General features: G+C 41.0%; 4 protein-coding genes across 7 annotated transcripts; 3 read left to right on the forward strand and 1 right to left on the reverse strand.

Annotated features, from left to right (window-relative positions):
• Positions 1 to 2372: 2372 nt before the first annotated feature.
• Positions 2373 to 31985, reverse strand: usp45 (ubiquitin specific peptidase 45). 3 transcript variants are annotated; one of them, XM_030750714.1, is made up of 18 exons: positions 31669 to 31985; positions 30562 to 30664; positions 30080 to 30249; positions 29005 to 29105; positions 28518 to 28618; positions 21231 to 21382; positions 18586 to 18681; positions 18160 to 18290; positions 10922 to 11009; positions 7937 to 8018; positions 7272 to 7363; positions 6467 to 6523; positions 6135 to 6266; positions 5002 to 5668; positions 4306 to 4403; positions 4062 to 4148; positions 3704 to 3848; positions 2373 to 2636 (listed from the first exon to the last, which is right to left on the reverse strand). In XM_030750714.1, exons 2-18 carry the CDS (start codon positions 30662 to 30664, stop codon positions 2506 to 2508), a joined length of 2433 nt encoding a protein of 810 aa, XP_030606574.1. In that variant the 5' UTR covers positions 31669 to 31985; the 3' UTR covers positions 2373 to 2505. The 3 variants fall into 3 exon arrangements, with proteins under 3 accessions (XP_030606574.1, XP_030606575.1, XP_030606573.1); XM_030750715.1 differs by having other exon boundaries at positions 21231 to 21379; positions 30562 to 30672; XM_030750713.1 differs by having other exon boundaries at positions 30562 to 30672.
• A 387-nt stretch (positions 31986 to 32372) lies between these two features.
• tstd3 (thiosulfate sulfurtransferase like domain containing 3) lies at positions 32373 to 34323 on the forward strand. Its single transcript, XM_030750368.1, has 4 exons — positions 32373 to 32612; positions 32695 to 32862; positions 33331 to 33490; positions 33781 to 34323. The coding sequence occupies exons 1-4, from the start codon at positions 32474 to 32476 to the stop codon at positions 33836 to 33838; spliced, it is 525 nt and encodes a 174-aa protein (XP_030606228.1). The 5' UTR covers positions 32373 to 32473; the 3' UTR covers positions 33839 to 34323.
• Positions 34324 to 38102: 3779 nt separating this feature from the next.
• Positions 38103 to 42090, forward strand: LOC115794866 (glial fibrillary acidic protein). The gene is made up of 11 exons (XM_030750543.1): positions 38103 to 38419; positions 38565 to 38724; positions 38877 to 39026; positions 39412 to 39531; positions 39633 to 39728; positions 39818 to 39952; positions 40039 to 40149; positions 40230 to 40340; positions 40484 to 40608; positions 40703 to 41599; positions 41779 to 42090. The coding sequence occupies exons 1-11, from the start codon at positions 38196 to 38198 to the stop codon at positions 41870 to 41872; spliced, it is 2223 nt and encodes a 740-aa protein (XP_030606403.1). The 5' UTR covers positions 38103 to 38195; the 3' UTR covers positions 41873 to 42090.
• Positions 42091 to 47933: 5843 nt separating this feature from the next.
• prdm13 (PR domain containing 13) lies at positions 47934 to 54601 on the forward strand. Of its 2 annotated transcripts, XM_030748878.1 has the most exons (5): positions 47934 to 48181; positions 49564 to 49695; positions 49824 to 49944; positions 51858 to 53229; positions 53592 to 54601. In XM_030748878.1, the coding sequence occupies exons 1-5, from the start codon at positions 48014 to 48016 to the stop codon at positions 53605 to 53607; spliced, it is 1809 nt and encodes a 602-aa protein (XP_030604738.1). In that variant the 5' UTR covers positions 47934 to 48013; the 3' UTR covers positions 53608 to 54601. The 2 variants fall into 2 exon arrangements, with proteins under 2 accessions (XP_030604738.1, XP_030604737.1); XM_030748877.1 differs by having other exon boundaries at positions 51858 to 54601.
• The last annotated feature ends 16455 nt before the right edge of the window (positions 54602 to 71056 follow it).

Consider the following 71056-nt stretch of genomic DNA (forward strand, 5'->3'; position numbering starts at 1 on the left):
TGTGTGGCGTGGAGCGTAGCTCGGTGGGGCTGACAGCAGCAGCAGCTCACATGGTGAGAGCAGTAAAATTTAACCTCCACTGCTGGTAGATGAGCTCCACAGCAGCACCTTATTAGTTTCTTAAAACTGCCTCACAAAGAGGGAGGGCGCCTTTCATTACGTGAGATTAAATCACATCAAATGCCTCAGCAGCATGTCCTCCAGCCAAAAGCCCCCCCCCTAAAAATAGACAAATACATTTCAGAAAAGGTTTGCTCGTTTTGTTTGGTGGCGGCTTGACAACCTGTTTTAATGTTCCAGCTGCACGACCGGGATGTCACAGCGTGTGGGAACGAGAGGACGTGCAGGGCAATGTTTTTGGACGTTGCCCTTTTTCCTGATTCCACACCCACCTCCTTTTCACCAGCTCCCGACATGTTCTGAAGCAGTGCTGCTTTGCACCCGTCAGGGCCGATAACGGGCGAAGATGGGCTGAATATGGCACCGTGGGATCCACAGTGACAGCCGAGAGAGAGAAAGGGAGAGACGGTCGACGACATCTTGCTCAGAGTAAAAACAGCACGACACCAATTGCACAGCATAAAACACTAAATCTGTTGTGATTTCTCTCCTACTAGAGCTGTTGCACAAGAGAGGCACAAAAAAAAAAATAAGAGTACTGTTAATATACTGTTTATAAATTAGATTTATTTTGATACAGTATGTTTTATATTCATTCCATAAGTGAATTTAAATCGAATTTTCTGGGAGCAAAAGTCTGTCTTAAGGAAAGAAACCCTGCACACCTGAAGCACCATGAGTTTGTATTGTGTATTGTACGTACAATTACATACACTCAGTACTATTTGTGTTTACAGTAAGCTATACTGTCCATAAATAACCCACACATATCAGTCTTTGCATTTGACTGCAACTTTTCTTCTTATAGAGCACAGGTTTCTTAACCCTGAAGCAGAGGCACTGTTTTTTTTTTTTTCCCGTGCTGCAGGAGAACATAAACTCTGGTGTATATGTTGAAGTCTTTTCTATTGTTTTGGCAAAGCAGGAGAAATGAAAAGTAGTTGAATCTAAAATATTTTCATAGAAAAAAGATGAACAGGTCATTTGTCATGGACATTTTGAAGAATAGGCAATACATTCATTAGAACATCAACCCATGCACATTACAGAAAAATGTTTTTCTTTTTAGGCTTATTAAAGCCTTTAAGCTGTTTTCTAACATGTTTCTCTTATTTATTTATTTTTTGTGCTCAAGCTTACTCATGGCATTAGAGAATAAAGAGCAAGTCTGTTGTGGTGCTGACTCTTTGTCGAACACTTTCATGGGTTTGGGTGGAGCCGAAATACAATGAAGGCAGACAAGGTGCTTTGTTGACTTGATAAACATCGAGTAGGCCTGTTTGTGATGTGAGAACACTACCGATGACCTTGAGAGAGCGCGTGTTAAAGAAACTCTGCTCAAACTTGCTGCTGCGAAAACTTGTCTTTGGCAAATTCAATTCACTGATAGTCCGACATTTATACATTCTGATGTTAAGAAAACAATCCTTATGAACAAGGCTGTAAAGTAATAATGATGTGCGACTCCTTAAAGGTGCTATGTGCAGCAGCTTCAGTCAGTATCATACATCAGCAGGACCAAGGCTGATCTCTGAGACTGGATGTCTCAAATGTACAAACACAGATTCCAGTGAACTCCACAGAATGCCGCTTCTTGGCTCCTCCTCATCTATATTTTTCTTTACTGTCAGAAATGATCACACTCTCACTAAAGCCACTGCCTCACAATTTCAGTGTTTTGTGAGGAGCTGAGCCTTTACATTCATAATACAGCCAGACTGTGATTTAAGCTGGCATCTGTTTACTGATTTGAAAATGGTACACATAGCACCTTCAAAGTACATTCACCTGTCTCTCACTCACTCCGTCCATTCATCCATCCATCCATCTTCTTCTGCTTATCCTGGGGGGGGGGCTATCCCAGCTGCCATAGGGCAAGAGGCCTCTCGCTCACTTATCCACACAACTGACATCAACATGTCGGTGCTGAGTGCAGGTTAGCATGCAATAATTCTTCTTGTTTCCAGTTAGTTAATGTAGCAAACTCCATCATGCATTTTATATCTCAGGCACGTGACTGAGGCTGAGATATACCGTAACATTCAAACAGCTCAGGTTCAGGAACACTTTTTTTTTTTAACCTAGCCTCTTTTTAATGAGCAGGCTAATAATAATAATAATGATGATGATAAGAAGAATAAGAATAACAAGAAGATGAATGAAAATCTGGGCTCTAAGTCACAAAATAAAATCAGTTTATCCTTTATATATCTACAATATTTAAAGGTGCCAATTTAAGTAAGACAAGGGTGTATACAGTGAAATCTTTCCCTTTTCTTGCCTCCAAACACGCAAAGATACAGTGAGAGGAATTTACAGGCTTCTGCAAAAACAACACAAAGCAAAAAAGGTTTCTGGGGGGAAAAATAGTTTCTTCTTGTCACATTACAGCATTTCCTCGTAGAAGAGCAGATATGCCTGAGAGTTGAGTACCCTTGACTCTGGTACCACCTGAACGGTGGTATCACTGACGTATACCCACTGGCTGTGGGAGATACTGCAGGCGTCCCTCGCACCTGTAAAAACACACAGTGTCAATATCATGAGGCACAAAGGGGCAAGGCCTGAAATCGCTGCATGCTTAAATAGCAACAAAGCTAAAATAATGCTAGCCAGTGAGGAGTTGCTGAACCTCGCTCAAAGTGGACCTATTATGCTTTTGTTTATCTTCTGTATGCTCTGGTGGTTGATAATTGTATTAAACACGTGGGCATGGCTGCCTCACCTATGAGCTATTCAAACCTTTTGTTTGAGAGGGGCAGCCAATCGGAAGAACGTTTAGTTGAGGAGGCGTGGGGCCTTGAAGAACAGATGGGAAGTAAAACGGCTTGTTTTGGAGAGTGGGTGAACAAGGGGAGGGGCAGCACCAAAACTATTTTAACTGTGATTTGGTGCTTTCTCACTGCTGTAACCTGCATGGATCGCAGGCTGGCCTGATCCAATAGTATGCTGGAATTTGGAAACTGAAAACACGTGAATACTTTTTAAACCTGTAGACCGTTTGAGAAGAATTTTTTCCTACTCCTCTGACAAAAATTTTGTGCATATTGATATGTACAAAATGATACTTTACTAACTTAATTGAGTTACAAAGAGATTACTATACCTTACTGCTTTGACACAGAACAGCTAAAGCAGACAGAAGAAAAGTTGTGGAAGATGAACTTTAATTTATCAGAGATGTCACAAGGGCTCAATGCAAGATATCGTATGATTCACCAGTTTGCTGGCAGTTATTGTAAAGACACGTGAGACCTTTGTGTCATCACCAACTACAAGCTCCAACTCTAAGATGTCAAGTCTTAACATTATTTTGAAAGCAGCAAGGAGTTTTTCAGCTACTTTTCAGAGCTATTCTGTAAACCTGGAGACTCCATGAAAAGAGGGAGAAAAAGGGAAAAGAGAAAAACCAACATGGCTCTATAGAGCACAAAAACATCTATTCAATCTGCTCTCTCACATCTTTGAGGTTACAGGGAGTCAGGGTTTTACTGCCCAAATACTGACTAAGCTTACAATAACACAGAAACACAAAATAATAGATAGAAGGTCTTAAAAGAGCTCAGGAGAGCTGGACCCTGACCTGACAGGTTCTTGTGGTGTTGTTCTGTTTTTCTCTGGGGAGCGCGCACTTTCACATATGCAGTGTAGTGGCCCCCGCGCATTGAGCCGCTGTGTTCAACAATCCCATACAGGCTGTAGTGGACACGCTCACCGGCTGCAAGATTCTAGCGAAAATAAGGTTTAAAAAAGAAGAAGGAAAAAAAAAAAAAAAAAAGGTTAGCAAAAAAGGAATCTTAACTAAAAAGATGACAGATGACGGTCTCCAGGACTAGTACCAACCAAGGACTTTCATCATAAAATGAACCGTTGAAGTAATGCGGTCATGTTAAAATATCAGAAAGTGTAGGAAAGGTTTCAGAAAATGAAAACTCAAAAACCTTGCAGGATGCAGAGCAGAAAGGAGCCAGATCCAGGATCAGAGGAAAATCAACATGGCGGTTCACCTTCCGGAGGTTCATCCCTGCCTTAAGGGGGGGTGGGGGTGGGACAAAAAAACAATTGCAATCAACATTCAGGCACACAAACCTGTCCCTGGATAGATTTCTGTATACCCCAAACATGACTATTTATTATTTACATGATGAAAATACAAAGTTAATGAAAAGAAACGTGTCTGCCTACCTGGTGGAAGCGTTTAAGGTGCAATGTGATTACAGGAGGCAGTGAGGATATAAGCATCTGCTTCCTAGCGCTGGTGTAAACCTTCTCCATTTTCTTATCTATGCAAACACAAACCACACAGTACTGTCAGTTTGAACTATTGACTGCATTAACAAGAGTGATTTGGACAAACATTGAAGCAAGTAAAAATAACACAAGCCATCCAGTACAGGCAGCATGGACCCCTGGAGAAACTGGAGGGAAAAAAAAAAAGCCCTGGTAGCCTGACATCTGAATATGTGCTGCAGCTGAAAAGCTCACCAGGGTGAGGCATCAGATCCAAGGTCTGAGATTTTAGCTCTCTGTATGTTATGACTCACATTACAAATAAGTGGACCGTGCTTCAGGAGTGAACTGACAATTTTCTGTGGATGTTTTTACACTTTTTTTCCCCCCACCAGAATAAAAAGTGAAGGACAAAACTACCAACTCTGTACAGCCAGCCATGAAGAATGTAGAGGATATTCAAAAGAAGCATTTTGTATCTAGTATCCCTGTAAAGGTTTCCTACAGACAATTTGTGGTCTAGCAGTCAAATATACAATCTGGAAATAATTTAAAATATGCTCGTAAAGAAAATGCAGGTAGAGAGCACTGACTCGTTACCCATGCTCAAAGCTTTTTGCACTGTGCTTACAGATGTGTTTCTTCTTTTACCTGCTGAGCTGCTCTTGCGCAGCTGCTTCTGCCTACGTTCAGTGCAGCTCTCACAGAGCAGCCTGTTGTTGCCCATCAAGAGCTCCACAGAGGTGAACTGGTGGAGGCAGGACTGGATGGAGCACTCCTTGGAGCTGGGTGTGTAACTGTGGGACAGAGCCTGAAAGGCCCCCTGGAGGTGCTGATGATGGAGATTATCTCGGCTTTGCGTTTCTCCGTGCTCCTCTGGAGGACAGTGAGTGGACGCAGAGCAGTCCCCAGAACTGAAGCTCAGGTTGACTTTAGCAACTGCGCTAACTATCTGTTCTACAGCGCCACCTTGCTTAGTAGAAGATGACGAAGAAGGAGACGAGGCAGAGACAGGCGTAGGGGATGGAGTGAGGGTTGAGGTGGATGATGGGGTAGACATGTGTCCGTGACTCTGGCTGTGGCTGGTGGAGCGTGGGGCCCACTCGCTCTCAGAAGCCTCACTGTCAGCGTCGTTGCTGCTGTCTTGAGCACCCGAGTCTCTCTCGCTGCCGTCCGATAGGCTGCCGGCAGCCGCCATCTTACAAACTGAAACTCCGTGGGATGATCCACCTGCTACACCCTCCTCCTCTTGTCGGTCCCCACCAAAGGTTGCTCCTTTGTCCTCCACAGAGCTGGAAGACCTCCTGCTCTGCTGCTTCTGTGGAAAAGAAGACCAAGCACATTATCCCCTTTCAGGGAGGCACACTGATGATTTTTCACCGTTCACATTCTTGAAATTTCTAGCCAACTTAACAAATGGTTCAAATCTGTATATAAGCATTCCAGGAATCTTCACTCCTCACCATTTTCATTAAAAAATAGGAGGGAATTCTCAACAAAGCCAAAAACTGCAATGCCTTCCTATGAATACCAAGGGCAACTCCTCACACTAGCGCAATATCATATTATTCACATGCTTTTTCTTCTTCTATTAAAATCATACATTAGAAAAACAGAAACCAAGGTGAGATACCCCACATGTCTAAATTTGGCTCTGCCTTTTGCCTTTTTAAAAAAAAAAAAATGTATAGAAGTTCTCATCCAGGAGGAAAATCAAGAATTCCCATAACAAAGACAATAATGCTCAACAAAAAGAGCAGAACAGTCTCCATGCGCACCCTCACCTGTGTGCTTGGCTTTCTGGTATTTCTGTTGACAGCGTGTGCTGCAGAAGGCACATGGTCACTGTGGGCTGTGTGGCTGTCCTGCTCCCGGCCGCCCTTGCCCAGCCTCCCAGGGTTGGAAGGTTTTGAGATCTGTACACAATGAAAACATGTAGGTGGATTTAAAAAAAAAATGCTTTGGACAAGGATTGGATCAGTCTTATCTGCTGAAAGCAGTTCAACATGAAAATAAATGTACCACTAACTTCATCTCTAAAATAACTCAAACATCTCAAAGAGTTAACCTTCATCCTCTACATTACTGACAATGACATTAATTTACAGCAGCTCACCCTCTCCTCAATAATGGGTAAAGAGATGTCAATGAAGGCTTCCTTTACTGTGGATATCTGAAAGAGAAATAGCAGCACATCAATGTCATGTAATAAACTTTTATCCTTTTCAATTGTCTAAATCCTAACAAGCCCTGCTGCAGTCTAAGAGATGTTTATGGAAATGGCTTTTATTTTCTCAGCTTTTTTTTTCTCTTCCCTTTCTTAGCTCCACACCTGCTGCTCTCCATCGTCAATGACACTCTTTAGTTTGCATAGAGGCATTTGCTTTGTTAACCACTGTAAGCTTCCACAATTTACTGTAAATGCCAGCTGTAAACAGTTGGTATTCAAGCTGGTCCTTGAAATTATTTATTATTTTTTTATTATTATTTATTTATGATTTTCTACTGACTACCGTTTGTTTGCTCTGATTAATTTTTAGAGTCAGGAATGTGCCCTGGACGTCACAGCTGGTAAAGAAATTGGTGCTTACTTTTTTGTTGTTTTTTCATTTCATTTCAGGTCAGAAGCAAAATATCTGCTAATTTCTAACTAAAAAATTCCAGAAATTGTGCTTGAAAATTAAATCATTAAAGTATGAAAGAGCTCACAATGAATCCTAACTAGGTTACACGATTATTAAAAAAAAAGTGACTCATGATGGAGCTGGCTGGTTTAAGAAATGTCAACTTGTCAACCCTCATGTGCTTCATACATTGTAGTTCCACAGAGGAAAAAAACAAAAAACAAAAACCCACACTGAGCAGCACCCGATTGGTTCACACCGACTATTCAGATCCTTTGCTTTATTTCACCCACTTACATGCTCGCACTCTTCACACATGATTGTGTTGGTAAGCTCGCCGACAAAGATGCGGTCAACAAAGTTCATCTTCACGCCTTCTTTCCCGTATGCTGACAGGGGGAAAAAAAAACAGTTTTTTGATTATTTATGCATGAAAATTGGGCTTATTGATGATTACCTTCAAATTCTGCTATTGTTAAACACTAGAATTCAGTGGTCAAACATCATTTCTGAATACTATTTAGCATCACCATCCACCCATCCTCTTCTGCTTATCCTTTTCAGGGTTGTGCTGGCGACCTGTACATGGTGTGCCCTGCCCCTCACCCTTTTTAGCGTCACATTTTACAATAAATACGGACAACTAATAAGATCAAAAAGTGCAAATAAAAAGGACTACTGTTCTTGAAACTGCAATGACATTCACTGTTGAGACAAAGGTGGAATGTGGGCCAAAAAAAAAAAAAAAAAAAAAAAAAGTGTCAGCAAGATCCAAATGAACTGAATTACCATACTGAATTAATTTTGGATATATATAACTGGAAGGTCCAGCCAAAACATGAGCATGTTTTTTCTTCCCTTGATTAAACTGTCCTCTGCTTCGTTTTTAACTGAGCTGCACTTCCAGCAACTGCCACAAGATGGTACTATTGATCTCTGTCGTCTGCAACATTCACACGAACCTTTGACTTGGCGTTTGGTCTCCTCATCTGCTGTCTTCTCTGTGGGATTGTTGAAAGCCTTCAAAATGCCCGCTTTCACTCTCTGCAAATAACAAAATAATAAGTCACATTTGAACTAATCATAAATCACAGTAATTATATAAATGATGTAACTAAAGTTCCTTTTTTGGATATTTCTTGAATTCTCTTTATTACATCCATTAGTGATATATCACAGTCTAGCCTGCAGCTTAGTCTGACAGGTATACCCATTATAAGCATCATTAGTGTAAAATAATTATTGTGCTTGTCCAAAAATGTTATCATGTAAATCTCTTAATTAAATGTGCATGTTTTTGTGTGTGTGTGTGTGTTCAGCGCCGTCTTATTGGAGGTGACATGGTCAGTGAGTGTGCTGTGAGAGAGCTGTGAAGAGGCACGGCCACAGTAAAGCGCCAATCAATAGATAATTGGCCATGGTCTGTGTCTGAGTCGAGACCAGTCGGCCCCCATTGTTCCGGGACCCACGCACTGGACTGGCTATTTAGGTCAAAAAAAACCCTGTTAATCCCAGCCCGGCCAGTCTGCACCCCACACAGATAGCACGGTCAAACCAGCCTGTGGCTCTCCTACTAATTAATTACCAGTAATCTCCCCATGCCTCCCTCTCTCTCCCCCCAAAGTAACCGCGTGCACTGTCCCACACAGGATGGGCCAAAGGGAGGGGAATCTGGGGGGCAGGGGGTGTGTGACGAGAGTTGCTGGTACATGGGTGCAGGGGTGGAACCTAAAATGAAGACGGGGCAAAGAAGGACAGTCAATGCCCTGAGAGGGTAATACCTCTCGTCTCAGCTAATTGGTGATAATTGACTGGGACTAAATTAGCATATTCAGATCTCTGATACTAATGGCCATTAAACACAAACACTTAGGGCCTTTAAAAGGTTGGTTACACACAATGAAAACTAGTCTCACACTCTCTCTCTCTCTCACACACACACACACACACACACACACACACACACACACACACACACACACACACACACACACACACACACAGTGATGCGGATACAGTGTTACTTGTACTCCATTCGTGTGTTCATACACAATTATTCCAGTTATGAATGAATCACTGTTATTTCATGAAGTGTTGTGTGCATCATGTTTTTCTATTTAAGAACATGATATTAATAATACTTTGGATCTTTACAAGAAACGTTAGTAACTGGTATGATGTGTGTGTTCATTTTAAAAAGATATTCAACAACGCAGGGCTAAAATGCCACTGTTAATCCCAGCTCTGAATGTGCTGTATAAATGAGTTTCTGAGTCAATGAATAGCGGAGGCCATACCCCCTCCCTCTTTACCTCCTTGATTGGATTGGGAGACGGGCTGATGAGTGTGTGTATGTGTGTGTGTTTAGGAGGGGGCTGTGGGTGACCCTCAAGCACAATGGGACGGCCCTGGAGCTCATTCAGCAGCTGTGGGTTTCCCAAGATCACACAATGATGCCGGTTATGCCACTTGCAAGTCCCCTAAGTGGCACAACTGTTAGTGTTCACAAGTTTGAATAGGAGCAGGGGAGCCGAGCCTGTGGCCCTTTCCTGGGCCCGGGGCTGACCACTAAACACACCCGCCAACTTCTCCTCCTTGGCTGCACGCAGCCGCTGGTGGGATCACAGGGGCCAGCTCAGCCTTCCAAAGGGCTGCTGTGGGGTCTCCTAATTGCCCTGTGAAGGGTTGTGGTGCAGGGGTTCTCTATACTTGACAAAAACATGACCCCATAAGGTTTAAAGACAAACACTGGCTAAAGATAACATGGGTTTATGTGAGCAAATAAAGCCACCCACAAAAACACAGCTGAATGTCTTAATGGGAGTTACTGAGGCTCAGTTTTTAGATGTTTACTAGATTACAGCATAATGCACATACTGTGCATAATGGGGGTGTTGATAAAGTTCAAAACAAATAAGAGTGACAAAGATTAGCTCCTCGTGTGGATTTTGAATAAACACAGTGTAAATACTGCTGCAGCTAAATCAACTATCAGACTAGTTTAAACATTCTGCATTTTTTTAAACTTAATTATTAAATTCATTGTGGATATTGACTTTTTTAAGCAATCCAATTTAGCATTTGAGCAAATGCTCAAAATCAAGCACCTCTGTGAGTTTGTACAATGTGTTAACATCCAATTTAGGTTTAGATGTTAGTATGCTCATATGAGGCGTGATCATAAGGTTTGTGAGTCTCATACAAAAACAAATAAAAAAATAATTTGTCCAATTTCTCCTTCAAGGTCAGCTCCTTGGTCACCACCTTTAGCGCTGCTGCTAGTTTTCAATCGCTTTGTGGAAGTCCCGTTCTGATCCATTCCACTTTGAATCTGCAAGATTCAAAGCAAACATGAACTCCTGCGATAAACTGTCTTTTCACTGGCGATGAGAACTGGGTCTCCGGCTATGACCCAGAGGTCAAACAGCAGTCTTCAGTGAACAGTCTGCAGTATCCAAGACTGAATACGGCACATCAGATCAGGAGCATGACCAGAGCTTATTTTTTTTTTTGTTTTTTCTCTTCTGATGTATAAAGTGTGCACCACGAATTCATCCAGCAGAGTTCTATTATAAAGCTCTGGGGGCGTCTAAGTTTGGTGAAAACTGAAACTGCAGTGCCAGCGATTGGGATCCGGCACACAGATATTTGTGTGGCCACAAGAAGACGCTCGTCACTTCTGAATCCATTGCCTTATAGTTTGCTATAACCTTAAGAAGTATGCACAGTGTCCTTATTTTCTGCACATTTTTCTTCTACAAAATGTCCAAAATGCACCTGAATGAACATGACGAAAATAAACCAGGAGTGTTTTGTTGTTATTTGAAAAACCTTGTTGTCATAAAAAGGTAATACATAATATAACGAAAATCCCCCAATGTATCCTGGACTTAGAAAAGACAAATGGGTTTGTGAAGTACATGCATGTCTTATGTATGAAGGCGTACTTTAGTTTCCTCTACTCGTATGGAGTCCATTAAGTAGTGCAGAAGCTCCTGGCTGTCCTGTTGCTGGTAGCCCTTGAAGCATGGAGCTCTGGGGAAAAAGAAAAACAACTTAAAAACAGAGAAAACAAAGTCAAGAGTAACTGAGGATTTGTGAAAAGACAGTGACAACATTAAATGTGGGAGTGAATCTGACTCAAAAGACTCAGTTGTTTGTGCAAAAAAACAAATGCATTATCAAGTCTAGAAGAAAACCACTAAACTCAAAACAATCAGAATCTGTGGACATGGAAAAAGAAGAAACCTTTTGTCAAAGCCTCTTCAAGAGTTCTCACTGTTGGATCTGTGAAACTATCCAGCAATATAGCTCTGTGGTGCGTATACATTGTGGCATTTCTTTAACTTTCACAATCCAAGTGGTCACAATATAAAGCCTAAAGACTTAAAAGGCACAACAAACAATTTGTTAAAGTTATTCTGGATCCTGAGTCTGTGCACAGAAAGCATTCTTCATACAGTGACGTTAGCAGAAACCGGAACAAGCCGTTTTGAGTTGTACCTAGAAATGATCTGAAACCAGAATATCAATATGACAAAGTAGCATTTGGCTCATGACCCGAGACAATTCACACACTTTTGTAATATGTGAAGTACAGAAAGTTATAAGTTCACTTGCCACTGTTTGGCTGTATTGCACAAACTACCTCATTATATATATAATACTACAGTATCTTTCTAACTAAGTAGACAGCTCATTCTCCCTCTCTGCAATACTTTCTTTAACGCTATAACACATTTTGGGGTCAATTTGAAAGAAAGGCAGATGTGAAATGTAAAAGTGAGGTCAGATGTCAAAGGTGATGTGATATTTGGATGTAAACTATAATGTGATATTTAGAATCCCCATATACCAGTATCATTTCCTATATGTTGCCAATACAAACAAGAGGCAGCAGAATTTTAAGCAGAGTTTTAAAGATAAGACATATTATGAAAGTTTGAACTTATTTGACCTTGAAGGAGCAGTCAGAGGCAGCAAGAAATATAGTTTTAAATGGCTCTGTATAGCATTACCATCACTTTGACCTTCAGATCAATCTACTGACCTTGAAGGAGAGGTCAGAGGTCAAATGTGATATATTTTAAACCTTTATATGGTACTTTTTCTATGTTGACAGCACACACCACAGTTGTAAGAATCATATTTTCTAAGTTATAGGCTTTTTGTAAATTTTTGACCAATAGATCATTAAGTTGACCTTAAAGGCCTTGGTGGATGTAAGACAAATTTTAATGGATTGTTAACATGACCCCACGCTACACCCCTACAAAGTTTTAACAGAATTCATTCAAAACATTTCGAGCTGTCGTGTTTACAGACACACACGCCAACGCTACCAAAATCATGACCTCCTTGGAGGAGGTAATGAGAATTCAAAAGGCCGTAGAAAGTATGAAAATATGTGAATGGATCAGCCTGTCACATCATTAATCATATTACTGATGTTAGCATAATGTTGGCAGGAAGGCCCCAAATACAACCAATATGACCAAAATCATGATAATCTCCATCTAACGGGATAGACTGGTATGCAACATGTGTGGCAAAGCAATATTTAAAGCTACCAAACTACCACATTATTTTGGCATTTCATGAAGTGCAGCTTCACTAAAAGGTTTGAACAGAATACTGTTCAGTGTATCAGGAGCGAGTGCCCTTAAAACCACAAATACGACCATGACCTTGTGCACAGTTTGGGTGAACTTACACACAATGATCACCCGTTTGATTAAATCCTGACCAAAACTGTGGAGGAGGAACAATTTTGCAGAATGTGAAGTTACTGAATTTGATTGCACAGATTTTCAAAAATAATTTACACTGGGAGAAAAAACATTATAATAAATGTTATCAAATAAATCACCAATTTACAAAAAAAATGTATACAGAATTTTAAAAAATACAGTACTCCACGTACAATAAGAAGATATTTATAGTTAAGTCACTACTGCTCTAGGCTGGATGCTTTCATAGCTTTGACTTTTTTTGCTGTGCATTTTGTAGGTAAAGCGGGATGGACTCCACTAGAGTGGTTAGAGGGGAGGCTCTCCTTGGCTCCGACCCCTGGCTGTCCACGGTCGGTGAAGCAGATGTGAGGACAGATGCCAGGGGCAGATGGGCAGCCAAGGTTGGAGCCACTGCAACCTGTTGGGCCGAGGCAGCCACATAACCAAAGGACAGGTTGGTTCAACAGGCATAACACATACTGAGAGGCCACATTTCTGATTAGACAGGCCATCAGACAATTGTTAATGGTGTTTGAGGTGGGGTGGGGAGTGGGCAGTAGTGGGTTAACTCCTTTCACGCCAGTGTGGAGGATCTTTGCCGGTATGCAAGGTTCCACAGGTATAGTATCTTTCTTTGCTTGACAAGATGTTTTGAACAGGAATACTGGACACCAACTGTTTGATAAAGCAGAAAGCTAATCCCATAATGATTATTAAAAGGTATGCAGTGAGTCAAATATATATCTGTGACCAATAAATTCTACTAATGAAATTCATAATCCTACTTATGGGAAGATTACTCAGATTGAACCAGCTTTTTAAAACACACTTGACATGTGGCCCCCAAATGGATGACCATGGCTAGGAGAGAAATGGCCAACCACCTGTCCTCAACACAGGTCAGAACCAGTAGCTCTGGAGGAGATCAAAGTCACCCCACACACTTACACACTCACTTGATCTGTCTCTTATGCCCTTTTTGTGCAAACAGAAGGCAGGGTAGAGGGGTGAAGATGGTACACAGAACATATGTCATTTATTGGCCAGCCCCCAAAGAGAGCAGCAAGTAAAGGAATGCCTCCTTCTAGCTCTGCTAACTGAATTGCCAGTCAACTAAAAGAGAGAGAAATATAAAGACAGAACAGAGGGGAGAATGTGTGAGACAGAAAAAGAGGGAAGAAAGAGTGAGGCAGTGGGGAAAAAAAAAAAAAAAAGGAAGCGCATGGTTGGTATCAGTGGGAATGAGGAGGTCTGGAAGTTCATCCCAGTGGAGACAAAACAGAAGGGCCCTGTAGCCCTGCTCTCAATCTGGCCAATGCAAACAGCTGCGGTGCTAACACAATTAATAGCCGGATGAGTTAGTACCAGACACAAGGCCACACAAGCTCCCCTTAGTCGAACACGAACACAAACGAACACACACACACACACACACACACACACACACACACACACACACACACACACACACACACACACACACACACACACTGAGAAACAATTCACCCATACACGGTTTGCATGATTATTATTAAACCTTTACTCACACACAGCTATGAAACATTGCAGTTCACTGTTTGTATTCCTTGCAGTATGAAGTGAATACAAGCACTAAGGATAACTGCAAATTTAAAATTGACATTTGGTGTCATCGTGAAGACATATTCATTAGTTTAACTACTGACTTACCAACTATTGGGAATTTAATTTTTACGGAAAAAAAAAATTCATTCTGGGATTTTGAAATATTGTTCAAATGTGAGAATAATGTAATGTTACACGGCATCAGAAATTCAGAAACCAATAGATTTGCTGTCAGTGTAGCTAATTTTTACAAAATAATACCACATGTATTTGTCTGCACCTTCACTAATGCTAATGTACTAGTACTGTGTAAAAGAAAAAAAATGAATATATCACAACACACTAACATATCTAAAGGTTGATTCATCAGTAACAATTAGTACCTATGTTTGAGACTGCATACCTATTGAAATATTCCATAAAAACTTGCAAAACTTCTAGGACAACAGTACAAAAAAAAAAATAAATAAATATCACTGAACAACCATCAAAGATCAGCTTTGTCCTTTTTATTCATATTTTTCTGGTTTTGATCATGAAGCTCTCAACATCATTATTTGAAGGTGTCCTATGTCCACAGACCAGATATAGAGCAGGGGAAAGGAGGTAAAGTTTCAATGCCAGCTCTGAATATGTGCACATGTCAAAATTATTTTTCTTATTTTATACCAATTCTGAATCTGTCTCTTCTTTTAAAGCGCGTGTGCTGTTGTGCGCGTGACCTGGATGCCAGCACTAGATGGAATCCATTGTTGTCCTGTGCTATTTCTATCAGGGATGAAAGGCTTCTCACAAGGCTTATTTATGAACAGATTTTTTGAAAGATGTGGGTATGTGAATGTCTGTAGACAGTACATGGACAGAGAAGAGAGCCAGCGTATTTTTCTTTTTTTTTTTTTTTTTTTTGCAGTACAAGAGTGTCCAGTGGCTTCCCTGAAAATCGAATCAGTCCTTGAAAGAAGCAGGTGTTGATGAATGCCTCTATGTGGCCTATTTGTCCAGCTTGTGCATTACACATGCATAGAGAATGCACCCAGATAGACTGATAAATGATAATGAGTAAAATCCTCAGAAAATTGTACTTTTTAATTCTAAGACCTTTAGAGTCTAGGACCAAAAAGGAAAGCAGATAAACAGTTGTGTCTGTAATTGAATTTTTTTCCCCCTGTCTTGCCACTGACTGGCTTTGTAGTACACTGGGTACAAGCTGGGACCCTCCCTGGCACCAGATACAGAGTGTGGTGCTGACCATTCAACACACATGGCTTGGCACTGGTCTGAGCACAGACCAGACCCTTGCTGTTGGCAGGAGGATGAGGAGGCAGACTGGAGCACTCAGCTGGTTAAGGTCAAATGCATGTGAACACACACACACACACACGTGCACAGACACACAGGCACATACACACACACGCACACACCTCAAACTGGGCTCCACTGTAGGAGTTGACTGATATGCCTATTTCACGGTGTGGGAAACAGGGTCTACTTGTCATCATAGTTCATAAGATTATATTATATTTATTCCAACTTCTACTTTACCTTCAAAACACAACTGCTCCAACCTACAGATTTACTCCCCTTTACCAAGAGCAAAGTCTAAATAAGAGTGCCATATGTGGGAATACTGTTAGCTTCACTTTTAATCAGTCAGACCCTACTCAATAAGCTCCCAGTGTTGAACATAAACACTTTAACTGCCCTGATCAGAGGCAGAAGGCCTCATTATCCAGAGTGCCAACACAAACATTCTGGGAAAGACTGATAAAGACATGGAAAAGCACTGTTAGCCCCACAGGCCAATGGCAGAGCCAGTCCTCTTTGAGTGAGAAGAGCTTCCAAGTGAGGATGGCAGGACATTTTCAGAGTGTAGCTGTCGTAAAGGTCGCTACAATAAAAAAAACAAAAAACAAAAAAAAATGTCCTAGTAGGAGTCTAATAATGAACCATGTTTTAGCTCAGGCTATTTCCATACACTGTTGGAATCATGTAATAGCTAGGTCTATGCCAATCATAACCCTAAAAGTGTGTTTTCATGAAAATTCACTCAAAAATTTTCAAACAAGGAAGTCTGCATGACCTTGCTAGTAAGACTAAGCCAGTTTAGCGCATTTTTTTTCTTTTTTTAAAGTTACCACTTCACAGGCTGCTGGGGATGAAGCAAACTAATTTTCTATACTGCGAGTCAAATAGGTGAGCGTGGACATTTCTTTTAGTGACTGTGTATTTTTAATAGCAAATAAAGAAATCTATTAAGACTGTATATAAAAAAACCAACAAAAAAGATATTAAAGATGCTAAAAACTGTATCAAATATTTTTCTTCTGGACATGTCACTTCCTGTTAAAACACAAAAATTAAATTAAGTAAAATGACTAATTTCTTTCTGCTAATGAATTCAGCTGTATACATATTTTATTTTGAACAATCCTTTCTTTGCCATTTTGAAGCATAAAAACAATGTCACCTTGTTAAAATAAAGTCTCAACAAAACATAGAAATCTACAGGATTTAGTTCAAAAAATGACTTACACTGTTATTTTAACAAGGTGACGAATTGTGAAACCTGTATTTTTACATTTACTGTATGTATGGATGATTTAATGACCTTGATTAAAGTATATTTGATGGTATATACACAGTATAAACAAGAGTATGGGAAAGGGTGGTGAAGCTTAAAGTCAAATCTGTCTATTCAAATGCATGTTAGTGGAATAGATTAGCCCTACTTGAAATTAGACATGTATGAGTGCGTAGAAGAGTGTGCAATGCTTGCTGTCTGAATGCACAATTGCCTCCATGTGTGTTGCAGGCCCAGGTGGTGCCAGGTGAGGTGGCATCCAACACACACACACACACACACACACACACACACACACACACACACACACACACACACACACACACACACACACACACACACACGGCGGCCTGTCTGATGAAAGCTAGGTACCAGAATAACTGTCAAAGCAGCACCAGAGAGAGATCCAGTCATCCAACATCAAATGCCCTGGTCACCCACCTGCACTACTAAACAATGCAAGACCCCACCCACAAACAAACAGGGTGGACCCAACCAGCAGGGTACCAAGCACAAATAATAAGTCAGCCAACCAAACACCCACACTTTTCATATAAGAGAACAAAACAACTGTGTGTCTTCCTGTCACACAGTCTGTCAGACCTTGCTCTGGATCAAATGTGACACAGGTGGCACAGCCACGTGGAAAGTAGCAGGAGAACTACAAATGGCTAGCTACAGTGGTACAGTGATTTCAGTGTGTGTTCTGTGTACGTCAAGGTTAGAGTGTGTGAAAGGCACTCAGCTGAGACCAGGTGCTACTGGGGTCTGGCTGGTTAAAAGTGTGCACTACTGCTGAAAAGGGATGAAAGCAGGTGGAAGCTGTGGCTGCTGTGTTGTAAACTGCTGCAGTTGTGATGGAGAACACAATAACAATAACTATGGTCTATTCTGATGGTATCACTGACCCTGAAATCAAACAATGGCAGTAGTCTGAAGCTGGTGTATTGCTGATTTTAGGGTAGCCATTACACAAACAGAGTTCAAAGTGGCTGAAGGTTTGTTGAATAATCTATAGTCTCAATGGAGGTTGTAATAACACTGGAACTAGTTTTTTTTTTTTAAACTTCCTTTCAAACTGAAAATTTTAAAATTAAGGCTCGCGCAAAATACAACTCGTGTTTCAGTTTCACTGCAACAACAGACATTAGCTTACTTTACTTCTCATGTTTCTTATGTTGTCAAGCTCTGAGATGGGAAACCCAGTCAGTTCCCACATGATGGCGCACAAAAAGTGAGACTCTGGGGCCACAGAAAGTAGTAGGTGATATGAAAGGTTGCACCTTACTTTTGGCAGAGTTGGTTAAAGAGGATTTTGGGATTAATGGGGCCTTTTCCTGGCTCCTTCATGCTCTGGAGGAAGGCAAACATGGCAGCAGTCAGGGGTTCTGGACTGGGCAGCACTACTGTTAGTGGACTCTGGAATAAGAAGAAAACAAAGTAACTGTTGTTGTTATTTGAATAAGTTTCCCATTTATGAAATAAAGCCAGAAGAAGATGTAAATACTTCAATTTTAATTAAGGTACGCTGAATCTCAGAAATTAGACTAAAAGCTTCCCAAAGTGGCTAAGAAAGCTTTTACTTATGACTGCATTCTAATAATTGTCTTTTTTTTTTTTTTTTTTTTTTTTTTAAATGTTAAACATTTATTTGATGCAACACATACACATTTCTCCTTTATTAAAGATGAGAGTAAGCTGCAGTAAACTGTACCAGGTTGGTTTCTGGAGGCGGGCAGATCCTTAGCTTGTAGCCCTTCTCCTTCACTTCCTGGATGAGGTCAATGAGCATGTGAGTCTGGGACAGGTTCTGTGGGGAAAACAGAATTAAGCTAAGACTGTTTTACTCATCTGCTACTCCGTGTCTGATTTTAACTGCACTGGGTAACAGTATTGATCAGGTGCATCACCTCAATCCGTTTTAACCAGAGACTTTTCAAATCGCAGCAACAATTTTTTTTTGTCAAACAAAGAAACAAGAAAAGCTATGATCTTTCAAACATATGAAAATGTATTAGCTTGTGGCAATGTAATGTAGTTAATTAAAATAGCTGTGTAAAAATGAAAACTTGTGGTGAGTTTATCACAGAGAGGCAAAATTATCTACGATCTGTGAGAATTAAATGTAGAGAAGATCCTTGGCGAGGAGACGGCCCGAAGCAATCATTGTCGCTTCATGTTAGAGAAGCATCTTTTCCTTCCTTTTCAAGAGATATTTGTTTTGTCACATCCTGGCAATAAAGACTGTTGCTATGGAAAACACACAATGGAGCTGGCTTTGTGAACACAGACACAGCTCATCCTCTGACAATTATGTGTTTTCACCAGAAAGATTGCAATTTTCAAGGAGACAATACAAACAGACAGGGAGAGGGAGGGAAAAGCATGTAAAGCGCGCTCACTCGAATTTCAATCAACGAGGGAGACCCTGAGGGTGATTAACAAAATGGCGGAAAAAAACAGCTTCATTGTTGAAGAGGCATGTCAGTTTGCAGTCACCATGACATGACCAGGAAAAAACCGAGGAAGCTCTATAGCTGTGCTGTGTAGCAAACATGCTCTGCACCAACCGAGTGCCAGTTGTGTATAGTAAGGTCTGAAGATATTTGGTCAGTGATACAAATTACATAATCTTGGCTGAATGCCGATATGACATTACCCATAGTGGAATTACAGCCATTTTTGCACACAGTCACCTATTTTCAAGGTAAACCAATGTAACGTCCATAATAAAATGTCCACTTTAAAAATGTCGAATATTCTTTGAAAGGAACGGCTGCCTGATGTCTGCAATCCGCGGACTTCCCCAAAGAAGGAGCTTCCTACTATGTGATGCTTTTCCAGGTCTGCCTTCCAGCAAGTTTAATGTATTTGAGATCAGGTGATGGCTTGGCCACTGCACAGTAGTTCACTTTACCTTCAAAAATTTCTGGGTTGCTTTCAGAGTAAGATTTAGCTTGTCTTCCATTTGCAAACGTTGTCCAATCAACTTTGCTGAATCTGAGCAGACAGTATAACTAGTAGTTTTTCAGATCATACAGATCATTCCTATTATTCTTTGTTTTTAACCACTATGTTGTACAGCGCTTTGTGGCTTTGTGCCTGTGAAAAGCACTCTATAACTGTCATTCCAGTACAGGTTGGTGTTTCAGCTGTTCAAAGAATGCTGTTGCAGTACTGATGTCTTTTTTTTTTTTAAATTACATTTGGCCTTTCTATTCTTAAACAGATCACAGGTTAAGGTGAAACCTTTGGATTTTTTATCTTACGGTAAACTTAATGAACCGTCACCCTTCCTGTAGTGTTCTTCACTTGGCGGCATGTTCTGAAGGGCTTCTTTTTACTATAGTAATGATAATACGATCATCCATCACTGCTGTCTGCCATGGAAGTCCAGGAGTTTTTATATTGGAGAGCTCAATAGTGTTTTATTGCTTTTCAGAATGTACCAAACTCTTTATCTGGCAACTCCCAGTGTTTGTACTCATTCATTCTCTCTTGTTTTGAAAAGGATGTCCTATGTCACTTCCAGAGTTCAGGTTATTCCCACTGACTGTCAATCTGAACTTCAGGGATGAACAAACAGAGCAAAATGCCATGAATACTGGAAAAATGACAAGCACTCTTGCACTGAAAACTGCTTCTTGGTCTTTGGATTGTATCAGTTGCAGGATACTCCGGTCAGTTTGACCGGAAGTTAACGTTAACTCGTAGCATAAATTTGAGGTCCCTGGTGAAACTGAAGATGTAAAAGTCTAAGTGGCCAGAAGTTCCAGAGGGCAACCTCAAAACAAGCGCCACTGTAGAGGCAATCTAGAGCATAAGAAGATGATTTTGAAGGGGAGACAGGTTAAAATCAGGTCTGTTGTTTTTTTAGGGTGGAGTCAACAAGTTTATATACTATACAAAATGACCTGCACAATAACAGGAAATGTAGGACTGTGATCTGGTTTACTGAAGAAATAGTACTAAGGGCATCTATATTAGGCTAACACAGGGTCTCTGCTGATGAAGCAATCATCTGCAAGGAGATCTTTTATATTGAGAAAACTTTAATGATATATGATGGTGGTGCATTTATAACATATTTTTATGTGAAATCACAGATATATTATTTCACTGAGTATTCTTCCCTACAAAACACAGTACAGACTACAAACAATAACATTTTTCATAATGCACCATAGAAAATAATGCTTCTGAATATTTTGGTGTTCTGTTCATGCCAACATGAACAGAACACAAAATTCTTGGTTTCTGACCCAACACGACAAAAACCACATCTTTTAGGCTGTAGGTTTCAAGTAAAAAAATGCATCAAGGACTAGTAACAGAAACAGCATTAATTGCAATACCAACCTGCATAACAGCGTTGAAGAAGCAGGTGTTACCAAGGTTATTGATTCCCTTAACAGGGACCAAAGCACTGTTGATGGCTGAACTCTTGCCTCGTGGCGGGTCAGCATAATCTGGTGGTTCTTCTCGCAGCTTTATGATCTTGGGCGATACTGCTGGAACATAAAAAACAAAGAGTTACAGTTGAAGCCTCTAGGTTAGAGTGGGGTTGTACATGATTTTGAAATTTTATTTTCTAAACCCCGATTTGACCTCAACGCTAATGTTATTTTTGATAACAAGACTGAAGTCAAGAACTAGAGTGGAAGTCCCCCATGTAGAAGGAAAGATTTTTTTTTTGCTTGGCTTTAATTATCACTGTCGTGAAATACTGACAAAAAAAAAAACAAAAAAAAAAACTTTGCCTTGAAACAAAACTGGGACTGGGAGCAGGGTATTGGGATGGCAGCTGGAAGGAGAGCTGGGTCATTTGGGAAGGCAGATGACAGCTGTAGAAGTTTCCGCTGGTTAGTGGTGGGGGAGCGGGGGGCTGGGGTTGGAGAGATGGCTCTCCAGAGCCAGCTGTTACTCCTGATCACCAATGAAAACTAACCTTCCACAGAAACTAAGACACAGATGGTCAGAATCTGACAGCAGCATATAGACTGCTGGGGACAGACCAGAGTTAGTGCTGTAGCTGTGTGAGCTGATGGCGTGCCAGCAGCAGCTAGCAATATAGTTAACACCATGACGGCTCAACAACTGACATGTGTTAGTAGCTACTGATATGTTAACTAATGAAGAAGACTATTGCTCTAAACAAACATCTTACTTTTGAGGTTTATCATGGTAAAAATCATGAATAAGTAAACAAATGTGTGCCAACAGCAGCTTCTTCGGGTAAAATGCGGTTGCTGTTCAGAAACAATGTCTATGAGGGACCACGCCATAATCCTCTACATCCATATAGGCTGATCAGAAAGTGAGATTAAAAAAGCTCAAGCGTTCAGGTTAATACAGGGCTTCCCATTCTTTATAAAGGATGAAGTACAGTACAGCGATTTTATATACACAGAAAGAGACACACAGTGGACCAGTAGCAATGAGGACACCAAAAGTAAACCTATTAACAACTCCCTAAAATGGTCACTTATGGTAAAACTGTATATGATAGGAGAAGCAACAGATGCTTTATCTCTGGCATTAAGTAAACAAAAAATATTAAATGCTATACAATAACTAAATCATGAATGACACACATGGACAACTCAAAAATGTACTACTACTTGATTAATACTACCTGCTATTCAACCTACGGTGATAGGTAAGCCCAGTGTTGGCTGCTACCAAGCAAGCTTTTCCTCCCCAAGGCCAGAGGCATTAATACGACTTTCCTGGTCAAAGTCGGTGGAATGTGAACCTTGGACTTTTAGTTGTGGCTTTAGAATTTGCATTTTATACTAAATCAAATTCCACTAAACAGTGTCTAAAGAAAAGGTCAGCTTTTCTTTAGACAGATTTGAGAAGAAATACCACAACAACTCTCCTACAATACACAGTGCATAGTTTCTTTTTTCATTGTATTTTCTTGCCTGTACCAATGCTACTGCTTTAAATCATATTTCTTTAACAGAAAAATGTTCAGTGCTGATGAGAAATGAAACAAGCATATAAATTTATCCTTTAGGTTTGGGATCAAGAAGGCAGGGCTGAGGTTCAGCTTGTCGGGACAACGTGCTACTGAGGCACTCCACCCAGTGGTGCTAAATGCATCTGGCCCTCTGTGCTGGCAACATCTGGAGGCCTATTTTCAATTTCAATATGCAGCCATAAGGGAGCTCCCATATGTCATCACACACAATGCATGGAAAACAAGTGGAGATGAGGAAAGGCAATGGCCCGATCGGGGAAAACAATCTGTATATTTTTTGGAGTTTTGGTGTGAGATTGTGAAGGTGTGAAAAGATGTGTTTACACAAGTATGGACAATTGAGCAAAAGAGACAGTTAAGAGAGAGGAAGAGTGTGTAAATGAGTGTGTCTACTTGCTGTGGTGTTTGAGAGACACAAAATCAACAGACTAAGTGTAACTTGAGTGAGAGAGCTGAGGCTGGCACTTGAGCTAAGAGAGCAGAGGAATGAGGAAACTAAATGAACGGAATGGGGATGCCGATGGACACACACTGCATCTGGGACCGTCACCCAAGGTAAACAATGTTCAGGGAGCCATCTGGCTGAGACTGGAGGCGGTGGGGGGGAGCGGTGGGCAGAAGAGGGCAGTTCGGGGGGGGAGCAGAGGGTGGAGGGAAGGGTTGCAACGAGCACAAGCATATGGAAAAGCAGATTTTTCCTCTCCCTGCAGCAGTCAGCGCAGGCAAATGTCAGCATGAGCTGCGTCCACGCTTGACTGTGCTGCACTCGGCACCACCACCTGGCCCTCCTTGCTCAGCCACCGAGTATGGGCAGCAGTGACACTGTGGAGCCTTTCCCCAGGGCAGAGGAAAGCATTGCGGTGCTCGAGCTCGCCCACATGCACGCATGTACACCAACACCTCCTGCACGCCCTGCTCTTTTTCACACAAGAGAAATACAAAGAAACATGTTTACTTTGGCAGGGAATATCACTAAAAGTACTTGCAAGAGGGAAAAAAAAATGAGCTCTCTACTGAAATCTCTCAAAAATAAGCTGCACTGCCTCGCATAGTCTACATTATCAGGCTGAAGCAAGGGAAGACGCTGTAAGAAAATTCAAGCTCACAAAACCAAACATATTCAAAATTGTTTAAAACTAATATTTGCAACTTTCTCATATTTAGTAGCACCAAAATGACACTTTCTAATCTAACAGACACTTGATGCAAATTCATACTGATATGATCAAGACAAAAACGGGAGTCTGCAAAAAAAAAAAAAAAAAAAAAAATCTATTTTAAAAAAAGGCCTTTACCCAGCCTTCTTAATGCGGTTCACAGTTGGGCTGAGAGACTGTCAAATCCAAAGGCCAGTGGGCGTCATCAGTGTTCACTTACAGCGCAGCAGTGCAGAGGGCCAAGGCCAGCTCCCTTCATGCAGAGCAGCCAGTCAAGAGGAACGCCAGGCAACACCAAATGTCTTATTAATTCGCTAATTTGTTGTGACTGCAGGGCATGAAAAGCCTGTTTCCTTGCCATCTGAGGCCAAGAGAACCCAGTGCCATGTTACTTACAGACACACACACACACATTTAAGCACGCAGATTTTGCTACCCACTATCTGGCCTACTTTCATGTGCGGTGGTGGGAATAAAGACAGAAGCACTCTTGATTACCTCCATAAAAGTACCACCAGGGGACAAGCATCTTATTGGCTACGGACTCAGCAAAGCTAAACTGACAGTAAACTAAGAATTATGGTTTCCAAAATGACCGACTAGGGCGAGGAAATCCGGTGAATAAAAGGTTAAGTATTCCAACCACAGAATATCTCTGACTTTAGCCTTTAGCCAAGGTCTCAAAACTGGATGATAGAAGTGTAATTCTGAGGAAACAGAGCCCAAGAGCCAACGGGGTGTGCAGAGACAAACAGCCATGCTGCAAACGATGTGTAAATATTCCTCATACAAGCATGTGATAAATTTCCCACCATGACAGCAACCTATTTAGAAGACTGGCCTTTCATGCCTGAAATTTTTATGTCATTTTAATTTAAAACAAAATAAATATATTTGCTTATTTTGATGCACAGCTGTCATAACAACACCAAAGCATTTAATGTGAGTATGAACAACACTGCACTGCAATGAACTCTTGCCAAACAAAATAATTTCTTCAAAACTGTTCCTGATCCAGCAACATTCAGAATCAGCCACATAATGCAACTTTGACGTGCTGACTCTCTCCTAGGTGTGTGCGCAAGTGTGCATGGCGATATGAGCACATGAAAGGGTTTGTGTATGACAGAGAAACAGAAACAAAAGTAGAGCACACATAAGGCATGCATCTACATGTTTGCGACATGACTGTCCACTTCATTCAAGTCAGTAGTTGTTATGCTGCTGTCTGTACAGTTCTTCAGTGTGTCATCCTACTGGGAATGAGGGGAAACTCTTAGGATGTACACATAGAGATCATGGAATACCTCTGGAATTCAGCGACTTGTCGTGACGATAGACGACACATGCATTTCCTTTTCAAAGTGGGAGGATATCAACTAAAACCACTGTGAATTTTTGGGAGAGCGACTGAAGCAACAGCCCATAAGAGTGAAGAGTATCACTGACATGTCAAAGCCCTTCATTTAAAATGTCTCTGGAAACATGCAAAAGGGTTACCTTCACATCCAAAACCAGCAACGTTCACTATAGCAAGCAACTGTCAGCCACACAGCAACGCACAATAAGTGAAGCACTTTATATGTGGACAAGGCTTTACTGGTGCAACAAATGATAGGCTTCATACTGTGATTGAAAACTTATTTGTATGGGTTAAGAGACCTTCAAAGAGTCATTCAACCAGTTTCTCCTTTCATTTAAGCAGATAATACAGATTTAAAAAAATCTCTCATAAAAGTGACAAATGTTAACATTAATGTTTAATAGAAGAATGTTTATGATGGTCTGGTCCTGTTAAAAAAGAAAAAACAAACAAACAATTGAACACACCCTTAAGTCCTTTGCAAAGACATTTAAACAAAAATGCTTGAATAATTTAATACACACATTTATATGTTGAATACTGGCAAAAAGATTAATATATCCAGATAGCCATGTGGCACCTGCTCTACCATTCAGCAGCCCAGAGTCACTGTATAATAATGCTCAGATTTTCTTGCAATTATGTTTGTTTCAAAACACTTTTAGTTAGCAATATACAAATGATAGCAAACACATCTATACAGAGAGAATGACTGGATAACAATCACCAACGTAAAACATAAAAACAACTAACAGACTGCAATGAGAGACAAGCGCAGATGTCTATTCACAACCAACATTTTAATTTGCTCCACAAAGACTCCCCAGCTGTGTTACATGCTGGAGTCTAGCTCCCAGAGGTCAATTCGCTTTTTTTTAACGGGACTCTGGCACTTGAGCTGAAGGCCTTGATGGTGAGAGACCACAGTTAATCGACTTTCTTTCTTCCCGGAGCTGTTGTTGTACAAAATTATTATAGACTCGGAAAAAAAATCCTTGCCGGGGCTCTTTTGTGATTGAGGGCTATAGGAAAAACAGAGTACAACAGCAGCTTCTTGAGAAACCCTGGCCTCCACACTGAAATGCAATTTCACAAGCTCCTCAACAGGCAACAACCATCTATTTTGCTGCAACAATGGCTGCTCGCTTCTATACCCATTTGGCCGACCGGTGTGGAACAATTGAGTATCAGGAAAGGTGAAAGATAATTTAAAGAGGCAACGCTGCACAAAAAGCAGCGGGTAGCCACTGTCCAGCTCAGCAGATCAATCCCCACCAACAACAAACTGCGGCCTGACACTGTGCACAATGAAAGGCTCCTCCATGGACATACTGTACAGACATATAGAACAACACACACAAAAACTGTTCAACTACAGTCTTTAAGAACAGAGAACAAGAAATTGAAACTGTACAACTGTGTAAATTTGTCAGCCTGATTTATGATTACTCTCACATCCAGTTTTAAACTCTACATGTTCAAGTGCAGCTGTGTAACACACACTATGCAGACACTTTTAAAACACTTGAAAGAATCTGAATTTTTCCAGGTATGTAATGTACTTGGTGGATAAAAAATATTCAGATTTATTATGCCAGGAAGAGCTCGAACTCCGTGCTGCAAAGAACATTTTGTGCCAGTAAGAATTCAGCTAAGTGCATTACTGAAACATAAAGCCCTAACATAAAGGCCAAGTGTATAATACAAGCTGGAAGAAAATAGGGTATCTGTTGACTTGAAAGTTATTTTTAACATTCGGTTTCATGTGTATCTGAGTGTGTGTGCATGTCCACTGAGAGTTAGTGCGCTCCAGCTGTTAGGATCCAGTCGCTCAGACTTGTTGAGCACCGTGGCTCCCACTAGTGTAGCACACAGGCCCAGAGGTGGTGAGACATACAGCAACTTAACAGAGGAAGCAAGGGACAGAAACAGATAGTGATGGAAAGACAAAGAACGACAGATCAGAGGGCTGAACCCCACGCAGCTGCTCTTGTTCTTCAGGGAACCCAGCCGCGAAGCATCGCTCAAGCGCTTAATTCCACAAATATGTGCAGTCATGCAATGTGCAAGGTGGGGGCGAGGGAGGGAGGAGAGATTGCTGCAGAATCAATCTTGCAACTTCCACAGCCACGGATGAGATTGGGGACCAGCTTGACTCGGCCTCGGTGGCTGGCCTCTGGCCACTGGGCACCAGGCTACGCAGAGACCGCCTGAGAGACTGAAAGTGATGATGCCCACCACCCTGATGAACTACAGTCTGTTAGGAGGTCTCTCAGCATGCCAGCACAAAACAGAAAAGGCACACTGAACTGAAGGTGTATGTATGTGTAAGTACTGAGAGGGGTGAGGGGTGTTGATATCAATATGGTTGACTGACTTGGCAAATGTGGACTCAGGTGGCCTGAGTGAGGGAAAAGGACAAGTCTGAAAGTAGTAAGTAATGCTGTCTTATATCGGCAGGAAATACTGCAACAGAACTTCAACTCTCTACTAAGTCAAGTTCATAATATTTCTACCGAGTTAAATTATTCATGTTGCTTTGTCTTTGCTTTTTGTGACACACATGCTGCTCTTTAATTCAATTTTTTGACCTACAGAAGGCATAAAAAATGCTCTTCAAGCACTTAGCAGCATAGTAAAACAAAGTAGTAGTAGTTGCATCTAAAGAAAATGAAACAGTGATTTCATCCATCTCACTGCAGTATTACCTAAAAGTGCACATGTGGGGTGTCTCTACATGAAAAATAGTGATTTAACCCTGGAAATTTAGATGACTATTGCCACCAGGGGGAGCAGGTATACTGCAGCCAACTGCAGGAATTTGGGCACTCAGAAGAATGACTTTTCTGATAAGACACACTGTTACTCATGGATGTGGCCACAACACAGCAAATAACAGGCTGCTATACTGTTAAGGTGTTACCGTACTGTTGTCTTCTGGTTAAAGGCAAAAAATAAACAAAATCATGTAACATGAGATGGATCCAACTAAAAGAACGATTACCGATTTAAAGGTGATAAATGCTCAACTTAAATTTGGCCTTGATGAAATTGCAGTAAGGATGTATGGTCTGTCTAATTAAGGCTTAATTCGAAAACAGTGGATAGCTAGATCTCCAGGATGCTTAAAAACACCTTACCCGATGTTGCCCTGACAGAGTGCTTTTGTAGAAAGTCCAGGCTCTGAGCCAGAGCCTTCTTGTTGCAGTGAGTAGAGAGCTCTTCATTGCATTCAAAACACCTGTTACAAAGAGAGAGGGTCAAAAGACAGGCTTCATTTTACTTAGGAATATAAGGCTGATATAAGCCAGTGTCTAACAACAGAATTAATTGGCTGGTGGAAAGTGGTTTATAAATTATAAAGGAACAGAATAACTTTTACTGTCAGGAGATATTATTTACGAGCCTAAAATGATGTACAATAATTTACAAATAATAAGCAAACTGGTCTTAGAATTGTGGTAGCTAAGATCAAAAAAGACTGCTGGTGCCTGTTGTTTTTCATTTAAGCTCACACACTGGCAGCATCCTGACACATGTCATTGCAAGGTGACAAACAGCACGCTACTGTGTGCAGTCTTGGCTTCTTTTCATGACAGGTCACAATTAACTTCCTGGGTTTCTCACCAGGCCTTCCATGTGCTCAAGCTGATGGTAATGCAGTGTGACTCTGGGTGGAAAGCCTGGTGATGCTTGACAACATGCTGGATCCCTGACTGGTTACAGCCCTGTAAAAAAAACAAAAAAAAAAACAGAACTATTTGTTAGTAACCATGAAACACATTCAGGGTCAGGGCATAAATGCCATTCCCACCTTAACAAAAGCCAAAATTGCTTGTGACAGAACTACGATAGAGCTAGAGCTATACGGATATAAAAAAAAAAAAAATATCTGGCTCATTTGTAAGCCCTTGATGACATTTAAGGTGCAACGATTCTTTAACATCACAGTAGGGTTGAAATTTTGATTCTCTCAGTTTAGACTTCCCTTATTCTTTTTCTTCAAAATGTCTTGGTGACTGATACTGCTGAAACATATGCTCACCAGCCACTTTATTAGGTACACCTGTTCAATGCAAATGTCTAATCAGCCAATCACATGGCAGTAACTCAGTGCATACAGGCATGTAGACATGATTGAGACGAGCTGCTGAAGTTCAAATTGAGCATCAAAATGGGGAAGAAAGGCGATTTAAGTGACTTTCGGTTGTTGGTCTGAGTATTTCAAAAACTGCTGAAAAGCAACTCTGAACACAGAACACATCAAACCTTGAAGCAGGTGGGCTACAGCAGCAGAAGACCACACTGGTTGACAATTCTCTCAGCTAAGAACAGGAAACTGTGGTTATAATTCACACGGGCTCAGCAAAATTGGATAACCAAAGTTGGGAAAACGTTGCCTGCTCTGATGAGTCTCCATTTCTGCCGCAACATTTGCAGCACCTTGTTGAATCAGTGCCACAAAGAATTACTGCAGTACTGAAGGTAAAAGGGAGTCCAACCCAGTACTAGTACGGTGTACCTAATGAAGTGTCCAGTGAGTGTACACATGAAAGTAAAGAAACATCCAAGTTTGTACACATCTAAGAATTAGATGGACTTGGCCATGATGAGTTCTTACTCAGCTGTTCATTCCAGTTCAGTTTTCACTATTCAACATCATATTTTGCTTCATTTATATTAAAAGGAAAAAAAAACTTACCTGAAAACCACATTTTAAGCACACCAGGATATCATGAGAGGCTGCTGGCTCGCCATCGATCATCGTTCTTTCCTTCAGGCATTCTGAACACACTGACCACACGCTCGAGAGGACTGACTTCTTCACTGAGTTCAGGTCCACTGCTCTACTCACATGCTGGCAAGTCAGTCCTGATTAAAAGACAAGGTGTATTGTAAGGAAATATCCTTTTAATTGAAAATCAACTGTACTGATCCCATAAGAAAAATGAATGAAACCGCACAGAATTTTCTAAATTGATTAAAAATTAACAAAGAATCACTGTTCAGTTTCATATTAAATTCTGCTTTTCAAATCCTGGAAACAGTGAGAGGTGATTGGTAAATTACAAAATGAATTTGATTCCCATTCACTCTCCATTATGGTGTATAGGACTATACCGAACTGAAAGTCCCAGCCTTAACTTTAACAGTCCGGTGCCATGTACTGTTATGGTGACTTACCGCTGACTTCATCTGATGATTCCTCATCTCGAGGTTTCCTCGGTTTATTAGTCCGCTTAGTCATTTCGGCGGCTTTCAAGGAGAAGGGGTCCTTCAGCCGCATCTGGAGCTCTCAAAGGAAAAAGGGACAACATAGGTTTAGCTTCACACATAAAAGACACCCAAACATAAGTTTGTTTATTCAGATAGTTGTAATCACTTTGTACTACTGTGCAACTGCTATTATTGTTTTACTAACTATAGTATGAGGTACTTGGAAAATTAGCTACAGTCTAGTTCAAGTATTTTCACACAGACATATTTATTGTGCTGTCTTTGTACTACAGCACAGTCCTACAGACATTTCTGAAATGTCAATGGGTTTAATGTGCCATCTCAAAACTGTCTATATTCACATCAGATGGCTGTGCATGCACTGTAGTATATATTAATTTTCTCCTGTGTTATGTATCCAGCAAACTACTTTCGTTTAGAGCTACTTTCCTTTCAAAGAAAGGCAACATTAAATAAATGCATGATGTTAAAAAAAACTGTAAGGATTTTGAATTTTTGCCATAATAGCTTTGATGAGAAGTCAATAGAAACTAAAATTAGCTGGGCAGATTAACTATGCTGACCAATATTTAAATAATTAAAAGTAAATGCAGTAAACTGTTCGGCTACTTTAGGTTGTGAGGTGTTTCATGTCACTCTTCAGCTGATGTGTTCAGGAGGATTAAGGTCAGGTGACTGATCTGACCAATCAAAAGCATTCACAGTGTTTGAAGGTTTAAGCTGATTTTCTCGTTGGGTTAATTTTGAAATATTTTTTCACTCTTCACTTATTAACAATGTTTTTCAAAAACCGCAGGAAATCTGGAATCTAACAGTCACAATACCAACGACTGCATTGTATGTCACTGCTAAATACAGTCAGTAAGAGAAAATGTAATGTTTTACGAGCGATAACAATCTGTTAATGGGCAACAACATGATTAAGAGGCCTTAACAACCCCGGTAGCCTATTTTGGGTAAGAAGAAAAGGCTTTCATGTCGTTTATTAAGGACATTTCAAAGTGAATGAATCCTTTTCATAACAAATTTGGTGAAAATATAGTATTGACTCACCTCTTTAGTTAGCTCCTATGTTGACTTTGTCACCTAATATGATGCCAACAATGAGCTGTCAGGTCTTCTTGGCTTGCAATAAGGCCAGCTACATTAGCTTGGCAGCACAAATAAAAAGATGAACAGGTGTGTTTTTATCCACAATTACGCGCAAACATTAAGACATTTTAAAGAAAAATACGCAACTCTGACAACAACTGAACAGTTATCGCAATATCTTTATGTTTCTACCTTTGAATTTAAAAAGATTTGTTAAGCTTTCGTTAACATTTACAGGCAGCACTGGTCAACATGTGACGCACTACGGCAGCTCGGGTGGGCCCAATGCTGCGTTCACGTTCAGTAGAAAAATCTCATCAGAATAAGCTAAGATAGAAAGCGCAGTTTGGTTGTTTTTATGTTGGAAAGGTAAAGGCAGGTGATACCCCAGTACCCCTGAAAGCCGTGGACTGTTAAAGTGTTGTGATATATATTTTTTTAAATCAGAGGTGAATAAACGCTTGCTTTTCCACCTTTACGCGTTTCCCATGACCGCGAAAGTATCTTAAAGTATGCTTTAATTTTGACTTGGTGCACCTGTTTTGTCTAATTAGGGAACATATCGCTTATTTGTGTTTGACAGATTAGGGTTTTTGCGTTTGAAACTGTCAGTGAGGTATCTGTGGAAAGAGAGTTTTGGTCCATTGGGTGATCCGTACCTTTGCGCAAGCGCAGATAGTTGATGGCTTTGTGACTTCTAGTAGTTGTCCCACGTAGATACGGAATACTTAAGGATTTGTGTTGTGTTGGGTTTAAATAATCACGCATGGCTTTGAGAAGGTGTTGGCGACTTACCGGTGCTGTCCCGCGGCTTTTATGGAACAACACCATCCTGTGTGAAACTTGCGTCCCGGGAGGTCGAGGTTCTGTGTCCGGCTGTGTCAGCACTCGTCCCGTTTACAAAAGTGAGGTTTAGCATTAGCCCCTCTCTGTCACGTTTTGAAATGGCTCACGCTGCATTGAGTGCATTGTCTGTTTTGTTTTTAGACACAGAGTTGCTGTTCCGCACATTCAGTTCAACGCCAGCGAGCACAGATGTGAGTTATGAGCGGCTGAAGGAGCTCCTGGCTGGGCGGAAAGCGGTGGTTATAGATGTCCGAGAGCCCTGGGAGCTCCGAGAGTACGGCTTCATCCCCGGCTCCATTAACATCCCCCGTGAGTGCCGCTCCTCTCTACCAGAGGCAAGAGTTTAAGGCTTAATCTCTTTTGCTCTGCTCTCTACCTGCAGCACTGTTTTCCCGCTGGGTTGGCAGGGCTGTAGACCCACTTGTCACACACGTATACTAATGTGGTATACTGCAGTTAGTGTGGGCTGGGGGTAAATAACAAACCCAAGTTAGAGCAGACTCACAAAGCTTTTGTACTGTTCATCAAATGAACCTCTCAAGGTGTGATTTGTCACCTTGGTTTTATTGCGGAAAGTTTAATTAGCTGAGAAACGTCCTCAAGTTTGCATACAATTCAAAATAAAGTGAGACGTGAGTGACAGCTGCACGTATCTTAAATTAATGGTACGACGGGGGGCCATTATTCTTCAGATATTACTCCCATGCTTCATCCAACAGTTACCCTGAACGCCAAACCCATCATACCACTTAACCTTTGTGCTCTTTTGCTTTACAGTGGGACAAGTGAACACTGCCCTCCAGCTGGGTCCAGAAGAGTTCAACGAAAAGTACGGGGGTGAATTGCCCCAGCAGACAGATAACATTGTGTTTACTTGTTTGGCGGGAATCAGGAGCAAGACTGCACTGGACACAGCCGTCACACTGGGATACAAAGAGTGAGACATGTCTCCTTTGTCACGATCACTGGTTTCCACCTTGACATGATCTGTTTCTTATTAAAGTTAACCTTTACCCAGATTGAAAATGTTATCTGTATTGTGGTTAAAAACTGACTTTTATAGTTATCATGAGACAGAATTTATTATAGTTGAGGTTATTGCCCTGTGGTTGCACAATGCTCATCCTCATCCTGCATGATTATGCTTGAAAGTCTTAAAGAATGAATAGTCTGTGCTTTCGTTGAAACAAATGTTCATTTTCTTTTTTCGATTTTGCCTTGTTTCAGTGTTCAGCATTACCCCGGAGGATGGCAAGGCTGGGTGAAGAATGAACAGCATAAATAATCAGGGATCGTGAAACTGGAAAAAAAAAAAAATATATATATATATATATATATATATATATATATATAAACTGTTTATGTAATTACTGGAGATCAGAAGTGACGGCGCAAACCAAGGAGCCTTGTAAAGGGTTTTTAAAAAAATCTTCATCTCATTTAAATGTTAAAATCCCAAAGAGTGCAACCAGAGGGCTTCACAAACACACATCTGCCATACAATATTACTTGAAGTCGCTTGTTAATTTCTTTCAGTCTCAGTCTCCTGTACAACTTCTTGAAAAGCTGAAATAATATCCTAAAGTGCTAAAGATTAACTATGCAAATGAAAACAGCACTGTGTGTGACTGTGAACTAATGAGTCAAACATTTGACGTTGACATATTGTAAATATTAAATAGCTCAACAGTCAGTGAAGACTTTGCCAACATTTAATAAATGTATTTAATAGTGTATTTAATATTAATAAAGTTACAGAAGCTAAACAAAGTAATATTTAGTGTGTGTTTTTTTTTGTTTTGTTTTTTTTTTGTTTTTTTAAACTCAGGAGCAGTGTTGGGCAGGTTTAGTAGATGACCTAAGAGAACATTCGTTTGAATGATTCCAGATATAAATAGGCATAGAGAGGCTTGCAGGGGTGACAGCTGCTGGGGGACTACTATGATTTACTGTACTGAAGGTCCTCGTTTAATATCCTGCATGAATTTCCCACCAGCGCTCCAGGAAACATTAACAGGTTCCTTCATCATCTGTGATAATGAATGGGTTTGTTTTCAGCACAGAAGAATGTCTCCACTACAGTCTGCCGACCACAGTCATGGACCTTGTTCCCTGTTCCTCCTTTTACAGCTTGAGCTGAAAGTCCGTACAGAATTAGCAAATATTAATCTCACTGTCTTGTGTAGTTTGATCAGAATAGTTCTAAATGATTTGCATCCTAAAACTTGTTTTAGTTATAGACAGTGAAAGGAAGCTGACCTCTGGGTGACTTCTCAGAAGTGTTAATATTTCTGAGCCAGTCGCATGGTGTTTTTTGTTCTTCTTTCCCACTAATAGCTCAACTCTGTTGGTTTTTCTTTGGGCCTTGACAGTTGTAAAAACATACCTGACATTGTTTTTAACCTCATACAGAGTATGGGCTCTGGAATCCCAAACAGTTAATGAACAGGAATATATATGAAAAAACTAATTGTATAAACAACTTATTTAATATTATACATAAATTATATACTGGACAAAAATTTTTTATGAACAGTTTAATTGGTAAAGTGGGTCAAAAATCTGTAAAAGGGGTCATATTACAAGATAGAATCTGTATTTACAGCCATATAAAAAAGAAAGTTTTCACAGCACTGTGAAAAACCAAGTGCAACCTTACTGCTTCCAGGAATAAGCAAATGCACTTGATTAACCAATCATCAGCAAGTGTGAGGACCTCTATAAAAGCAAAGGTTTTGGCAGTTTGTTGGTCTGGAGCATTCAGGTGTCTGTTAATACAATACTGCAATTTTCCCAGGAACGGATGTCCCGGCAAATTTACCCCAAAGTCAGACTGTGTAATGCTCAGAGAAACTACCCCCCCCCCCCCCCCCCCCCCCCAAAAAAAAAACAAACAAACACACAAACAAACAAAAAAAACCCAAAAAACCAAGAGCTACATCTCAGACTCTACACGCCTCAGTTAGCATGCTAATTACGAAAAGGCTGAACAAGTATGGCCTGTTTGGAAGAGTTGCCATGAGAAAGACTTTTCTCGCTAAAAAGAACATGGCAACACAGCTTAGGTTTGGAAAACTGCATCACAAGACATCTGGAGCAATGTCCTTTACACAGATAAGACCAAAGTGAAGATGTGTGTCCATAACGCACAACACCACATTTGGAGAAAACCAATCACAGCATATCAGCACAAACACTTCACACCAACTATCAAATGTGGTGGTAGGCTGATGATTTGGGCTTGTTTTGCAGCCACAGGACCTGGGTGATTTGACCATGAACTCCTCTTTATACTAAAGTATTCGAGAGTCTAATGTGGAGACTAAAGCTTGGCTGAAATCAAGTCACGCAACAAGACAATGATCCCCAGCAGGGACTGGAGAGACTGATAAAGTCACATAGAAAACAATTACTTTAAGTTATTGTTGCCAAAGGTGGTTCTGCAAGAAACTCAATAATGTGGTGTCCTGTGAAAACTTTCTTTTTCACGATTGTATCTAGAGTGAAACTTGGTGGAGACGTCTGACACCTCATTTCCACCTATTTTTAAGCTGAATTTCTTCAATTGGCTGCCTCGCATAAAGAAAAGCTGTTAACAAGTGGTATAAGCCATCACCTGATTAAAATAGTTACAGTACATTCACATTACTTTTATTTTATGGCCTTTTCTGAAACGGTGCTGTTTGTTTTAATTGCTTTCAATAATCTCATCTCTATTTATGTTACTTTTTACATTATTATGCATTATATTAGGTATTATTTATGCATTAACTCATCAACAGGATGTTGATGTGATGGAGGAGTACAAGTACCCAGGCGTCCACATCGACAGCAGTCTGAACTTGAAGACCAGCACAGAGGCAGTAAACAAGGAGGGGGATGAGCAGGTTCTATTTCCTAAGGAAACTGAGATCTTTCAATGTGTGCAACAAAATGACAGCGATATGTCAGTTGTACCAAGTGCAGCGGACTTTGCTGTGGTCTGCTGCAGGAGCAGCAATGGAGCTGGTGACACCAGCAGACTGAATAAAGTAATTGGGAAGGCTGGCTCTGTGATTGGCTGCAACCCGGACACTTTTAAAGTTGTCCATCATGAATAATCCTAACCATGACTTACTGGACAGGCAGCTGAGCTGAATCAGTCTGTGGGAAGTTCTCTGCTGCCACAAGAACAGATACAGGACTTCTTTCATGTCACATGCTAACACCCTCTAATATAATAATAGTAATCATAATTTCAGCTCCTATAACAGTTTCCCCAATATGGGGTAAATAAAGCATTTCTCATCTCATCTCATCATCATCATCTGTTTTTAATAAAGTCAGAAGAATTGCTCAAGATGAAGTCTAAATTATTTAAAGGATAATAAGGCAAAAGGGTTAGTAGTAACATGAAATGATATATAGACTGTTAGTAATTGAAGCGAGGCCTCATAACAAAAAGCACCATCATGGTGAACAATGTTATTTGGTTCCAACATGAAAAGAGCAGCTTAGTAGAGAGATGACTGTTCACATGACTGAAAGATTCCACCTCTTCCCAAAAGTCCCACATGGCTGCAAGATGTGAGGTCAGTGGGAAGGACTAGATGCTCACCTAATCCATCAGGACAGGTTTTCACAGGGAACCAGAAATCATTTCACAAGTTGGATTTCATGTTCTAAGAGTACTATACCAACATGGACTTTATTTGCCTTTTGACATTATTTTTTCTGGTTTACCATGTGTCTGTGAAACCTTCATTTTTTTAATTTATTTTTTTTATTAAGCTCAACATTGGTTATAGTTTATATTAACAGTAAAGTGCAGTATTGTCCACATGACCCTGTAGGTGTCAACAAAAACCATGAACAGGCCCGACTGGCATTTTATGCCCTTTAATCACTGTGCCATGTCATCCGTAAACTCCAGACTGTAATCCCCCCTCCTTTTCTTCCGCTTCCTCATTTTCCCGCTGAAGCAGTTAATTCCATTTTATTTTTTCTGCATTACTCCAGTTTTAATATGCTGAACACAGGCCAGACTAATAAGTACTAATTTACGTCAAATCTTGCCAGTGCTCTTTTGTTCCTCTGCAGCCGCAGCCTCATCAGGTCACCCTCTAGCTTCTGCTCAGCATTCAATTAAAGTCCCTCGTCCCATCAGAGCACATCACATCAGAGATGCACCTACTGGCTGCAATGACTAACTGGACCCTGCCTCAATGCCTGCCTGCCTGCTTGTCTGCTGCTGTTGGACACTGAGGTGGTGGATGTGCTATAACCCAGGCCAAACCCATCAAAATTTTGATAAAATAAGGAGTGATACATGATCGCATCAGGACTTTGAGACACTCGTGCCATCAGCCACTATCCCAGCCCCATTTGTGCTTCTCACAAGCTGCTGATACATATCTGAGAGGCAGGTCAAGCCTGCTTTGGTACAGAGGTTCAAGATTCCACATGGGTTGGCTCATGACCTGGGCTGTGTTGTACAGAGCAGAAGCATAAATGGCAGTGGGGAGTATAAAAGCACAGACTGTGTTGACAACCAGAGAGTGCAACAACGCAAGGTGTAGGAGTAGTAAGGTGCAGCAAACCACTGACAGGCCTGGGTTGAGTATTTCCCTTCAGAGAACCACAGCCTCACAAAAACAGCTGCCATGAGCTTCAGCCCGGAGAGGATCTCATCCTATCGCCGTCACTTTGAGGACAGCAGCAGCTCGTCCTACCAGGTCAGGGTGTCCAGCCCATCCCCCACCAGGAGAGAGGCCCGTCATGCCTCCACTGGCTGCTCCACCAGAGCTAGGGCCAGCAGCATGCGTGTGGACTCAGTGGGACGAAGGACTGTCTCTGCAGCACGCAGGTCTCGCATGGCAGGAGCGGGGTAAGCTTGTTGGCTTTTTGTTCCACAGGTTGTGAAAGTAAATTCTTCTTCTTCAGGTGCTGTTTAAGAGAAATTTCAATCACATGTAATATCATATTTTGGTGTCTGGGGCTGTGGGTTAATGTGTCTCAGTGTGTCATTTCAGTGTGACTGCAGGGGCCATGGTGTGTGTTGGGCCTAGCGGAGAGCCTGCCATAGACCTGGATGTGGCTGCAGCTGAAAACCAGGAATTCCTCAGCACACGCACAAGCGAAAGACAGGAGATGGTTGTCCTCAACGACAGATTGGCTGTATACATTGACAAGGTGAAACAGCCTTTCAACCAACACCATTTTACTTCTCTTGATTGGTGTAGTGAAAAGCAGCTGTCACATAGAGCTAAAAAAACATGTTGCCGGTAAATAATTCTCACCTCATTGTGGTGTGCGGTTCAGGCCAAGTTTTTGTGTCCTTGCAGGTGCGATCACTTGAGCAACAGAACAAGTTACTGGAAGCGGAGATTGAGGCCTACCAGAACCGGTTTGAGAAGCCATCAGGTCTGCGCCTGCTTTACGAGGAACAGCTGAAAGAGCTGAAAAAGATTGCCGACCAAATGAGAGTTCAGCGGGTGAGACAAGAAATCTTTCTTTATCTTATTTTAGACACTCAATAGGGCATTAAGTTTACACCTCAGTGATCTGTAGAAGATCCACCCAAGCAATGATACAAGACGTCAACTTGGTGTTTTCAAGGTTCTTTACCTGGTAACAAGTTTAATTCTGGCAGGCAATTGGAGGGGGTGCCTGACCGTGTTTAGGTGTTATGGACTACAGCTGTTGTCAGATGCGTTTTGTGCACAGATGAGATGACTTGATAATGCACTGGCGGACACGCACACACAAATGAAGTTGAAATAAAAAATGCAAAAGGCTCAGCTAGATTTTGCACACACCCTTGCATTCACCTTCAAATCTAGTAGACAGACATGTTACTCATGCCTTCTTGGTTTTCAGGACATTTCCTTGGTGGCCAAAGAGTCTGCAGCTGCTCAACTGGAGGCAATCAAAGTCAAATACGAGGAGGCAGTGGAGCTGAGGAAGAAAGCCGAGTTAGACATCGAGGCCTTCCGTCCAGTGGGTGACACCTAATTAGCCACTGTCTTGGGCATGAACATCTCCTACAAATTATTTGTCAGGCACAAACATATGTAATAATAATTTTGCGTGTTCTTCAGGATGTGGACAAAGCTACCTCCTCGCGCATAGCCTTGGAGAAGAAGCTAGAGCAGCTGGAGGTTGAAATTGAATTCCTGAAACGGATCCATCAGCAGGTGGATAAAATCTTTATCTAAGATTTACATATTTCAAGTTTGCCTTTCATTTTTGATGATTCCCAAAGAGCTCGCTTTTTTTGGTTCAGGAAATCGATGAGCTCATGAAACAGATCTACGCAGCTCACGTCTCAGCTGAGAGTGCATTCACTCTGCCTGATCTGGCTGCTGCTTTGAAACAAATTCAAACCCAGTACGATGATATCGCGGCCAAAAATCTCCAGGTAAAACAGCAGAACACAAAGCCGCTTGCAGATGATGAAAAGTATACAATCGAGTCTGCAGTCACTTTCTCATTCTTCATTGTTAGGAAATGGATTCGTGGTATAAAAACAAGTTTGAAGATATAACCAAGAAGACATCGAGGCACGTTGATAAAGTTCGAAGCATTAGAGAAGAAATGGCCAGTGCCAAAAAGGATGTGAGTGTCATAAGTGAAAATGAAAAATGAAAACTTATTATTAATATTGAATGCCTTTAATCAGGCCAAAATGTCCCTAGATCCAAAGTAAAGAACGCGACTTGGACACCCTGCGGACCAGAAATGAGGCTCTTGAAGCTCAGATCCGTGAGACACAAGAAAAGTACAGAAAAGAACTGGAAGACCTGCAGGTAAACGTAGGCTCATGTTGTCCCAGGGTGCACACCTGATCCCAACAGAGTCAGTTATAAACACGCATGCTCTCTGTTTCATGCATGCAGGCACAAAGCCACCACAACAACACATTCATTTCATAACCCTGTTTTTCTAATAGGCTCGGATCGAAGCCCTCCAGCTTGAGCTGAAATCCACCAAGGAGAAAATTGCGCTGCACCTGCGCGAGTACCAGGAGCTTCTGAATGTCAAGATGGCTCTGGAAATTGAGATCACAACTTACAGGTAATTGAAAAAAACAACCTGAAAACAGCTTCAGTGCTGTGTGTGTGTGAATGAACATTAATAGATTTTGTAATTTTGTTATTTTCCTTTGCAGAAAATTGATTGAGGGAGAGGACCTGCGGCTTTCTGGCATGGTGCGAACTTTGTCTCTCACCAGCTGTAGCACGACCACCATTGGTGCTGGGATGAGCATCGGCGGAGGAGGCATGGGAAGTGCGGGTGGAATGGGTGGTGGACTAATAGGCCGTGGTGGCGGAGATGTTGGAGACTTGGGCAGTGGAGTAGGAATGGGAGGGGGCATGGATATGGGAGGCATGGGAACAGGTCCAGGAACTGGAAGTCTAGGTGGAAGAATGGGTGCTGAAGGTACCAGTGGTAAAAAGGGTCCTGCTGGTAGAACAGCTGGGGCAGACCTGACTGGTAGTCATGGACTGGGAGCTGGGGGTGTAGGTGGACGTATTGGAGCCAGTGGTGGGGTTGTGGGCAATGGCAGTGGAGGAATGGGTACTGGAGGAACAAGTGGTGCTGGTGCTGGCATTGGAGGTTTGGGGACCAGTGCTGGAGGTGTGGGAAACTTGGGTGCTGGAGGCAAGGGTGACAGTATTATGGGTGGGACTGGAATGGGTGGAGGTGGTCAAACTGGAGGTTCAGGTGGCATGGGTGGAACCAGCACTGGGTTTGGCAGAGGAAATGGTGGTGCAGTTGAAGGAAAGAGTGGTGGAATTGATGGAGGAATAAGTATAGATGGTAATAAAGGTCGTGGAATGCGTCCAGCTGGAATGGGTGGTGTAGTTGGAGGCAGTGGAGGAAATGGGGGTGTGGGTAGTGACGATGCTGCTCTGTCAGGTGTTGGTGGAATTGTGAAGACAGGAGGAGGAAAGGGTGATATGAGTGGCACCGGGGCTGCATATGGGTCAGATGGATCTGATAACACTGAGGCCTATGCAGAGCAGGCTGTGGAGCTGACGGAGAGGAGGACGGTGCTCATTAGGTAAAGGTACCATCAGGTATTTTTTCTGTTGTTTCAAAGCAGGACTAGCACTCAAACTTAGAAAGCACAGCCAAACTCTGCCTCCCATTAAGAAGCAATGACTTTACCTGGTCTGTAATAGAATCGGGGTCTGGTTTAACAGGTTTTTTTTGGTCACTTTTGCTCTCTTTCCTCTACAGAACAGTCAAAAGTGAGGATAATGTGCTGGAGATGGACCACCAAGAACAGACCTACACCATCACCGGAGCAGCCGATGACTCTGACAATGAGTGAGCAACACGAATTCCCAAGCGACCTCCTCTTACCCTTAAACCGCCACACCCCTCTGAGCTTTGCACTGACCAAACCCCATGTCTGGACACTGACCTTTGCCCTGTTGCCCTGGACAAGAAGACCATGACTGACCCTTTGCTTCAACTCAGAGGGTTGAAGTAACTATGCCTCACTAGACAACTCAACATATTCTCTCAACTTTTGTGTGCCTTGCACCCCCCCCCCCCCCCCCTTTTCTACTTGCTGCAAATAAAGCTATCAGCATTGAATTACCTTGTCTTTCTTTTATTTCGTGTCTTTTTGAGGAGTTTATTTGAGGCCAAAGAATGTCATCCAGCAGTAATTCAGTGCTGGTTAAACCAAATGTTTTGCTGAGCACAGAAAAATGCTACTTAGACTCGTGGCTTTGGCGTGAAATGATGAAGAGTGAAAAAGGAAAAAGGAAGTCATGAAGCAACAGCAAAACAGAGAGAGAGAGAGAGAGAGGGGGAAAGGGATAGAGTCACCTGAGGGCCGAGACGGTTGCCCTGACACTTTCTGGAGGGCTGAGGAATCCGTCAGTCAAAGGCGGTCCTGCAGCAGAGTGACGGCACACAGCCGTTTCCTGTCCTCATTCCATCCATATCCACACCTTTTCCTCCTGCTGCTGATTGGGAGAGATTGGATGTGGCCAGCAGATGCCAAACACGCTCAGTGTCCTGCTCAGGGGCAGAGAGTGGAGACATGCAACACACCAATCCTCAGACAGAAACTGCAAAAAAGACAGGAGCAGAACCAGTGCTCCATTGCTGTCATGGCAGCAATAACATTACTCTGCTATTATTATTATAATTTGGCACATCTCAGGAAATCTAACAAATAAATAAATAAATAAAATCCATAAATTCTGGGTGGATGGGAACAATGAAAGGCTTCCTGATTCAATTAATAGGCTACAGTGGAACTTTCATGTGGTTTACTTTGGTTGAAGATTTTTGATAATGTTTATTGCTTCGCATGCATTTTCAGTGCAATTTTAACAATCTTTAGACTGGATATTACTCTGTAGAATATTTATTAATTTTTATTTTCAGGGAAATAAGGAAATGAGCAGCAGCACAAAAGCAGCATACATTTAGGATACAGATCTGAGTTAGTTAAAAAAGCAATAAAAAATGTTAGAATAGCAAAAACAGTCAGTCAAGAAAAAAAAAAGAAAAACAAGCATAATGAAATAAAACCAAGAAACTCTAACCTGGCTTAGTCCCGCATTTTAGTGTATGTAACCCCCCCTATTTTTGGAATAGAAATAATTTGTCTGAATATTATGCAGAGACTTAATATCAAAATAACATAATTTCCACGAGCTCAACCCACCCAAACCGCGTGACGCTCATATTAGCCCATTAGCCCACTTACCCTTACAGCGAATTAATGATGTGCGTTAAAGGGCTTATAACAGACACATAGCTGTGATTATGTTAAAGTTCAGAGGATTAAACTGGATGGAATTTATTACTGATAACCTCTAAATAAAAGCAGGAGTGTGACTGAATGTGTGTGTGTGTGTGTGTGTGTGTGTGTGTGTGTGTGTGTGTGTGTGTGTGTGTGTGTGTGTGTGTGTGTGTGTGTGTGTGCGCGCGCGCGCGGCTGTGTGTGTGTGTTTTGTGGAGCTCTCCTTGGTGCTTCTGAGAAAGCTCACTGGAAAAAGCTAGTGCATTTTTGTTCAAATAAATAAATTATGAATTTCATACATTGCATAGCATATACATGGCAAAATGCGCTCCTTTAAAATGCAAAATCTCAAATAAGAAAAACTGTCGCATTAAAAAAAAGGCACATTATTGGTATTATTGTTACTGGTTATATTTATTATTACTGGCAGTTTCCTACTGCGAGATGGCTGGAGAAAAAAAAAGACAAAAAATAGTTTAAAAAAACCTATTCATAAGTTGTCTCAAAAAGCTATGAAATTATTGACCTTCTTGTTGAGATAATAGCCATCATATTCAACCATCCATGCAAGTCAAGGTATCGTGTCTTTAAGCGTGCTCTTTGCCTCTATCGTTGTTTGTCTCACAACGTGAGCTCGCAGAAACAACCCGCGTTGCCAAGCGGGTCACTAACCTTCGTCCTATGAGAAAAATGCAGTTTTGCTTAGGGCCGAGGGAAAGCGCTCCTTAGATTCACCGAGAAGGGCAAAAGTTGCGACTTTCTTTGAAGCCAGTGATTTTCTGTCACTTTAGTGCATATGCTTTGGGTGGCTAAATCCCAATTAGGGTCGGCTGACACGCTGCTCTATTCACGGGCGACCCTGCCTGCATACATTTGCCTAGGAATGAACTCCTCAAATAGATCTCCTGCTAAATGTGCCGGACAGCAGAGAGAATCGGCCTGAGTGACACTTTCTTTCTGAAGCGCTCGAGTGAGAAAAGGTATGAATTTATAAGGTACACCGAAACATATCAATTCACGGAACTTCACGCGCCTTTATCCGCGTCTTCTCACGCGAGACAAAGTGAGTTTAAGTCAGGGAAATGTGGCCTAAATAAAAAAAAAAAAAAAAAAAACTGTTGAGACTTTGAATACCAAAGCGTTGCAGCCCACTTTTGAGAGGGAAAGAGAGAGGGCATTTTTGAATGAAATCACGCATGAACAGCGTTGAATCGGGTGCCATTTATTCGGCTCCTCTCTAATGCGATTTTGAATATTAGTCTGGCTTAAAATCCCAATCATGTCATCTGGTGGGAGTCCCATACAAGCATAATTACTATTCAAACGCGTCTCAAATGTCCCACCCGCATCAAGGCAGCTGGTCGGCTCATGGTGCAGCTTGCATCTTTCCCCAGGTTTCTCAGAATGGTGAAACACCTTGAAGATGACCAGGAAGGTATTTATACTAAAGCAAAGAAAAGCATGAAGAAGATGAACGGCCCTGCCTGAAGCTTTTTCTGTGAGAACAGGCAAGAATCTGAAAGGAATAATAATGATTGTTTTGTTGAGTGGAATTCAGAGGGGCCAGAAAGCCATGCGCATGAGGATATAAGTTTTCTTTCTTTCTTCTTTTTTTTTTTTTCTTCTTTGCATTAAAATTTAAGTGTGACCGACTGAATGCGAGAGGTGGGCTACACAAGAGGTTCAGGCTTACATGTGGAAAAATAAATGGATTTAGAGGAAAACAAAGTCATTTCTAAAACGTGGGAATCTGTGAGAAATAGGCCACATTGCTAAGTGGGACAATGATTGCGCTCCCCCTGAATAGACCCAAAGAAAGTTTATGGGTCGACATAAAAAATGTGTTTTCTTCTGCACTCAGAGGGGTCTTCAATGGTTAGGCCATTGAAACCAGTCCAGGAGAGGTGGTGGTGAACCCTTGGCACCCCTGAAGTATAGTCAGAGCGCCTGAATGGAGATCCCTGGTGGGGCATTGCTCTCTGTATTTACCGCGTTGCTTTGCAGACAGGTTGTTCCTCTATATTCATGGATCACTAATGGCCAACCAGTTAAATCAGAGAGAGCCCCACCGTTTAGACAATTTAAATCCAAAAAAAAAAAAAAAGGCTGGCAAGAGGCAGGCAGAGCCGACCAGGCCATAAAAAACGACTCCCTCCTCTTCCGAGCTCTGATTCTTCTTAGGTCGTTATTTAAGTTCATTAAAGAGACGGGGAGCTCATTAAAGAGAAAGCGCACTTGCGGAATCCGCAATATTGTCCCAGAATAAAGACCCAACCATGTAATTAATGTTTTTCTTAAAAAAAAAAAATAAAAAAATAGGAGAAGGCACAATAAGGCCGCTCCAGCCATTTAATTTCATTTAATTTTCCATCCCATTTGCTTCCAACACTGCCGTCATTCTGACACCGAGGCTTTTGACTGCTCTTCAGGGCTTCAGAGCGCACAGCGGAGCGGGGATTCACCCCGGCGACTTTTCCGCTAACAGAAAGGAAACGTCTTCCCCTCTTTTTTTTTCATTCACCCCACCTCCTCCTCAGAGAATAATTAATTTCACTGTGGAGAAGAGTGCGGCCCTTTAAAGCAGCGCAGGGGTGGATGGGAACCAGTCGCAAATGGCGAGGCGTTAATAAATAACTCCTCCGCACAGCCGGGCGCAAACATCGCGCCTATTGATGAGATTGTTCGCGTGTCGTTCAGGGCTGTGGAGGAGCGCAGGGAGGTGGGGGTGGGAGGAACAGTACCTGAAGTGTTTTTGAAGGGAGAACTGATGTAAAATACGATAATGAAGTAATGCAGTGATTTGAAATGAATGTTATATCTGTTGTTGGTTTTTGGGGTGTCTCATTTCTCTTTTTTCTTTTTAGTCTTTCCTTACTCAAATAATAAATCCAAGATAGTTTTAATACCAAAAAGTTCTGCATGGATTGTGTGTGTGTGTGTGTGTGTGTGTGTGTGTGTGTGAGCGAGAGAGAGAGAGAGGTGAACAGATCAGAGGTCAGCTTGTTTATGGTCTGGACTGATCACCCACAGGTTTTGTTGTTCAACGTTTAGATTCATAACAGCACCAAAAGCATCTGAAGCTCTAAACAACCTGCTGCACAGACCCTCATTATAAGGAAGTCATTCTAAGTCTGAGACTATGCGGGTTTTTGGAGGAATTGCGTGAACTGAAGTAACATTTATGCTATAAAGTCAAGAAAGACACCCTTACAAAAACAACAGTTTTGAAAAGAATATTGCATTTGACTAAAATGTATTAAATATTCACACTCATATTTACTTTGTTAGATCAGGGCTGCCTGTTTGAGCTCGTGCAAAGTTTTGCTTTTTTTTTTTTTTTAATTTCTCATCTAATCAGTCAATCAATCATTTAATTGATATGTTAGTCCAGCCACACAAAGCAGCCAGCTGAATCACCTTGACTCTATCTTTTCTATATCTAACTTTTTAATCATAAAGATAAAGTGAATATATTAAATGAAATACTGACATATATTTTTCTTTTCTGTTATTAATAATAATAATTAATATGTATGTGTTTATTTCTTTAATAAAGTACAAACAAACAATGCTCAATATTTTCTATTTAAATGATTGCTATTAATAATATTAATTATATTTTAATCATTTATTCATAAATATATCGTACAATAATTCTATTATATTCGTGTCCTTGTGCAGCCACACAGAAAACAAAAAATCCTGTGTTGCATCTTGAGACAAGAAAGCCTCAAACAAAGTGTAAGCGTTGTGAAGATGATGATGGTTGTTTCTTTCTCTCTCCTCCTGCTGGTGGTTCTCCCTTTTCAGTACCTGCCTGATCTCAACCCGGCACACGCCGAGAGTCAATAGAAGTTAACAAGTCCTCTAAACTTTCCTGCGCCTTTTGTTAATCTAAGGACACAAAGGAGGAGGCAGAATAAAGCCCTTTGAAGTATGCAAAGCCCAAAGAATGCCAGCCAAGTAGATTTAAAGTAGCCACTGATTTCCAAAAACCTGCCTTGAAAGGAAAGAATGGAAAAGGGTGAGGATTTATGGAGAAATTATACAGTGGATTTGTCAGTTAAAATATCGGAACTGTCTGGAGGACAAAGCCACATGCTGAGGATTAATGGCCGCTCTGGACCTTTGATTCTGCACCCTCTTTTCTCTGGCCTTGACAAATTGGATTTCGGGGATGGGAAGGTCGCCTGGCCCTTTGTGTCTCTTGACCGTTTTGGAGCAATTCATTATACGGAGGGGTGAGGGAAAGTCTCCATGTGACCAGGCCGGCCCGTTTTCTCTCTCTACACAGCTGCTGGGAGAGCCCAACTCTCTCACACTCACTCACTTCCACACAGTCACTGCTGCTGCAAACTCAGGACCGCTCCCCCCCTCCTTCTCTCCCTCCTACCTTACAGCACAGCATCACCTCTCTGCAGCACCCCTCTCCCCCCGCACATACACACACACACACACACACACACACACACACACACACACACACACACACACACACACACCCCACCTCACACACTTGCATCCTCAGATACAGGGATGCGTGGCTGGGGGTGGGGGGTAAACTTACTCTGTTCCATCACTAGAAAAGCCAGAGAGCATAACGCCACCGCGTCACTTTGAGGGCGGACATCGGCCTGTCCTCATCCTCTCCTTCGCTCTCTTCCTCCTTCCCTGCGCGCTCTCCATACTCGGTCTCCATCTGTCTTCATGGTTCTGATCTCACCCCATACCATGCAAGCCACCCGGGCGTCCACCACCGTCAGTGTGTTTGCGGACTGCAGCATCCCGGCCGGGCTCCGGATTGGACCGGTACCGGGCATCTTCAAACTCGGGAAGTACGTGTCGGACCGTAAGGAAGTAGGGCCAAAGAAAAAGGTAAGTTTAAAGCATTGAAACGGAAACAGAAAAGTCATTCTTAAAAAAAAATAATAATAATAATAATTTGGAGAAAGTTATAGGTTCGATTTTATGGTTTTGACTTCAAAAAGTGTCTTATTTTAAAGAATTTGAAACGTGCAAGATTTATTTTGTAAGCCTGCCTCTATTCACGATCAGTTTAGTTTGTGTCAGAAAAACTTTATCATCCCGCTTGTATTATATTCATTAAAACCATTTTACTATATTTACACAGTATATTTTAGGCGTGGTTTAAAAATATATTATGCGATCTTTTTTAAACATAAGCGGCTCTAATAATACTAGAAATGAGCGGTATTTTTAAAGCTGCACTGTCAAACTCCATTGGGCCTTGAGTTAGGCTATTAATTGGTTTGGCCTGTCAAGTTGGAAATAATTGAGCTCCATTAGCGGCCGACTTGTCAGTCTGTGCTTCTACTTAACCGGCCTAATGGGCGACCCCGGTCTGCTGTGCGGGATTTCATCCTCACATTTCTCTGCCTGGCGGGCCTGTTATTCCGATGAGCCGTTTAAATTTAATGTAATCCGGCCACAGAAAGCTGCCACTGGGGCCGGAACTTCAGCCTGGGGCTGAGAAAAATATCTCCCAAAATATATAAGCAATTAAAAAATAAATAAATAAATACAACGAAACAAAAATTAATGATTTCGATTAAAAGCAGCATGGGGTGAATTAAATATTTTGAGTCCAACCTTTTTAAATAAAATCATTCAGACATGAGGCATGAAAAAGAAGACGAACATACTTGCAATCACTTGTTTTTTGCGCGCACAGGAGTGAAGAGTTTGAGCATCTTTAACTGCGCCCTGTTATTGTTGAAGCTGTCAGCGGTTGTGATTGATGTGTCTAAATGCGTGGCCTCGGGCTGCCGGCGATCATCAGGTGCAATCTCCGTGTCAAATGTCACGCTTCGATCTTTAATGTCCTTGAACAGTTTAGAAACGCTCTGACACTCCTCAAATTCGTTTCCCATATCAACTCAATTAGGCCCGTGTGTCATTCTCTTTAATGAATCATCAGCAGAGCGGAAAAAGACGCGTTAGGAGCGTTTAGGTAATATTGTCCGCCACTCACTTCAGGTAGTACAACTTGAAGAATGTCGTTTGTCATAATTTCCTTTACTACATTACAAACGAACAAATAATTCAATGTAAAAAAAAAAAAAAAAAGACCGTGGAGAATAAAACTGCTAAACTGCATTCTTTAAAGATGGCAGTCGGTTTTCGTTTAATCATGCTCGTTTTTAATTGCCAAAAATGTCCGTTAATGTTCATATTTTTCTTCCTTCACATCCTCATGTTTCTTCTTTTTTTTTTTTTTTTTTTTTTTTCTGGCTCAGATCCGTTTGGTTAGGGGGGAATTTGTAGATGAGTCAGGATGTCCAGTGCCAGACTGGATCGGATTCATTCGCGCCGCAAGAAACAGCCAAGAGCAAAACCTGGAGGCTGTGTCGGACTTGCCTGGCGGACAGGTGAATATATGAACCCCATTGAAGTTTCTCAGTGGCGGCAAATTCCTTTTCATCCTTTTCATGGACTCATAAGTTAACACTACTTTTTTCTTTCTGTCTTTTTTGTTGTTGTTGTTGTTGTTGTTGAGATTTTCTACCGCGTGCTGAGAGAAATCCCAGCAGGAGAGGAGCTCAGCGTCTGGTACTCCAACGCTCTGGCCCAGTGGTACGACATCCCCACCACGGCCACTCCCACGCACGACGAGAAAGGTAAATGAAACTGTAACACAATTTTCAATACAGGTTTTGCAATAATAATAATAATAATAATAATAATAATAATAATAATAATAATAATAAATTGTTGGAAAAATTATGTTAAATAATTTTTAAGCTACGTTTTTTCCTTCCGTCATTTTCATCTGAAGGTGACAAACTGTGGCCCTGCCCTCCGAATTACAGATTTGACACATCGACATGTTGAGGGTTTTATCACCGCACAGTTAAATGACTGCCAATACCCATGTGACTGCTTTATCGCTCAGAGATGGAAATCAATTGGGTGTTTTTTTTTTTTCTGCATGAGGATTATTTATTCATTTGTAGCGCATTCTTCATTTTGCGCTTAAAATAAAATATTGTGGTCAGGAAATCAAGTGAAGAATAATATGCTGGGGTAAAATTTTACCTGAAGGGGTGACAATGGGATTTTAGGCCGGAAACAGCTATATTTAGAAAAGCGTTTAAGCATTAAAAACAAGCTGCTGTGGGAGGATGGAGACCATACAGTGGAAAATATGTCTTAAAGAAAATACATATCTATTTTTTGGATTAAAATGGTAAGGACGAAATGAATCCACTGGCTGAGAAAAATCATGAAATACAGAGGACAAGCGGAGCGCAGTCTGCGAAAGATTTTTCCTATCAGCTGTGTACTGACTTCTCGTTTGGTTAAGTTTTTTCATCAGCCTATCTTTAAACTTTTAATCGGTTTGTGTGAACTATTAGGCGCAAATTTAGTGTTTACGCGTGGGGATTGGCGCTTAATCTTGGTAAAACAAACCAAAAATGAAAAAACAAAAATACAAAACAGCAGCTCAGCAGGAATTAATCCGTTTTAAAAAGATTATCAGCAGATACAACACTGGAAATTCCTTTGACAGGCGATCATTTCAGCTTCTACATTTTATTTCGAGTTGGAAGGGCCTCTTGAATGCTTTCTAAAAGCACAAAAGCGAAGCTTGAAATGATATCAAACTTGATATCAAACGAGATTTTTTATTACTATTATTTATTATTATTTTTTTATTACATTTTTTAAAGCTCTTAACTGTGACAAAGTAATTACGGTTCTTGAAACACGGAATAAAAAGGCAATTAAAAGCAGAAATTGACGAGCCTCGGAAACCAAAGAAAGAGAAGAGGCTGGAGGTTAACAAATGTCATCGCGTAATTAATATTCATGTATTCAAAAGCAAATAAATTCAAAAACAAGTGCTTCACGGCAAATTAGGTGGGTGCGTTAAGGTATTGTGGACTAATGAATGCTAACTTTTATGTGGGGTGTATATTGCCATGATTCTCCGGCCCAGCACACCGTGTGCGCTCCTGGACATACGCTCTCTTCCATTATGAGGCGTCAACAGATGGGCCGCCGCCATTGTTTCTGGAGACTTGCGATTTCAAGCAACAGCTGCTGTCACTTCCACGGGAAAGAGCACAGAGAGGGAAAGTCCCACATTCAATGCATCGTTTTCTGAGCGCCAGATTGGGCAGGGCATTTGCCCTTTTGATGCTGATCATAAACAATGGCCCGTATAAGGATTACAAAATCATTACATCTATATTAGGCCTAACCCCTGAGTGCTCCACTGGGGGTCATTAAGATGGCTCCATGTATCTATTAACATTTGGCACCAGATCTTAGAAACCGGATCATATCCATTAGACTTGAATTGAAATTTCAAGTGTTGTGCAGCAGTGACTGAATAACCTTAACCCTAAATCTGTCCATTTAAATGCGTATTTTATGAATTTCTATCTTTTCAGCCCTTTCTTCTCATGGTTGTTTGGCTCTGTGTGTTGGCCTGCAGAATTTGTAAGCTCTAGGCCGTGTTCTGGGAATTAATTATTAATTATCCTCATTAATCTCATTATTATCGTCATGTCTGTTGTCTCTGTAGGTGAGGAGCGTTACATCTGCTGGTACTGTTGGAGAATATTCAAATACCCGAACACACTCAAGGCCCACGTTCACTTCCATTGCGCACTGAGCAACGGGCGGGGGTTTGTGAGCAGCGAACAGGCCAGAGGCACGGAGACCTTCAGCAGGTCACCGAAATCTGGAGACATTCCCAACAACTCCGCCTCTCCGAGGAGCGGTCACAGTAACTCCTCCATCTCAGACTCTGGCCGGCGGGCGGTGTCCTCGTCACCGTTTTTAAACAAAACAGGACTGTCAAAGAAAAGCAGCACCGAGGAGCAGGACAGGGCCCTCGACATGAGCGTTACCTCCGCCAGAAACCAGGGGCATCTCCTCAGCCTGGGCGCCACCACTTCAATGCTAAGCAGCATGGGCTTCCATCCCGGTGTGCGCTCAGCTTTTAAACCAACTGGTGTCTCCAAAGTACCGGGAGGTGAGGGCTCCAGAGAGGAGGCAAACGGGAAGATGAGCGGTATGGGATTCAGCAAACTCATTGGGAACATGAAACCAATCCGCAACGTGGGCGAGGGCCTAAACGGAGGAGGGAGCCACCCTCCCAAGTGCCCACCTGCAATTATGGACTCCACATCTCCGATGGTACCGTGCACAAACGCAATCCGGGGTTTCCCGTTGCTGTCTCACATGGAAGAGACCTCAGCTTTTAAGCACGTAGAAAGCCGTTTACACTCCGGCCTCTCCCCGTCCCGTTACCCCCAAATGCCCCCGGGACTCCATTTTGAAAGATTCTCTCTCCCTCACTTTGACGGTGTCAAGACTTACGGTGGAGACTGTAACATCCCTCTGATGCCCTTCACTGTCTATAACGGGGAGCTTTTATACAGCTCACCTTACTATCCGCTGAAATTCCACTTCAGCAACCTCCTCAAGTACCCAGAATCTGTGTCATACTTTGGTGCACCCTCGCTGAGCCACGACCTGGGCTCAATCACAAACATTGACCGGGAGATCGCCATGCACACGCAACAGCTGTCTGAAATCGCAGCAGAGAAGAACCGGACAAGGCTGGATTCCATCCCCGCCGGAAGCGCCAGCAACACCACCACTGGCAAACCCAAAAAGGGACACCTGTGTCTTTACTGTGGGAAGCTGTACTCCAGGAAATACGGCCTGAAAATCCACATGAGGACTCACACAGGTTACAAGCCCCTCAAGTGTAAGGTGTGCTTCAGGCCCTTCGGAGACCCCAGCAACCTAAACAAACATATCCGACTCCACGCGGAGGGAAACACACCCTACAGGTGCGACTTCTGTGGAAAGGTGCTGGTGCGGAGGCGGGACTTGGAGAGGCACGTCAAGTCCAGACACCCCGGACAAACCGTCAAAAAACTGGACGAAAAACCTGGCGGCCTGTTTGAGGACGCGGAGCAAAAGAGCGACAATGACAGCGACGTGGACGTGTGCTTCACCGATGACCAGAGCGACCAGGAGTCGAGCAAAAACAATGACTGAGATGCTTTCACGGCCACAGAAAGACTGGCATTGTCTTTAAATATTGTACACAGGAACACATGTCATTTAGTCTTGTATGAAGTCTTGCATTTTTACATTTTAGATGCCTGGAAGGCGTGCGAACCACAAACGTAATGAAAATGTGTTTCTGAGTAAAGTTATTCAGGACATATTTAGTTAGGCAGGTAGGCTAAAATATTCAGTGCTCTCCACAAGGACACGTTTCCCCGCTGCTTCGAACCCCCGAAAAAAACCTTTGAAAAAGAAAGAAAGAAAGAAAGAAAGAAAAGCAAACTCTGGTCTTTGCGTTTTTGCAACGTGCACCAAACTACAATAAAAGTGAACGGTAAAGTTTGACATTTCACATTTTATTTTAATGCGAATCATCATAATTGTTTCCACATTCCTTTTGATGCAGGCTAAAACAAATCTGCCAGCGTTTCAAAAATACTGACACTTCAACAAAACCCAGAAGGCAGCAGCGCACTAAAGAAGAAAAACGATCCAACCTCAGCTACATTCTCAGTCACAAAAAAGTGGAAAAAACAGACAAGAAAAACAAAAACTGACAAGACTGAATATGGCACAAAAACACGTCTTCTTGATCTGGTTTGCAGTGTAAAAACAAATAACACGACTATCTTTTGTAATATGCTTCCCTAACGAATTCCCACGTTTGGATCAGGTAATTAACTAAAGGCCCATCGAAAAAAGAAAAGAAAAAAAAAGAACACTATATTCAGTTAGACGGGATATGGACACATTATGGAAAATTGGAACATGATTCTTGTTGTATTTTCTTTTGTTTTGTACTGTGAATAAGATCCCCACACTCCCTCTAAACTGTCAGTTGCACTTTAAAACAGCAATGGGCATTACGTCTCCATAAAACAGCTGCAAAAACTATTATTGTGGCTGCTGATTATTGATTGATTATTGTATCTAGCCCCCCCACCCCCACCACACACACACACACACACACACACACACACACACACACACACACACACACACGGGCGCGCCTCGCGCACTGTTCTTAAATTTGCACTTTCTTGCCGAGGCGTGCTGTTTTCACAGAGGCACCCAACAGCGTCCAGTTTATTTAAGGAGTTACGCCTAGATAAAGAATATGTATTGATTGCAGTTATAGCCTATGTACAGAAGTTGTAAAATATGATATTTCAAATTTCAGTGGAGAAGTGATGTATACTTTTTTTTTTAAAGTGATATTGTCCATGAGGACAGCGTTTTACTCCTGTCATTAAGTCGTTTTGCTTTTTAAATAAATTAAATTTAAAACTTAAAAAAAAAGCTGTTTGTGTGTTTTTATATATCCTTTGACACTATCGGTAAAACGTCAACTGACGAATAATCTTTTCATTTATTAATCTATTTTATTTTTGGTTACTCAGCTTTTGGAGGTGTTCAGACTTGGTGTAAATTCCACTCAAACTGCGCAGTGATTCAGTCGGCCCTGCTGCCGTTAAAACAACATTAATATGTGAGGAAGCGCGGACAAAAATGCAGGACAGGAAGTCATTTTCTTTCCTTCGTTTTCTTCTTTGAAAAAAGAGCTAAACTGCCTAACAGAAGCGAGCGCTACCCAGCTTTTTAGTGGTTAAGGTCTATTAAACCCAGCTTAGCTAGAGGACATATTTAAAGATGTCTCCTGCGTGTGTTAGAAGAAAATAGGCCCGTCTGTTTATTAAGGTAGAGGCAGGGTTACCAGACCGCAAAATAGTCTTACTGCTGTAAGTAAAAGTATTCAAGAAATATTTGCAATTAAAACAGCAAAATACCGGTCTTTGCACTTGTCACACTGTTACATATTATATTAGCAGATCATTAAAGTGGTTACATTCATGTGTAAGCAGCACTTTATTTGTTTGGGTGTTTTAAGGAATGCATCATTTTGTGTCGGCTACACAATACAGAAATATTCTAAAATAACTGTCGTATAAAATAGTGCAGGCATTTAAGTGAAAATAAAATGCAGTAAAATTAATTAAAAATAAAAGAACCCAATCTAAATTGGAGGATTTTTTTAAATGCTATTTTTAATTTTTGGCTAAATTGAGGCCAAAGGTCTGTTACAACTCACAAGAACTTCTACGTGCTTTGGTAACTGAGAAATGTGAAATCAGAGAGTGGGTGAAGGTATACTGAAAGCCACCTTCTATTTGGACGTGGCGGACTCGCTCAGGTTTGTTATCCCGCGATTCCACCTACCAGTCAAATCTTTCTGCACTTCAGAGACGTCTACAACCATTTTTGAGACTTGGCCAAATCTAAAATCTTAAGGTGGTGCGGGCCTGTCCTTTTTTTTTTTTTTTTTTTTTTTTTTTTTTTTATGGGTCAGCGTGTTTAAAAATGTGTCATGATCTTATAAATCTGAATTAACTCACTCCTTACTTCCTCCTGCTAGTTTTAAATATGCACCATTGATTGGAGTGCATCAGATCATTTCTGTCTAAATAAAGTAATTAGGCTTTAGAAGGGTTACATTGGGGCTGGAACATATCCCAAATGACACTGAACAAGCTACCAATCCATCACAGGGCTAACACACAGAGAGACAGCCACACACTCCCTATATGCACACCTGTAGCCAATTTTAAATGAATTCGATGCGTGTCTTTGCACACACCGCAGTACACAGGAAAACACGCATACTCCAAATAAATGAATGGCTATTATTAATAAAGAGACACGTTTTATTAATAAGACATTAAGAAAATAAAATTAATTTAATTGTGAGGTGTGTTATGTCCTATTGACACAACGTAATGTCTCTCAGGTACTACTGAATCTCAACTCACCAGCTCAGTACGAGGACTGTTTTAACCCTGTTTGGTTTGGACACAATATTAAGGTGCAATTAATACTTGCTGTTTTTTTAGACTATTTGAATGGAAATAATATAATAATAATAATGGCATCCATCCATCCATCCATCCATCCATCCATCCATCCATCCATCCATTTTCTACTGCTTATGCCAGCTGAGAGATGTAACCCTAGCTCAACCTGGGTCTGCCCCTGGTTCCACTCCTAGTAGTACATGCCTCACCTAGGAGGCGCCCAGGAGGGATCCTGGTCAGGTACTGAACCACCTCAACTGGCTCCTTTCCTTGTGGAGGATTAGCGGCTGTACTCCAAGCCTCTTCTGAATGACTGAATTCCTCACCTTATCTTTAAGGGAGAGCCCCGCCAACCTTCGGCGGAAGCTCGTATCAGTATCCTTTTATGCGCGCTCTCATTCACTGGCCACAGCTCGTAGCCATAGGTAAGGGTAGGGACATAGATCGACCAGTAAATCAACAGCTTCGCTTTCACGCTCAGCTCTCTCTTCACAACAAGAGAACGATAAAAACATCTGTATACTGCAGATGCTGCATCAATTCGTGTAATTCCATGTCCCGCTCCTCTCTCCCCTCACGCATGAATAAAACTCCATGATCGAAATGCAGTGCAAGAATGTTAAATGTGAGAATACTTTAATGAATTAGCAGTTCAAAAATACCACATCTAGTCAGTGTTAGTAAAATTCCTTGAAAAGCCCGAGTAATTACAAGAACTATTTTTTTTATTATTAATACCGTTACTCCTTGCTAACAGCATAAGAAACTGTTATTTTATTTTTCTATCCAGCAGAGCTCAGTCTGCCTGTAAATAACTCCCTTTACAAACCTCACAGAGAGTAGTAGACACAAGCAAAAGCAAATGAAGTATTTTTATTTAACAAGCAGCCTGGTTTCATGTTTGCTGTCCATCCCCTACCTGTGAAGGTTATGTGAAGTGCTCTGAGCTTCATGCAAAACAATTTAACATAAGGCAATGTCAGAAATTAAAACAGCTAAGAGACATTTTTATGTTCTTCTGTCTTTGTGTCAGACAAGTTCTCAGCCACCTGATGAAAACCCCCTAACCCTTAAAAACAGTGATATAATTGAGCATAACAGAGCACTGTCATGTAATAACTGGATGTTAAAATGCTATCCCTTACAGAACACATTACTGAAAATGTAATGTCACTTACTGCAACACATTCCTACCGAATGCAGGAATGCATGTGCACAAATTATCAGAAGTTTTGCACCAGATTGCTGCCGGGCAAGCACACTGTACCTAACATCTCTGGCCACTTTTGCTTCCTTTGTGGCAAAAGTGTGCTCTTTGAGAAAGAAATTGGCCCATCTTGCACTACACAATGAGTACTTACTACTGTGTAACAAGCTGGACAGAAATGTGACGTGCTCGTACTCCATATCAGTGAGTACTACTCCAAACCAAGCACCTTCTGTTATGCTTTAATGGATATGAGTGAAAGCTGTGACTCTTTCCATCCACCTAATAACTGCCCAAAGTGGAGCAGTGCTGGGTGTCTGAAGATTTTTCCATTAGTGAGGGTGAAATGGATGGTGGGGTTGAGTGTGAGTCAGGTCCCTGTGATGGTAAAAATACAACTGAGCAACAAAGCAAAGCTTTTGATTTGCTGGTTGATCTTTGTTCACCTACTGGTCACAAGCTTTGGATAGTGGCAGAAAGAATTCTATTGCACACACAAGGGATCAAATTAGATTTTTTGGTGAAGGTGAATCGCTTCTCCTAACGGGAGTTCAGTGATTGCATACCAAAGCTGCCTTGGCTACACTGTGCTGTCATTAAAATAAAGACATGGCGCCGTGCAGTGACTTTATTTTTGATGTAGTTGCCTTCTATGTGCGTTCAATGAAATTTACTTTTATATACAGAGTTTAGGAGAAGAAGAACAACGGGGCGGTGTAAGGCACATGAAACCATTCAGCAGAATGTATACCAAACATACAATCTCATTATATTTAGCCACAAATGCACACCATGACCCACAAGAATTATTGTAATTAACCACAAAGGGTTTTCACACTCAGCAGGGCTGTGTCTTTGGAGGATCAGAGCTGACTGTCCCCTTTATGTGTCTGCTCTCTTGCGCTCACTGTACCCTGTATTATATTCTCTCCTCTGTTTAGGCCTACAATACTCAGGACTCATCCCTGTGGGCCCCTTCATAAGTCTGGAGTAGATCCAGACACTGTTTGCCATCAACCCCCCCTTCACTCTCTCACACCCTTCCCACTCACCCCCTCCCACCAGCGTTTTCAATCAATTAGTGCCGTTCATTAGTGGGAACACTGGGGGAAAAAAGGAGTTTGACTGAGAGAGTTTGACTCCCAGCCCAGAATTTGATCCAAAACTCTACTTCATTGGCAGGCTAACCACCACACCAGACAGACTTGTTTCCAGGCTACAGCTAAGCCTCTTCCAGAGCCTTGTGCAGGTATCCTTGATCACAGGAATCTTTTTCAACTGATCAACTGAATGACCAAGAGATGAGGCATAATAAAGCTAGTGGATGTTTCAGCTTTGTGTTGTTGATCTAAACTTCTAAACAGTGCATTAATAAGTTATACAGACAATTTTATACTAATGAATTTGAAGTTATCTAAAGGTCTTTAATCATTTCAAAGGAAATAGTCTTTTGTAGCAACCGGCAAAACATTCTTCCAATGCAATAAAAAAACTTGGCACCAGTTATCACCCATAACTCAAATGAAGGTTTTTGGTATGTGTACAGAAGCAAATAAGTATGATTACAGCAAAGACACAGACGCTGTAGTCATGAAAGAAAATAGGTGCTGTTGGCCTGGATATACTGTATTTAATAAGTAGGAACAGGAATGAGTAGTAGAATGAAATCTCTTGCATTGTTCAACAAACAACCACTGAAAGACCCCCCCCCCACCCCCGAAAAAAAAAGCTAATAGTTTTTATATTTAATGTCAATCAAAAATATGAGGGCATGATCACCACCTGAATTTGTATTTTCAAAATGAATGCAGTGTTTAAATAATTTTAAAAGGATAAGTGATAACAAATGGCACACAGCTGAAAGTTTCGTACCTTGATTTGTGCTTTTGCATTACAGGAATGATTAAATTAGTTTAACTTTTATTCAAGAGGTTCTTACAATCAGAAGGCCAAAGGATTGTTAACACAGTGCGATTGCAGATGGCAGGATGAAGGCCACCTATAAAAGCTAAAAATGACCATTCACCCTGGCAACTAACAGGCCTGTCAGGATTTTGCTTGGGTATGTGAGACTGCTCATTTAAACCCAGTTAAAACCCAGTAAAAACGAAGTGATTAAAAATGACCAGATAGTTATGAAGAATTAAAAGTTTTGAGACACCTGTATTGTGTTGCTGAGATATTTGCTGAAGTTTAGCATGCTAAACCTTTGTTGAAGGACAGGCAGTCAATGAACAGAACAGTAGTAGTACTGGCTAGTGGATAGCTTGTGCTGTAGCAGAGTTAAAGTTGGGGTAAGAAACAAACAACAAGGATACCAGAATAATGCCTTAAGCACTCAGAGATCACACTGAGATGGACATTTTCTTGAAAGAACAATTCACTGTATGGTGTGGCAACAAATAGCCATGTATGTTTAGCTATGCTACTACTGTGGTCCTAGAGACAGCAGTGCCTGTCAGTCAGTCAGTCAGCCACAGTCCTTAATGCGAATTGTCTCAATAACTGTTACATTGATTTACATATTCACGAGCCCCAGATGATGACTCCGCATCACCCTCATTTCCCCTCAACCATTCATTTAATTTTAGGTGAAAAGTCTCAAATATTTCATGGAATAAAATGAAGCTGATACTGATGTTCGCCTCAGGAGGAATCGTAATATATTATATGATCATGTAACTTGTCAAGGGCCCATCATAAAGGTACAATTATTATTATTATTTTTTAGATATGTTTCTTCCAAATAGCTGCAAAACTAATAACATGTTTTGTATTGAAATGTCAACACAAAATATCAACATGTGTGTTTACATGGTAAATTGTTGCGCCAAACATTAAATCCTTCCTGGAAACTTATAACACCTAATAATAAAAATAATAACAGTGAAAGAAAGAAAGCAATAATAAAGGAAGAAAAACTGAAATCAGACTTTTTCCGGTTTATGATTTCAACAATTTTACAAAAAAACTGCAGTGTTATTTGGCCTTTCTTCATATTTGGCTTTGCACACCTTAACAGGTTCAAATCACTTACAGAATGCTGAAGAACCCTTTTTTTTTCTTCTGGGAACAACAAAGTGAAGCTTAAAAAATCTCAAGGCTCTCTTATGTTTTGGAGAATAGTGAAGGCATTTTTGAAATTTTCTCTTCAAATCACAAGCATCTTTCACACAGTTTTGTGTTTTTGTCCTTGATTTATGTGTTCGCTCACCCTGGTTGTTGTGTTCTTGCCATCCGTCATCATGTGTCTTGAGACCAGCCGCTCTCACCTGTCCTGGTTTCCTGCCTGCTGGATCACCTTGGGCATGTTAAACTCTTAAAAAAACAGCATGCAAAATGTTGCTACAGTGTAAGACCTGACCAATGTGTAAACAGTTTGATGTTACATGTCAGATTTTTATTGTCAGAGTGGAAAGTGCAGTGCTTTAAGGTGGCTCCATAAGGTGGTATCAGCCAAAAGGTTTGACCTAGCTAACTAGATTAAACCATTTTGCTGAGTGAATGTATCCTCATTTTTAAAAAAATATTTTTTTTAATGGTAACCAGAAAATCTACAAAAAATGGATATACAATTATTTGTGCCTTTTTGACAATCCAGATCATCATATCCCATTGGACATTAAAGCACAAATCATGGATGCATTCTTAAACACTAATGCAAAACAGAAGTACTTTACCACAGTACAGTAAAGAGGAAGTTAACTATGCAAAATGACCCTGATAATCATCCCTTTATGTGTGTGTGTGTGTGTGTGTGTGTGTGTGTGTGTGTGTGTGTGTGTGTGCGTATGTTTATAATACCTTGTGGGGACAATTTTCCTGACATATACTACGTTGTGGGGACCAATTGCTCCTTGTGGGGACTGGAACCTTGTCCCCACAAGGGGAAACCCTGTTTTTGGGTCAGGGGTCAGAGTTAGGGCTAAGGTATGAATTGAGTTTAGGTTAGGGTTAGGTATGTGATGGTTAGGGTTAGGAAAAGGGTAAAGGTAAGGTTTAGGCTGTAGAAATGAATGGAAGTCAATGGAAATTCCCCACAAAGATAGCAAAACACACTTGTGTGTGTGTGTGTGTATATTCCTCAGTTCAACTGAACAGATTAAAAAAGAAGAAAGAAAATATTACAGAAATGCAAATAAGATGGATAAAGCCAAGTAGCTCACGTGAACACATGTTTTGAGGACCTGTATATTGATTTTCAGGATAGGGTCTGCCTGTTACTGCATAAAAAGAAGCATACAAAAAATTTTCCAACAGAATTTCCTCCATCTCAGAGAGCTAGTGGTTTGCCATTGTATTTGACAAATAGCATTCCAGTCATCTTGAGGTATCCCATTTTTCCTTAAGATAAAAATGACTCTAGTGATTTCCTACATGAGAAATAATTGCATATCTTGGATGTGGTTCTAATATTATCATTTCTCAGAGTTGTAAGCAGACATGAAGATTTTCATCATCAGTTCATCCTCGAAATTCCCAACATCTATATCTGTCCTGAGTCTTTCAAAGCAATGCTGCATTTGGAGGAATCTGTAAAAATCTTGCTGTTCAAGACCATATTCCTCCTTCAAAGTCGGAAAGTCCTTCAGTGCTCCCTTCTGTATCCAAGCACCTTTTTTTTTGCCTTACCTTAGAAAGGATTCTCAGTAATTGGTCAGACCACCCAAAATACAAAGGCTTTTTTCCCCTTACATCTGGTTTTATTTGACCAGGTTTTGAAAATCTGGTTTCAGTGATGTCCATGTAAAGCCCAATACTATCGATTCACAATTACACAACTGAGACCAGTTTGGAACTTTCAAACAAATGAAAAGTCCTGATGAATACTGTTCACAATAAGATAGTAGGAAGGCATTTTATATTTAAAAGCTTTTTTTTTTTTTCAATGTTTTAATAATCATGAAATTCTATCCCTTTCCAGCATACTGGGGTAGAAGCAGGCATTCAGATCTATGCAATAAGTTTAGCTTTTGTGCAGTGCCATTGAACTCGTGGTGTCATACATCTCCCAACATCATCATTACAGAATACATAACACAGGTGTCATTTATAATGGACTTTTCTTTAAGGAGTTTAAAAATGTGGCCGTGAACATTTTAGGTTGGTGTAAAAAAAACACATCTATTGATTTGTGGATGGGAGATCTGATCTGAGCAGCTGTTCTGCTCAGAGTGAGGAAAGATAAATGGCCACCGAATGCGTGTAGTCTTGGGATACGTACACAAATGGCATTCAAATCCAGCTCTGAAATAGCAGCCATTTAATGAGTAAAAGAGAATCAATAATAAGAATAAAGGCTGTGAGAAACTGGGTCAGAATCAGACATCAAAAAGCACCCTGGCCTCCAGGAGCCACTGGTTAAAGCATATAACATCTTTCATTACAGAGTATTAGGAAATTGTTTTTTCTTCAGTGGCATTGATGTTTTTTCATTTTACTGAAGCACCTGCCATTCCCACAAGCACAGACAAGGCAAAATACAGACATACTAGCATAATGTGATGTTACTCTTTTGTTATTTCAAGGCCACGGCCCACGTTTTTGAATGTTCACCAGTCTGTAACAGGGAAAAATGCACTGCTGAGGTTTTTGTTTTTTTTTTTAAAGCATGTAGAACTGTGTTTTCCACACAGCTGAATATTTCAGTATACTGGGTTTTTGTGTGTGTGTTTGTTTTGTTTTTTTTCTTTCGCTCAAACATGGCTGCAAAAACAAATCATGTCTCTGAGAACGACACAGCGAATGTTTGTCTCAGTCTCTCAGTGTGATAGAGCTGATGCTGCCTGACTGCTCCGCTGCTGGCAGCCTGCTCTCCTGGAGCAGGTAGACCAGGAAATGAAAGCAGGTAGAGTCAGCATGCACAACTGGTCAGATAGAGCTTGAAAGAGATCAAACAAATAGAATGATGTGTGCACAACATGCATGCAAACAAAGGCACAATAACTAGATGCACGAGTGATGTCTGCAAAATTGTGCAGGAGACAAGCAGTCCTCCAAGTCACGATGGGCGTTTGTCAGCCTGCATGCGAAGTGACAGAGTGGCTGCTGGCAGCTTGCTCTCCCGGAGCAGGTAAACCAGGTAGAGTAAACACACGCAGCTGGTTTCACAGAGCTGCAGAAATGGATGAAACACACACATACAGGAAGACATACATAAAGGAGCACAGAAGGAAAATGATGCATGTTGACATGCACATACATAACTGTAGGGAGTTGCACAAAAAGGTACAGAGAGGGACACAAATTGTAATCAGACAAATGGACAGCTGGACAAGAATGAAATACAGGGCCAGTGAAACAAGCTGACAACTTTGGTTCAGTTTGTCATGCAGGCAGATGGGAAGGTAATAAAGTTGCTGTGTGGGAGTTCGGTTTCTCAACTTCACTCAGAGAGAGACTGTATGTCCCTGATTGTGGCCCAGCTTGTTAGTTGGGAGAGCAGCAGGTAGAAGGTTTAGACTGTGGCACACCAGCTGTGGCCCACTGGTACCCTCTCCTCCTCTGTCCCTCCACCACTTCTGCAACACAAACACATGCTAAACAGCCCACTGTCCCCACCGCCTCCCACATTCAGCTGCAAATGAGCCTGCTATGGCCCCAGCCCTGTTTGATGTCATGAATAATGAGGATGAATTTTCATTTGCACAGGTTTCTGAAAAACTATAATGCCTATTGTTTAGTGTTGTCATATCAAGCAGTCAGTTCTGTGGACTCAGGAGTCTGTATATGTTCAAGTTTCAAATATACATTAATGCCGATGGTTTTAATGACAATATTGTGGCTCTATGAGACTGAATGTGCCACCAAGTCAGATAAACAGTGTCCTCCTGATGCTCAGCATGTGAAGCATCCATCTCGTGTGCACATGAGGCCCTCCTGGAAATGATGGACATCTGACAAAGTGGATGTGAAGTGGTGGTTGCTCTGCTGGCAGCCTTCTCTCCCAGAGCAGGTAACCCAAACTGAGTAGACATACACGTCTGATTATAAAGAGCATGCAGGAAAAGCACAAAGCCCACAAAAAACAAAGGCGTCCACAGCATTCAAATTCTCTGTCTTGTCTCCTGTGTGTATTGTCAGCTGTTGTAAGCACACAACTAAAATGATCATCAATGATAAACAATACAACTGAAAGCTGATAACTATATAGTAATAAGACCTAACATGTTAACACCATTGATATGCTCATTGGCTAAGGAAGGCACAGTGTCATAGTCAGAGCCATCCCTTGCTCATCACATCCGATTTCAAGATCAAGATCAAGATGACAGTGCGGAAAGCATTTATCTTTCCAAATGGGACTTCACAAACCAATGGGTGGCATCATGGTAACTAGTCCATCTGTGCATCTTTTATATTGTCTATGCTTCCAAATCCTGAAGTCCAGTCACCTTTAGATTTAAGTCCTGACTTTGGAACAACCAGGAGGACCCCACCTGAATATCTACATTTGTAAGCTGGCTCCTGTTATTTGAAAAAAATAATGTATTACACACTACTTGTTAGTTTTTTTTTTTTAAAGTAACACCTTACATTATTGTAAAATTATTTTGTTGCACCACTCATTACATTACTATTGCATGGCAGGAACAAGGCCTGCGATGCAATATCAGATAATTACCAATAAACAACACAAACATTAGGCTACCGTCCCTCACAATGACACACAAATCCCTATTATAATGAGGACACACACAAGTTTTCTTTTAGTGTGTGTAATACAAAGCTTGCAGCAAAGTTAAAAACTAGTCCACAGAACACTTCCCAGCAATAGCTACAGTGATTGTTCTGTAGAAACAGGTAGAGATGGAGACTGAGTCCACAATGCTACAATGTTGCTTCCTGCCTGTGTTGCTTCATGCCCTTGTCTTTTTGTCCACATCTCCATTCCTCAACAGCTGTAGACTGGTTGAATTCTCAAAATGAAGGAAGGCTGGACAGATCTTTTGATGGGCTCTTCAAAGCTGAAAGGTAAATCAATCTGAACACCCAAGTTTCTGGCATTTTGAGGTTTTAAGCTGCAAAAAGTTTTACCCCTAAAATTTTTTTTTTTTTACTTTCTACCACAGAAAATTGACTTTTGTCAATGAATCAAATTTGTCTGAAAAACAGATGAATGGACAGCTTTAATGCAGAGTCTTATTCAGTGACCTGTTGCTACCCTTTGTGGACTAAAGTACTAGACCACCTACACATTACACCACCAGGAGCTGCTCCTCCAGGAAAACCCAGGCCATGAAGCTCTTGGTGCAGTTTTTGTGCTGGTGCCAAAGGAGGTTTGAAACTCTGTAATTATTGAGTCAGCAGAGCGTCGGTGACGTTCATGCATTTGGTGACCTTGTTCTGTAACTTACATTAAGCCATTTTTTGACTGAGTTGCTGTGGTTCCTGAACATTTTTATTTTGCACTTACCATTTATTGTGGAATTTTCACAAACTGACTTGTCTCAATGGTGGCACCCTATTACAGTACCACACTTGAGTTCAGTGAGCTCCTTAAAGTGACCCATTCTTTTACAAATGTTTGCAAAGGCAGACTGTGCTCGATTTTATACTCATTAGGACATTAGGATTAGGACATTAGGACTAAAAACACCTCCATTCAAACATTAGGAGCTGTGGCCCAATACTTTTGTCCATGTTGTCTATGCAGCGAGTCACACACTGTGACTCCAAAAAGAAAACTTTGTTAGGGGCTATAAAATTTTCTAGCTGAACAAAATGTCCTATATATTCAAAAATGCTAATTATTTAAGCCAGGAAAGGCAATGATGTGACAATAAAAAAATAAAGCACAAGCTTCTCCTAACTCAGGTCTGCCACAACAAAATGAAGATATTGTGATTATTATGAGGCTGAACTGTGACATTATGGATTGCACTGTGCTAGTAGGTGGATCGAACAAACAGCAAAGTAGTGTGAACCAAAAAAAAAAAGTAGCAGGTCTAGCTCTCATTGACTTACTGGCAGGTGAATAGTCTGCTTTAACTAACAGGCTGCTACAGGTTATGATCGATAGACTGCTTATGTCAGTCCACAAGAGACCATGAGTTAACTAATCATCTATCATATGGTAAGGTATGACTATTTCAGAGTACTCAAACTTTACTTGTGTGTTTCATGTATGACTGTTGAGGTAATGTTTAAAGAGCTGAGGGTGAATAAGCTCTACTCCTGGAAAGCCTCTAAATATTTGTTGAATGTGGTCCATTGATTTCCTCATTACCCTCAGCCTACTAAACAACCAGGCGACTGCTAATGCACTAGTCATTACCATTCAGAGTACTGGCCAAGGTCTCAGAAGGCAAACCTTTCTCTTCGATCCTCAAGGGCATTCATTGTTGTGTTGTTGTGTACCCTGTGAGTGCCAAGTTTACTTTACAGAATGGAAATAACAGTGAACTGCAGCAGTAGTGCGTTGTTTCATTTTGTGTTTCTTTAGCTATTCTGCATTGAAAGCCACGATGCATTGTGTGGTGGCCCTGACACTTCAACATACAGCAGCCTAAGACATTAGAGGCAAGTAGACACAAAACACTGCAAACTGAGTAAACAGTTTCATCAACACTCTGTGTTTAAACATATTGTTTTTCTAGTACAGTAAACTCTTCTTTATGTCATTTACAACAGCAAGCTATGACAAGATGTTTCTGGAGGATAATACACTCATATTCAGCCGACTGCTGCAGCAGCTCTTTGAAAATTCAAACCTTTACTTGGTGGAAATGCATACATTACTCCATTAAACTGGATTTTGTTCAGTGTATTATCCAGCATTCTGCTTTGTTTTGATTTCTTTGCAAGTGAAGCTTCTCTTTTATAAACTAATCAGCAAACAAATGCCATTGTTGGCAAAAATGTAGCTACAACTGATGTTAGGAAGCTAACTAAGCAAATAGTTCTCTCTTGAAAATGATGTGGTTAAAATCAGGGTTTGAAGTGAGATTTGGCAGGTGGATGAACTCTAATATCTGGTGTATCAGTGTAGCAATGCGGAAAAAAGAAATCACACAGAAACACACCAGATGCAGAAACACATGAAACACCAGTCCAACATACTAAACTGTAATCAACTACATTTTCATGCAAACTTTCACTAATACAAAATTACTATGCTTCATTTTGGGTTTTCAAGTCTTTCACAATATGGAAAAATATAATTTCTGAAATTATTTATGAATATTAAAACAATCTCCCATGTTCCTCTCTTGTCCTCTCTTTCTTACATCTTTCGCTGTCTCTGATCAGTGAATTAATGTTCTTTTCTCAGCTGCCTTATTAGCTCAGTTGTGGTCCATACTGCACAGAAACAGCTTTTTACTGATCTTTAATTTGTTTGAAACATTTGAAATTACCTGCCAGTTATACAAGTTATTTCATCCATGCTTGCTCATATTCTGTAATGCTAGCCAGAGCCCTTAGTACTTCCTAGTATCGAGCAAGCATCTCTGTGCTGCCAGCTGGAAGCAATGCCACACTGCAGCCCAGAAAATGAACTCTTTTGACCATATTTTGTATCAAACGGCCCAACAGATTTAATTACTCATTACGTGAAGATGCCTGATTACTGGTCCACTTTAACCCCTCGGTTAAAATTAGAAATAAAATGTGCTAATGGGCTCGCATGCAAGACAAAAAAGGCAGTAAAGTAGTACATCAAAGTAGCACAAGTACAACTTGCTAAAATACTTCCCATTTAGATTTACGCCTCATAGTGTTAATAACATTTTTATAAATAATTTAGTAACGTCTGCTAGCATAATCTAACACTTTCCACTCATCTGACATTGTGCATGAAGCACACTTACTCCTCCATTTACACACATTTAGATTGAAAAATTCATAGTAAAATTGCAAAGGATTGATTACTTTTGATACACTGTTTGCCCTCCCTGTAATGCTGTAGTGATTTCCTGTTTAGATAGTTTGTTTTTGAGTGGACAGCACTGCTGTTTTAGACATCATTAAATATCTAGCAAAGATATCTCACATTTTCATATTTATTACATTGTGCAACTTGCAAACTCACAGTTTCAAACAAGTGAGTAGCTACTGAAAACCTAGGAAAGGGTTTAATTAAACTTAGAATTTGGTTTCTACATAGTTTGGGTTTGGTACACTTACCCAGTAACATTATTATTGTTCTTCTAAAGATTCATTTTTAAGTTGTCCCATCTTCCATGTGAGGATGTGAATGCGGTGTGTGATACAGTGTTAAACAAATGCATGCTGGCAGAGACTCCAGGCCCTGTGACTCTGAGCAGGTTAAGTGTTATAGAAAACTGATAGATTAAAACTTTTTTTGCCATACATAGTTATCCTTCCACAAGGGTATAATGCATCATATTATGTTACTTTTACCCTATGCTGAATTAAGATGCACAATGCAAATGCACAGGCACATGGGTTGAGGATATGTGTGCACTTAAATGAACATTTTTTTCTTTCCACATCTCCAGGAGACAATCATTACCAAACATTACAAAGGCTAACTATTTAAACCCTTGCTCCTATTGAAAGCCAATTCAGAGTGACTTAAGAAGAGCTTTTAACAAAAAAGGAAGAAAGGGAGGAAAAAAGGAAACAAAAGCCAATATAGACTTGGAGACAACGTGGAGAAGAGAAAGACGACAGGACAGGAATGACAGAAAAAAGCTAAAGATAGAAAGAAGGAGAATAGTATAGCGAAAAAGGTGGAGAATTGAAGGCTCCTTTGGAGTGCACTGGGCTGTGAGACAGGTCCATTCAATCTGATCAAAACACTGTGTCCCACTGCGCATCAGCGCTCTCACCCAGGCAGCCAACACTTTGGCCGCAGACTCAAAGTTAACCAGTCAACTCCATTACAGTGCAGGGGGCGTGTACAGACCTGCCACACCAAAGGGATCACGCCGGCCAGCCAAGAATATTAATTGCTTTTAAATGAAGTGGAAGTCTCTTTATTGGGTGTCTGGTGTTGGTTTGTTATCTGCATGGCTGAAAAGGCCCCACTGCTCTTTGGTCTCGCCGCCTTTGAAAGAGAAACTGACTCTGGATGAGGTCACTGATCAGTGGGGGCCATATACTCCCGGTGGGTTTTTGTGTGTCCTGCCCCTTTAACTACTCCTATTGTACTCTGCCCATTGTGTCCTCAATGTGTTGCGGTTAATAAACATATTTGTTAATGATGCTTCCTCGCAAGCGTTCAGTCGAATGGGTGTTTATGCACTCATCATATGTGTGTTAAACCTGCAACTTTTGATAGATGAGGAACTGATGCACACTGTGGTCTTTCACACATTACTTCATAACATTTTACAATGGGATTTTAATAGAGAGTTGATGCTGGTTTGCTGTCACTGTGTTCAGTTGACAGAGTGGTCTTGTAGCGTCCTGCAAGGACAGAAGGGGGCAGATATAACAGGAGAATCTTGAACTTCTACAACCTGCAAGACAAGGGTCTCATAAACTAATTCTTGGGAGTTTACCACACTTTGCTTTGGTTGTAGGCTTGTCATGAGGTTTGAAACCCAAATGCAGCTTGGAAAACAGTCATGCTGCACAGGTCCTCCAAAAGTAATTATGATGTGTTGTGAAAAACTATGCTGATTTCAGAATAAGCAGAACTTCTTGAATACTTCTTAAATACATCTTAATAACCATTTCCAATGCAAGGCTTTACATTTGCTGATTTAGGCAATCACTTACATGTGACTGACAGTATTAAAATGTTAAAGGGGCCCAGTCCGACAACATATGTACAAAGCCTACTTTACTGTTATATTTTACTGAGTCCACTGTGGACTTTTTTATGGCGATGTGGTGATTGATAAAAAGTAAAGTAACAAGTGCTGTCATTTTTTTGTGCTTTTAGGTAATTAACAAAGTATATACTTTAATGAGTAGCTGACTGAGGTGGGAAGATGATTACAAATCCTGTTAGATTAATCAAAATGAGTGAAATACTTTGTAGTAAACCAACACTGTCTTACATTATTTTACGTAGTAGTTTGGCTAATGCAACATTTACACAATTAGTCTAAAATGAAGTTGTAGGTCCTAAATGTAATTTACGATACGAACACATTCTGTAGCAATTAAAGCTCTCAGTTAGCATTGTTAAGACATACATAAAAAAAAAAAAAACTTTTTATGTGAATTTACAGTAAAAAATATTTTTGTTATCCCTTAGTTTTGTTTCTAAAAGGTATTTTGTTGCCTTGGAAGGTAGGTATATACTTCTATACTACAGAAAAAAAATGCAGTATATCATGCATAATGTAAATTGAACAGTCTGCTCTAGTTTGTTTATTAGCTAGACCTGCTCTGTAAGCTAGCTAGCTACTATGCTAACAACTTGCTTACAGTCAGCTAGTCATCTTGTTGTAGCGGTAACTTGCTTTAGGCAGTAAGCATTCAAAAATAAATCTTACTTCAAGGTGTTTCTTAAGTTAGAAATGGAGTCTTTGGACAAAGAAAACACCATTTTTTTTCTTGGCAAATGGCATGCTAACATTGATTTTATCAGATTACACCTACTAAGCTAAGTATTGGTGATTAAGGAATTACGTCTGAGCAACGTTTATAGGCCGTGCAATATTACACTATGTTGCTTCGCCTTTGTGCTTTTTCAATGCAGGAATCCCTTCTTTTAGCATA

This window comes from Archocentrus centrarchus, chromosome 16 (genome assembly GCF_007364275.1).
Source record: "Archocentrus centrarchus isolate MPI-CPG fArcCen1 chromosome 16, fArcCen1, whole genome shotgun sequence".
In the NCBI taxonomy this organism is placed as follows: Eukaryota; Metazoa; Chordata; class Actinopteri; order Cichliformes; family Cichlidae; genus Archocentrus; species Archocentrus centrarchus.

What these genes read in the sequence shown, in the direction of transcription:
- usp45 (XM_030750714.1), bottom strand. Translation starts at nt 30,664, where the DNA reads ATGCGGCTGAAGGACCCCTTCTCCTTGAAAGCCGCCGAAATGACTAAG. An exon ending in TTTAACCAACTCTGCCAAAA is followed by an intron (nt 11,010 to 18,159) that starts GTAAGGTGCAAC and finishes CTTTTTCCCCAG; the next exon opens with AGCTCCATGCTTCAAGGGCT. An exon ending in ACACCACAAGAACCTGTCAG is followed by an intron (nt 2,637 to 3,703) that starts GTCAGGGTCCAG and finishes GTGTTTTTACAG; the next exon opens with GTGCGAGGGACGCCTGCAGT.
- tstd3 (XM_030750368.1), top strand. Translation starts at nt 32,474, where the DNA reads ATGGCTTTGAGAAGGTGTTGGCGACTTACCGGTGCTGTCCCGCGGCTT. An exon ending in CACTCGTCCCGTTTACAAAA is followed by an intron (nt 32,613 to 32,694) that starts GTGAGGTTTAGC and finishes TTTTGTTTTTAG; the next exon opens with ACACAGAGTTGCTGTTCCGC. An exon ending in CGGCTCCATTAACATCCCCC is followed by an intron (nt 32,863 to 33,330) that starts GTGAGTGCCGCT and finishes TTTGCTTTACAG; the next exon opens with TGGGACAAGTGAACACTGCC.
- prdm13 (XM_030748877.1), top strand. Translation starts at nt 48,014, where the DNA reads ATGGTTCTGATCTCACCCCATACCATGCAAGCCACCCGGGCGTCCACC. An exon ending in AAGTAGGGCCAAAGAAAAAG is followed by an intron (nt 48,182 to 49,563) that starts GTAAGTTTAAAG and finishes TTTCTGGCTCAG; the next exon opens with ATCCGTTTGGTTAGGGGGGA. An exon ending in TCCCACGCACGACGAGAAAG is followed by an intron (nt 49,945 to 51,857) that starts GTAAATGAAACT and finishes TTGTCTCTGTAG; the next exon opens with GTGAGGAGCGTTACATCTGC.
- LOC115794866 (XM_030750543.1), top strand. Translation starts at nt 38,196, where the DNA reads ATGAGCTTCAGCCCGGAGAGGATCTCATCCTATCGCCGTCACTTTGAG. An exon ending in ACATCGAGGCCTTCCGTCCA is followed by an intron (nt 39,532 to 39,632) that starts GTGGGTGACACC and finishes CGTGTTCTTCAG; the next exon opens with GATGTGGACAAAGCTACCTC. An exon ending in AAGAACTGGAAGACCTGCAG is followed by an intron (nt 40,341 to 40,483) that starts GTAAACGTAGGC and finishes TTTTTCTAATAG; the next exon opens with GCTCGGATCGAAGCCCTCCA.